This window comes from Oryctolagus cuniculus, chromosome 6 (genome assembly GCF_964237555.1).
Source record: "Oryctolagus cuniculus chromosome 6, mOryCun1.1, whole genome shotgun sequence".
NCBI classification, from domain to species: Eukaryota; Metazoa; Chordata; class Mammalia; order Lagomorpha; family Leporidae; genus Oryctolagus; species Oryctolagus cuniculus.
In genome coordinates this window covers 24,690,825-24,762,913 of record NC_091437.1, presented here as the reverse complement: position 1 = coordinate 24,762,913, position 72,089 = coordinate 24,690,825, and the positions used below count along the sequence as shown (strand labels likewise).

The window sequence follows — 72,089 nt, the reverse complement described above, 5'->3', positions numbered from 1 at the left end:
GTAGCATTCCAAAGGAAATCTTGAATTCAATTCATGGGGTAAAATATTTTTAAAAAGTGAGATCATGGTATACACACAAGCATCTATCTATCTACTTCTTTATTATTGCATTAAATAATAAAACCAATGGGACAGACCTAATCACTACCATAATTTCAAAGCAATAATAAACACAGTCACAGAAAACTTCTAATATGTTTTAAAATATATGGGATTTCTATCACTAATGAATCAGAGGTGCTGCTAATAGTGGCTTGTGAGCTACATTTATAACTGAGGGGAATTCTGCCTTGAAGCTATACATTAGTGAAGATAAAGATGTGGTTTCCCTCCACCCATGTTGGTTGGTCTCCTTAATTCTAGCCATGGACCTCTTAGAATTTTTCAAAAGAGGAAATCTAAATGGCCAACAGACACATGAAAAAAATACTCAGAACCTGTAGTCATCAGCGAGATGCAAATCAAAGCTACCGTGAGGTTTCACCCCACCCCAGTTAGAATGACTTTCATACAGAAATCAACAAACAACAAATGCTGGTGAAGATGTGGGGGAAAAAGGTACACTAATTCACTCTTGGTGGGAATGTAAATGTAAAACCACTATGGAAGACAGTATGGAGATACCTTAAAAATATGAAGATAGACCTACCATAAGACCCAGCCATCCCACTCCTGGGAACTTACCCAAGGGAAATGAAATCAGCAAATAAAAGAGGCATCTGGGGGCCAGCAGTGTGGCGCAGTGGGTTAATGCCCTGGCCTGGAGCACCAGCATCCCATGTGGGCGCTGGTTCGGGTCCTGGCTGCTCTACTTCCGATCCAGCTTTCTGCTGTGACCTGGGAAAGCAGTGGAGAATAGCCCAGGTCCTTGGGCCCCAGCACCTGTGTGGGAGACCTGGCAGAAGCTCCTGGCTTTTGGCTTCAGATTGGTGCAGCTCCAGCTGTTGCGGCCAGTTGCAGAGTGAACCATCGAATGGAAGACCTCTCTCTTTGCCTCTCTTCTATATAACTCTGACTTTCAAATAAAATAAATAAATAAATCTTTTAAAAAAAGAGTTATCTGCACCCCCATGTTTATTGCAGCTCAAGTCACAATAGCTAAGACATGGAACCAACCTAAATGCCCATCAACAGACGACTGGAGAAAGAAATTATGGGATATGTACTCTATGGACTACTACATAATGGTAAAAATAAAATGAAATCCAGTCATTTGCAACAAAATAGATGAATCTAGAAAACATCATACTTAATGAAATAAGCCAGTCCTTAATCTGTGATAACTAACAGAGCACCTAAAAGGAAACCTGAAAAAGTGAAACTTACACTTTGTCATGACTATTGAGGAAGATTTCTATTTTCCTTTTCTTTCTTTTTTTATTATTATTTTTTATTTTTTTGACAGGCAGAGTGGACAGTGAGAGAGAGAGAGAGACAGAGAGAAAGGTCTTCCTTTGCCGTTGGTTCACCCTCCAATGGCCGCCACGGCCAGCACGCTGCAGCCGGCGCACTGTGCTGATCCGATGGCAGGAGCCAGGTGCTTATCCTGGTCTCCCATGGGGTGCAGGGCCCAAGCACTTGGGCCATCCTCCACTGCACTCCCTGGCCACAGCAGAGAGCTGGCCTGGAAGGGGGGCAACCAGGACAGAATCTGGTGCCCCGACCGGGACTAGAACCCGGGGTGCCAGCGCCGCAAGGCAGAGGATTAGCCTAGTGAGCTGTGGCGCAGGCCCTTTTCTTTCTTAATACCATTGGTTGAACTCTTTACTTAACATAGAATTAATCATATGTATACAAAGTCAATTGAAAAAATAGATCGAGTTAAAAAATAAGAGTGGGAACAAGAGAGGGAGGAGGAAGTTTGTAACTGTAAAGCTCTGAAGTTCTGCATACATGCCTACAGACTTACTTCCAAGTGTACAGTTTAAAAACTTCCCATGGGACCCCAATCCTATGAAGCTGAGTGGTAAAAATGCCATCTTAAGTGTTAAAGTGATCATAGTAAGTGTTAAAATAATCATATAGATAGAATTAAGTGTTAAAGGGATCATATAAATAAGATCAAGTGTCTGTTAATAATAACAGATAGAAATAAAAAGGAAAGAATGTTCCATCATGGGAAGCAGTCCACATACCAGACTCATAGAATAACAATCTTTTTAACAGCACTCTGACCTCAGAATCAGCCCTTAAGGCATTCCAGTCTGGCTAAAAAGCCCATGAGGGCATTTCAGGCATGGAAAGCCAAGATACTGTGGCAAAAAAAAAAAAATGCCCTACATGAAGGATCTCTGTGAGTCAGACCACAGTGGAAAGAAGGGGTCATCAAAGAAGGATGTACATTTCTCTGAAGGGAGGAGAGAACTTCCACTTTGCCTATGACCTTGCCTAAATACTGATGGTGATTGTGGATTCAAAAGGCTTCCATAGCCCAGGAAACTCATGGCAAGAGCCTCAGGTGATCACTGAGGTCATACATAAGAATGTTAGTTGTTAAATTAACAGCAAGAGACACTGTGCACTTACTCCCCATGCAGAACCTCTGTCCTAAATGAGTCATACTATGAGATTTAAATGTAAAACTTATTCTCAGCTTTTTATTTTTGTGCGTGTGTGTATGTGTTGGTCTTCTGTGTATGAAGTTAATTGAAAATGAATCTTAATGGAGAATGGAACTGGGAATGGGGGAGGGAGGAGGAAGTGGGGAGGGAGAGGGCAGGTATGGTGGGAAGAATCACTGTATTCGTAAAGATGTACTCATGAAATTTATATTCAATAAATAAAAGATTTCTAAAAAAATACTGTGGTCTGTTCTGCTCCATTGGCAGGTTCATTCTTTGAAATCACACTTGGGAAGATCAGCAATGTATATTATATATTTATTATATTTTCTGTAGTCCTTGTATAGTATGCATACTTAGATGTAAACTTTGAGCTCACTTGGAAATTGTTCTAATCTCTAGTATTAGAGAATGAATGTAACAGCTTAAATCTAGTCATACCAAAGAAATTACCAGATTCTTTCCAAAGAAGAGGCAGTTCAAGAATTTGTACTAATTCTGTGTAAAGTGCATGTCAGAGAACTCGTACATGATCAAATTGGTTCCAGGACTCCTGGCAGACATAAAATTCTGGTGATACTCAAATCCCTTAAGTAAAGTGTCGTGGTATTTGCATATCACCTACACAATCACCAGCATGCTTTGAGTCATCTCTAGACTATGTAACAGTATCTAACACAATGAAATTCTATGAAAATAGCTGTGTGCAGTATTTTTAGGTAATAATGACAAGGGAAGTGTCTGTAATGTATAGTAAAAGCGAACTGACCATTAGAGAATTTCTAATCCACAGGTGGGTGAATGTGCAGATGTGGAAACTGAATACAGGGAGTTGACTATGTATTCACTTGCACTCTGACTTTCTAGTGTGCAGGGGTAGGGAGGGCTCATGATAGCACACCGACAGCATCCATCGACTCCTGCAGTTCTCCAGCTGTAACCCACACCCAAACCTCACAGGTACTTCATTTCACTTTTCCTCCTTCTCTCTACTAATTACCTTTACATTTCTGGTTTTGTCTTACATCTCCACTGCTTTCACCAAGCAAAATTAGCTCAATGGCTAAAATAAGAAAACTCATGTGGCCGCTTTTGCTAGACATTGACTTTTTTTTTCCCAAACACATCAAAAGACAGACTTATGCGGACACTGATTTCATAGACATGACTTACTCGTCAAAAAACAGAATAACACTGCTGACTTGTTCCACATGACATTTGGGAATAAGTAATTTTTTTCTCATCTTGAGAAAAGAAAAGCATGAATGCAAGTGCATGGAAGAGTTTATTTTTACTTTTTTGTCCCTGTCACCTGGGGGCAACCTTCTGTTTAATTCAACCAGAATTTTGCACAATTACCATGTGTTAGTCATCAGCTAACCTGAGACATTTCACCTCCAACTAGGGCCAGTTCAAATAAGTTGCCATCATTGCAGACACAGCCAAGCTCTTCAGATATCATTGTACTTATTGGTCATTTGTCAATGACATCAAAGGTAACTATCACAGAATCAGGCTTTAGGTAAAAGTATAGAGACATATTTAGAAATTCCAATTTTCTTCCTTTATATGGTTTGTCCTTGCCAAAACTCAAGTTGAGGGCTGGTGCTCAGTGTGGCAGTTTGGGGAGGTGGGGCCTGGTGGGAGGTGTGGGGGTCACTGGGGCACAGCCCTCACAAATGGATCAATGCCTCTGTTGTGGGACGGAACTGGCTGATGGGAGAGTGGGCCATAGTGTACAGGACCCCACAGTGCCCGCCCTCCCACCCACACCTGCTTGTCCATCCACTCTACTGTGAGTGGAAGCAGCACAGGGCCCTCACCAGAAACCAGTGCCCTGCTCTTAGGTTTCCAAGCCTCCACAGCCACGAGCCCAGACAAATCTCTTTTTTTTTTTTTCCTAAATTATCCTCTCTCGGGTATTGTGTTACAGTAACAGAAAATTAACTAAGACATTTCTCTTCCTTCCTGTCATACTTCTCTGACTCGTGTAGAAAACTGCTCAAACTCTGCCTCCACTCTGCTTTCCCATGAGATGAAAGAAAAGAGGGACTCCTCGTTACCCCAGTTCTCATAGAAACAAATCTGTCCCTGTGTCTTAGTGTGATAGAGCCCAATGTCGAGAATGTATCCATCAATGGTGGACCCTCCCTCCCATGGCCCTAACCCTCCCTGTACTGTGTCATGTTCATGGAGAACTGACCTCTGCGATCCTGAATGTGCTTACTGACATGTTAAACCAGTAATGAGAGGAAAGTCACAAACCCAGGAGACAAAGCTAAAATGGAAGGGGAGGTAGTGGCCGCCAGCGAATGAGTGATGTGCTCCAGCACCTCCAGCCTTCTTCCTCTTAACTTACTCGTCTTTGAAGTGACAGCTCGGAGAGTGGCTAAGGTGCACATTCTGATCAGAAGTTGAAATGGGGGAATAAGGAGACTGAAAAATGCATTTTCAAAACGAAGAATATGCCTACTATCTATCTCCCAGGACAGGAAGGGGTAGGTAGAGACCAATGGAGCAGCTCAGCCTTTTCCTGTTTACTCCTGGCTGCTTTTCTAAGTCACAGCTGCCCATCCCACACAGTGCCATGCATGTCTGGGGAGCCACTTGCCCGCGTTCTCTTGGTCCCTCTGCCTCAAATTGGACAATGACACAGAGCGGTCTTGGCACAGTTGTCTTAACTGGAACTGCATTAGCCTTCCAGTGGAAGCAGAAGTGGTTTTATTTCCCCTGCTTCCCTTCCTAGCAGCTCCTTGTTCTTCCTTTTGCTCGTGTCCTACTTTCAAAGGCTGGCTTTTGCCCAACCTCCTCGGCACGCTGATATCTCAATTTTGAAATCCCAGAGCCCTCGTTATCTGAACTGCTCATCCTCATCCCACACCAGAGGAGACTACACCTAATCAACTCCATGCTTCCTGCCCTCTGCCTTACTATTGGAGAACATACACGGAACTCTCAAAATTGAAAGTAATGCGGTCATCATTCCTTGACTTAATCAAGTGTGCAAAATCCCGAAGTCAAACTCATAATAATCTCTTCTTCCTCATATGAACCCAAATCCAGAACAGAACGGGGGCACAACAATGTGCTGTGAGGCCCACTGGCACCAGGGTGGTCCCAGGGTTACCCATGGCCAAGATCCCTTGTCCGTGACACTATTAAGTGTTTCTAAATCTTAGTTCCTTCCTGTTAAAATTTAAGTCACTGTAGTTCTTACTATCTGCAATTGTTACTGAGATTAGACCTAAGTACATGAACACAGATCCTGGTCCGCAACAACAGTAACTGGTCTTATCTCCCTCTGGGTCTCACTTACTACTCCCTACTTAGCTCACCCACTTTTACTGCAACATGGTGTCTCTGGATACTTGCTACTGTGCTGCCATTTAGGACCATGCTGTAACGCTCCTGCCCACTGTAACTTACCCCACCAGGGTCTTGACCCACATCCAGTTCTCCTGGCCCCTGCCCCATGCCCTCAGCCCTGCGTGGTGTGTCCTGGCAAGAATGACTAAATGATCACAATGCCTTTCTTTTAAGCATGGGCACTTGCTTTAATATATATTTGTACCAAACTTGGCTCTTGCTCTGTCTGCCTACATCAGAGGCCTCAGTGTTCTGAGGACAGAGATTGTCAGGGTAATTGGTTTTGCACCACGGAGCAAGCAAGAAAAGGCCTAATTGATGATAACATTTTAGTAACCAACAACTCTTGAAGCCACAAAGGATCTTTTCTAACATCGTCTTTATGTTTAATGAAACATTCAATCCTCCTCCTTAAGAGTTTTATTTTCTAATTTCCCCAAACTGCATTTCTAGTTTCTACATGTGGCTTGTCTCATGGTGACAGTTTCGGGCACTTTCCCAAATGCTAATGATACAGAGGATGAATGATAGTGTGGGTAAATTGCAGTGGAGCTACGCTTTTGAAAAGATAAAAAGAACAAGAAATGGGACTTCTCCAGCTTCTGTTCAATTTCAATGACATATTTCTTATTAGCTGCCTTTGTTTTTACTCTGTGGGTATTTAAATTTTAGCAAACTGAGTAGTTTCTCCCAGAGAACTACCAATTGAGCATTTTTCAACTATGGCAAACAGCACTTTCCCCTAGGAGGTAGAGTATGTTATTGCTCAGAGTTACTGAAAACACCCCTGCACTGTTGACTTGGTTCCTAAAGTGGCTTTCCTTTGCAGGGAACATGGAACACAAGAAGGATCAGAGCAGGCCCTAGTCTTTATCCTGGATGCTCTGTCCAGCTTAGTCTCAGTCTCCACTCCTCCACCCAGGCTCCCCGTGGTTGCTACAGTGTAGTCTCCAACGTTCACATTTGAGAACGACGTCCTGCTCTTAGTGCCCTGTAATGGCGCTCCTTGACCTTCTGCATAAAATGCAAACTCTTCTCCTCTCTGGGCTTAGGTGCTCCTCTTCTCAAAGGGTGCTGGTCCCTCCCAGGCCTTGTGCTCTCCAGCCCTTGCCCAGCTCACCTGGATTCTCTTAATCCCCATTCATCACACAGAACCCAACCTGGGTCACCTCTCCACTCAGCCTTCCAGAACTCCCTGCGGCACTAGGTGGCCCTGTCTGAGACTTACAGTTCTGTGAAGCCACCCTACCCTGCAACACGGCCTAACTACACCATGACCCTACACGGGCATCAGCAATGTGCTATCCATCAGCACACGGCACAGGGCAAACAGATGTCTTATTCACAACTGTCCTGCCTCATATGTTTGCTCACTGTTGCACCAGGGCTGCTATCTAAGAGACAAAATTAAGACATGGGGTGGTCATTTGGCCTAACGGTTATGATGGTGATTAAGATGTCCACACGCCGCACAGGAGTCCCTGCACTGGATACCCACCTCCAGCTCCTGATTCCAGCTTCCTGATAAGAGAAACCTCTGGAGGCAGAAGTAATGGCTCAAGTGATCGGGCCAAGCTGCACAAGTGGGAGACCTGGTTTGAGTTCCTGGCTCTTGGCTTTAGCCTTAGTCCAACCTCAACCATCACAGGCATTTGGGGAGCAAATCAGTATGTGAGAGCTTTCTTTGTCTGTCTCTCTGCTTCTCACATTAAAAAACAAAGTCATTTGAAAAGAGCTAAGAAACATTAGGGATAGGGAAAGGAGGTGACACTAGCCAAAGAGGTGACTAGAGGGGCATAGCATGCTTCCTTCCATAACAAAGGACCAAAACAAAGAATCAGACAGCAGCAGTTTCCCTGGAGTGCAGTGGAGATGGGGCAGAGATGTTAGGGGGCCCAGAGCTACACAGTGACCTTACAGAAAAAGGACCCAGGAGCACAGCATCTGCCACCCTGTCTCGCAAGATCCGCCCTGACCCAGGAGACTTCCCTTAGTGGGGAAAGGGGAAGCAGGAGGCCAGCAGTCCCCACTCAGTCCCCACTCACACCATGGACACTCAAACATTTGCTGTCAGAGAAACCTGAAGCCCTCATAGGCCCTGAGGCAGGTGTGAGGAGCTATGCATTACCACAACGCTGCATTGCCCTGGGCAAAGAGCCCAGTGCACACTGCGCCCTCCCCTCCCAAGCTCCTGCTGTGCAGAGCAACTTGAGACTCCACCCCCAGGACCCTGTGACACAGCTGGGAAGCTGCCCCCAACAGCTTTATTGACACAGCCTTGTGGACCACGGGGTGACTCTGCCTACTCTCTCATGGCCCTGGAAAGTGTCGCTCCCCCACTTGCAGAGGAACGACACCAGACCTGCGCTGTTCTCTTTCCCCGGCCCTTCCCGGGTTTGCTGCCGCTCACCCCCGCCTCCGTGGAGGAGCGGCACACCGCTGGCCGGCTCTCTCAGGGGTTCCTCAGATGTTCCTCCTGCATGTTGTCTCTCTCCTCCTTTATAGTCCTCTTCCACCAATCCCAACCCTGCTGGCGTTCTCTCCCCATGCGCTGAGCACGCTGCTCTCCTCCAATCAGGGGCAGGATCAGCTCCTGCAGCTTCTTAGTCGAATTGGTGAGGCAGCTGTGTGGAAGTTGTTTACTCTCTCTCAGCGCCATGTTGTGGGGGCTGGGCCTGCTCCCCACAGATCCCCCTTTCTTTTTATTCTTTAAGGCGTTGATACGCGCCTGTCTTTGGTGCCCTGCGGTGCATACTCCACTCAGCTAGAGTTGCCCACAGGTGCTTATCACCCTACCAATCAGGCAAACCAAATCCAGGTCCTCTCATCACCATGTTGTGGGGAGGCTTTTAGGCGCTGATGCGTGCCTGTGTTCGGTGCCCTGTGGCACATACTCTGCTCTGCTCCGCTAGAGTTGCCCGCAGGTGCTTACCGCCTTACTAATCAAGCAGACTGAATCCGAGCCCTCTCATCGCCATGTTGTGGGGAAGCCTTTTTTATTTTTCTCTATTTCTCTCTATCTCCGGGCATTCCTATTTCTCTTATTTTACTTCTATCTCCCGACATTCTTATTCCTCCTATCTGTGCGGCTTCCCGGCTCCGCGGTCTCCACGCCCTTCGCGCTCACCCCGTGCTCTCTGCTCCCGCCCCGTGCTCTCCACATTCGGCGGCTTCTGCGAATCACTGCCTAACTTACGTTTCTGCTATGGCTTAGTTTTCCGTCTTTGTTCCTGGGCTAATCTGACGAATCCCAACCTAGCTTACGTCTCCACTTCGGCCTACCCCCACAGCTTCACTTTCCCCTGGCTTATATTTTTCTCTCCCCAGTACTTTTCCTAGCTTTCTTCCAGCAATATTTCTCTCTCATTTCTCCTAGCTTCTCCCCACAGTCCGTATCCGAGTCTAAATTTTTTCTAGCTTTCACTTTCGCTTTTAATCTTAGATTTCTCCTAGCTTCTCCCTGCAGTCCATATCCGAATTTTTCCCTAGGCTTTCGCTAGCTTCTCCCAGCACTTTTTCCGTCTGGCTTTTCCCTAGGCTCTCCCTAGTCTCTCTCCAGTATTTTCCCGCTTCTTCCCTCCTAGGTTTCATATCCGAGTCACGGCACCATTATGTCGCTCCCCCACTCGCGGAGGAACGACACTGGACCCTGCGCTGTTCTCTTTCCCCGGCCCTTCCTAGGTTTGCTGCCGCTCACCCCCCCCCCCCCACCGAGGGGCGGCACCCCCGCCGCTTCTCCCGCTTCGACAGAGGAGCAGCACACCGCCGGCTGGCTCTCTCAGGGGTTCTTCAGATGTTCCTCCTGCATGTTGTCTCTCTCCTCCTTTATAGTCCTCTTCCACCAATCCCAACCCTGCTGGCGTTCTCTCCTCACATGCTGAGCACGCTGCTCTCCTCCAATCAGGGGCAGGACCAGCTCCTGCAGCTTCTTAGTCGAATTGGTGAGGCAGCTGTGTGGAAGTTGTTTACTCTCTCTCAGTGCCATGTTGTGGGGGCCGGGCCCTGCTCCCCACAGGAAGCACCCAGCAGTCTACCCTCAGTGGTCACTCTTACAGAAAGCAGCCAAGCAGCAGCTCCATCCACCTATTCTTGGCACTGCAGACAGCAGACCAGCTGGTCCTGAGGGGCTTGGCCTGACAAGGCTCTTAGGAATTAGTGGGGTGCTCCTGCACACCTTTCTGTGGTCCCAAGAAGCAGCCAGGCAGAAAGCGGGCCTATTAAGGCTGCACCACCCGCCTACTCACAACTCTAGGCCCCAAGCAGTTTGGCCTGCTGAGTCCCTGAGAAGCAGATAGGCAGCCCTGCCCAACTACCTTCAGTGCCAGGAATCAGGCATGCAACTCACTCCAAGCACTCCAAGCAGGCCAGCTCCTAGAAGTGCTTTGAAGTCACCTGTATCTCGGGAAATGGCTCAGTGCCCTGTCTGGGCTCCTGGTGCAGTCCAGCCTTGGTGCAGCCCTCAGTCAGATGATGCAGCATGCTGTGCCACACCCACATGGCTCCACTTCTGCATGGCCCTCCCCTCCGCTGCCTCACCAACACAGGTCCACAAGACGGGCCCTGCCCCGTAAGACTTGTGGAAATCACCAGTATCCAGGCCCACTGTGCCCGGGGCCTCCCATAAAACTGCCCTGCCCAAGGGAGCTGTATCCCAGCTGGCAGGGCAATTCCATACTCCCTGCGGTCTCGGCCACTGAGAAACCACAGGTATTACCAAAGAAGCGACACAACACAAAGCTAAGTGCCCACCTGCATCCCAACCCAACAGAGACTCCCCTACCAACATCGGAGGGCATATCACCAAGACAAACGTTTACTGCAGAAAGTACCCCATGAAGCTGGCAAACATTGGTCCACTAAGTATGCAAATGTAAATGTAGGTACCCAAGGAGCGAGAATAAGGTAAGGAGAGGTGACACCGCCAAGAGAACAATAACTTTCTAACAACTCAAACTGTATTGCTCAAAGAAAGAATTTAACACAATGACTTCGAGGACACTCCGTGAGAAACAAGACTACAGAAAAACTTCAACAAAACGAGGAACACAATGAATGATATCAATGAGAAATTCAACAAAAGCAGAGATCATAAATAAGAACCAGACAGAAATGGTACAACAGAAGAGCTCAGTACATGAAATACAAAACACAGTGGACAGCCTCAACAGCAGACTAGATCGAGCAGAAAAATTCCCGACCTTGAGATGGGTATTTTGAAAGAATCTAGTCAGGTGGGAAAAAATAAAAAGACAATTAAAAATAAGAAGAGGGAGTAGGCACGGTGGCACAGCGGGTGAGTCCCCATTTGGGATGGCCATATCTCATACTGAAGTGCCTAGATCTGAGTCCTGTCTCTATTTCTGATCCAGCTTCCTGCTAATGCAGACCCTGGGAGGCAGCAGGAAATGGCTCATGTAGTTGGGTCTCTGCCACTCATATGGGAGACCCAGAAGGAGTTCTAGGCTTCTGGCTTTGGCCTGGCTCACCCCCAGCTGTTATAGGTATTTGGGGAGTGAATCCATGGATGGACACTCTCTCTCTCTTTCTCTCACTCTGCCTTTCAAACAAAAGAAATTTTTTTAAAAAATTAAATTAAGAAAGCCTATAAGACCTAGGGAGCACTGTTAAGCAAACAAACGATGGTATTATGTGTGTTTCAGAAAGAAAAAAGGTGGGAAAAGGCATAGAAAACTTATTCAATGGAACAATTACAGGATATTTCAACCAAGTGCTGCATGATACATATTTTCCTTCTCAGCATATGGGATATTCTCCAGGATACAATGTCTGTTAGGCCAAAAAATAAGTCTCAACCAATTGAAAAAATACCAAAATGATAGCATATGACTTCTCTAAACACAGCAGAATGAAATTATAAAACAACAAGTTGAAATGTGGAAGTTGTACAAGGGACTGGCTTTGTGGCACATGAGTTAAATCACAACTTACTCTGCCAGCCAGCCACAATGGGGCCGGTTCAAGTTTCACCAGCTCCACTTCCAATCCATCTTCCTGTTAATGTGCCCTGGAAGGCTATTGGCCCTTTCACCCATGTTGGAGACCAGGACGGAGTTCCAGGCTCCTGGCTTTAGCCTGATCCAGACCGGGCTGTTGCAGGCATCTGAGGAGTGAACAAGTGGATGGAAGACTTCTTCCTCTTTGTCATGCTGCCTTTCAAATAAAGAAATAAATTTAAAAAAAATTATACAAATACATAGAAATGAAACAACATTCTACAAAACATTCAATGAGCCGATGAGAAAATCAAAAGGGCAATTAAAATATTTCTTGAAAACAGGAAAATGAAAACACAGCATAACAAAACCTATTTGATCTAGTAAGAGCAGTATTAAGAGTTAAGTTTACAGCAATAAGAGCCTATGTGTTAAAAAATATGAGAAACAGGGGCCAGTGCTCTGGCACAGCAGGATATTGCCCTGGCCTGAAGCACTGGCATCCCATATGAGCAGCAGTTTTAGAAGCAGTAGAAGATGGCTTAAGTCCTTGGACCCCTGCACCTGTGTGGGAGCCTCGGAAGAAGCTCCTGGCTCCTGGCTTCGGATCAGTGCAGCTCTGGACGTTGCAGCCATCTGGGGAATGGACCAGCGGATGGAAGACAGACCGACCGACTGACTTACCTACCTCTACCTCTCTCTCTCTCTCTCTCTCTCTCTCTCTCTCTGTTTCTGTCTCTACCTCTCTCTGTAACTCTTTCAAATACATAAAAAAGAAATCTTAAAAAAAATATGAGGCCATTGGAGGGTGAACCAACGGCAAAGGAAGACCTTTCTCTCTGTCTCTCTCTCTCACTGTCCACTCTGCCTGTCAAAAAAATAAAAAATAAAAAATAAAAAATAAAAAATAAAAAAATATGAGAGGGGCCGGCGCCGTGGCTCACTTGGTTAATCCTCCGCCTGCGGCGCCAGCATCCCATATGGAGCTGGGTTCTAGTCCCAGTTGCTCCTCTTCCAGTCCAGCTCTCTGCCGTGGCCTGGGAAGGCAGTGGAGGATGGCCCAAGTGCTTGGGCCCTGCACCAGCATGGGAGACCACGAAGAAGCACATGGCTCCTGGCTTCGGATCGGCACAGCGCTGGCTGTAGCAGCCATTTGGGGAGTGAACCAATGGAAGGAAGACCTTTCTCTTTGTCTCTCTCTCTCTGTCTATAACTCTACCTGTCAAATAAAAAAAAATGAGAAACAAAGATTTCAAATAAACCTTGCAATGATGTATGCAACTCAAGGAACTAGAAAAGCAAGAATAAGCCAAGCCCAAAATTATTAGAAGGAAATAGATAATGACCATGAGAGGAGAAATACATGAAACAGAGACTGAAAAAATATGACATTAAAAGTTGATTTTTTGGGACCGGCACTGTAGCATAGCGGGTAAAGCTGCCATGTGCAGTGCAGGCATCCCATATGGGTGCCAGTTTGAGTCCCGGCTGCTCCACTTCCGATCCAGCTCTCTTATGGCCTGTGAAAGCAGTGGAAGATGGCCCATGTCACTGGGCCCGTGAACCCGCATTGGTGACCCAGAAGACGCTCCTGGCTCCTGGCTTTGGATCAGCTCAGCTCCAGCCACTGTGGCCAGTTGGGGAGTACACCAATAATGGAAGACTTCTCTCTCTCTATCTGCCTCTCATTCTTCTCTGTGTAATTCTTTCAAATAAATAAATAAATCTTAAAAAAATCGATTTTTTTAGAAATGTGAAAAACTGAAAATCTTACAACTAGGCTAATGAGGAAAAAGAAGACTCAAATAAAATCAGGGATGAAAATGAGCTATTACAACTGATATCATTGAAATATAAATGATCATTAGAGACTATCAATTATGAATAACTACATGCCAACAAACTGAAAAATCTAGAAGAAATGTGTAAAATATTGACACTCATAACTTACCAAAACTGAACAACATGGATATATAAAAAATCTGGACACACCAACGACAAGTAACAAGATAGAAGAGTCACCTAAATCCTTCCAACAAGGAAAAGTCCAGTGTTAGATGTCCTCTGCTGAATTTAAGGAGGAAGAGGAATCCATCCAATTCATTGTACAAGATCAGCGTTACTCTGATAACATCACCATATAAAGACACAACAAAAAGCTAAATAAACAAAACTGCAGATCAACAGCCCTAATGAACACAGATATAAATACTCTGAACAAAATACTAGCAAATAAAATCCAATAACACATCAAAAAGATCACTCACCATGACTGAGTGAGAATTATCCCAGAGATGTAAGGATGCAAGGATGGCTCAGGCCGGCGCTGCGGCTCAATAGGCTAATCCTCTGCCTGCGGCGCCGGCACACCGGGTTCTAGTCCCGGTCGGGGCGCCGGATTCTGTCCGGGTTGCCCCTCTTCCAGGCCAGCTCTCTGCTGTGGCCAGGGAGTGCAGTGGAGGATGGTCCAAGTGCTTGGGCCCCTGTAACCTCATAGGAGACCAGGAGAAGCACCTGGCTCCTGGCTTCTAATCAGTACAGCACCAACCATAGCAGCCTATAGGGGGTGAACCAATGGAAGGAAGACCTTTATCTTTGTCTCTCTCTCTCACTGTCCTTAACTCTACCTGTCAAGTAAAAAACAATTTTTAAAAAATGGAATATTATTCCACCATAAAAAAGAATGAGACTCTGTCATTTGTAACAACATGAATAAGATTTTAGGGTATTTTGTGTGTTATGTTAGGCACAGAAAGACAAACGCTGAATGTTCTCACGTGTGGAAATTAAAAAGCTGATCATACAGAAGTAGAGAATAGAATAATGGTTACCAGAGCCCAGAAAAGTGTGTGGTGGAAGAGGTGGGGGGTGGGGGGAGAGGATGACTGGCAGGTACAGGGCGTGGTTGGAAAGCAGGAATAACGTCTACCATTCCATTGCTTAGTAGCATAACTATGGCTGGCAGTAACTAGAGTATCTAATAGAGAAAGCCTCGAATGTTCCTAACAAAGAAATGCTAAGTATCTGAGGTGACAGATATGCTCACTGCTCTGCGCTGATCATTACACACTGTAAACACGCCCTGATATAACACACGGTTACCCCTCAACCATGTATGATTACTACATGTAATTAAAATATATTTAAGAAAAAAGCGCGATCAGGATTTTGAGCTTCTTTGGCTGCGTGTATCTTGCAGACACGCAGCCCATCCTGTGTGCGGACTCTGCTTCCTCCGAGATGCTTCCCCAGCCGAGGGGTCCCTCAGGCACCATCTGCAGGGGCCTGCCTGCACGAGGCAATCCTGCCGGGAGAAGGCACCTTCAGGAAGCTCAAGGAGCATGTGCACTGTGAAAGAAACTACGCTCAATTTCAAAAATTTTATGCACGAGAGTAAACTTATCTTTTAATTCCACTTGCCACAGTTTTTGAAGTATGCTCATACTGTTAGCTGTGAGTCTTTCTGCTTCATATATAGTTTCTCTCTCTCTCCCCACTTCCAGTGCAGTGTCTTTCAAACAGTCCTAGAGCTTAAGCACCTAATTCCTAGTTACCTTTGTAACTGACAATAAAACGTGAAGGAAGGTTTACATTCTTTTAAAAAAATACCTGCTTCTTCACAAGAATTGTGAATACAGGAGAGTGTGTTCACAGATGACAAAACATCGCCCCAGGCTGTTGCCTTTTTGAGCCATGGGTGTTCAAGATAAATGAACTATCAATCAGCCCTGACTTCCATGATGAGCGCTGCCTTGGAACAGGTAAAGGTCATCATTGCAGTCCTAACTGGCCACCTAAGTCAGCCATGGTTATGTCCAGGACAATGTTCCACACTAAAGCAAGGACCTACCCAGTACATTCCAACAGTCTTACTACTTGGATGCTTCAACCGCAGGGCTCAAGGCTTCTAAAGCAGCAACTGGGCCAGAAGAATCTATTAGAAGGGTGATCATGGCAATTATCCACTTAATGTGGCATTTTGCTCAAACACTAACTCTGTGCAAGGTCATTTAGACTAACCACCATTTATTTCATGAACACTTTCCTGAAACTAGCAATAATCATAAAGATAATAATTTATTGCCAACATACTCAATTCAAGAAAGATAATTAGCATGAGCAATTATTGTAGGAAAATATTAGCTGTTCATAAAACATATGCCCAAATCTGTTTCTTGCTCCCTTTGGAAGAGATTAGCTACATATGGTTTATAGGGTATACCTCTTGCAGATGTTGATACTTTAAAAAAAATTATGAACTAGCATTATTAATCTTTTTGTGAAGAACAAAAGAATTAATTGAAAGCTTCATTATCACAGACGATTGCAGTTTTAGATGATAATGACATTTTATTTCAAAAGTTCATCAAACAGAGGATTTTAATTGTGAGGCTTGACTAGTCAGGAGCGCTTTGACTCTTGGTAATTAGGTATCAAGATGGAAGCTCTTTAATGAGACTTCTTGAGATTAAGAGTATATTCTGCCATTGTGCATTAGAAAACAGAAAAAAAAAGGCTCTAAATTCTAGCATTCAAAAACCTACTTCTAAGCATCCTTGTTCTAAAAATACATTCTAAGAATTTAGATTAGAGGTAGAAGAGCTGAAACACAGGATTGTTCCAGTGGTGTTTGAGGAGTTGAGAGGGAACAGCCACAGGCTAACTTGAGTAATTAGCTAACAAAAAAAAATCAACAAATCCTCTGTGCAAAGAATTACCCTCTACCTCAAAGCAAAGGGGTGCCTTTGTGAGGACTCCGAATTCCCACCCCCTAGTTAGATCCAGTGAGAAAATGTTCAACTCCAGGTCCTTCTGTTCTTAATCCTCTTTATACCAGATGACTTAGAAGAACAGGTGCAACAAGTGCATTCTTGTTTCTGAGCATTAAATAGGGGCCAGGTGTTTGGCACGGTAGTTAAGACACCTCCAGGGACATGTACACCCTGTATCTGAGTGCCTTGTTTGAGGGCCGGCCCTGTTCCCATTCCAGCTTCCCGCTAATGTGCACCCTGGGAGGCAGCATGATAGCTCAACTAGTTGGGTCTCTGTCTCTCATGTGGGTGACCTGGATAGAGCTCCTAGCTCCTGACCTCGACCTGGCCCAGCCCTGGCTTTTGATGGCATTTGGGGAGTCAACGAGCAGATGGGAAAGTGTGCTCTACCTTTCTCTCTCCCCCTCTTCTCTCTTTCAAATAAAATAATTTTAAAAAATGTTTGAAATTGAATACTCAATAGGCAGCATTCTATAGCTGGTCTCCACCATCTGTAATGGGAACATGCAAAGATTGCAGTAGGACAGCTCCAGCTGGGGCTGGTATAACTTTCAGGGGTGAAGCCAGTTGAGGAAGACACGGATTTCTCTGCCAACTACTGATGTCTTTCTTCCCCCAGCTTCACTTAGTTCTGATGTAAACATGACTGGCTGGGAAGCTGTCCTTCTTATAGATTGTATTTCTAAAATGGAACTCAAGGAACGAAATCATCTCTCTTGTATATAAGGCAACAGAGTAGGAAGAATCAGAGGGGTTGAGTGCTCTCTAAATCTGTTCCTAGAGTCCTACCAGCTCCCTAAGTGCCACCAGCATTTCAACAGATGTGTCTCATTCCTGATCAACAAAATTCTCAAATAAATGCACTCAAGTCAAACAGCAGGAGAAGTCTACGGTGGCTGACTCAGGAGCCGACTGGATTTTGCGACATCAGAACTTTTGTCAGGATCTCCCTAATCTGACAGCTTTTCTGGAACTGAAGATCAAGAGTAATCGGGTACTGCGCAACAAACTACTTTCTGTTTATCGTCATCTCTCTGAGGCTGAGAACCTGGGATGAAATTCGCAGGTAGGGGAAATAGGCTCTGTTATCTAGCACACGGTGCAATGGGTCCTGAAGGCTGCAACACGGGAACATCCAGTGACTGGACACATGAGGGAAACAGCTCCTGCCTGAGCTGCACCCACATGAGGGTGGAGAGCCGTGATCAAGGGCCGCCTGAAGCCAGCCGGGGAAGACGGCAGAGTCTTTCCCTCTGTACCTGTCAGGGTTCCCCCGAGGAACAGACCAGTCAGATGTGTACAGATGTGTGACATGGACGCATTATGAGGTTCGGGCTTGTGTGATTACGGATGCTGAGAAGTCTGTCTTCCAGAAAGAGGCCCGGGAAAGCCTGTCACGTAATTATAGTGCTCGGGCTTTGGGTCTGGGACAAGCAGAGGCCGTGGTGCTAAGTCCTGGTCTGGGCCTGAAGGCCCAAGAACAATGACAACAACCAGTGCTGACATCCAAGGGCAGAGCGACAGACCCAGCACAGGCAGAGCCACCCCCCTGCATCCGCCTGTTGCTTCTGCTTGGGCCTCACTGGGTTGACGATGTTCACCTGCATCACTGAAGGCTATCTTCTCTACTCGGTCCGTGACCCACAGCTGATCTCTTCCAGAAACACCTTCACAGACACATCCAGAAACGGTGCTTACCTGCTACGGCCGCACCCCTCGTGCTGGTCAAGTCAGCACATAAAATCAGCATCGCGTGCTCCATCACCATTTTTAGCCACAGCTGCCAGAGAGGAGAGAGCTGTCGTGATCTGAATGAGGACTGGTAAGCACTTTTATTAGGAACAGGATGATAAACTCAATTTGAGTTGGACAATCAAGTAGCCATTCAGTTGAGACTGCCACCAGCCCTTACAGCGCTTTGGCACAGACTGGAAAAGACAGCCAGCCAGTGCCAAGAAATCCAGGCTCAGCAAGCTGAGCAAGAGCGTGAGATAGGGCTGCTCAGAAGATTTAAGGTGCAGTAACATCACACAACATTGGCCCAACGCTGAGGCCAGAGTTAAGAGGAAAGGAGACAGACACGGACAGGCTTCTCTCAGCACTCACCCACTCTCAGCGGGCAGGGCGCGACTGTAACAGCAGCAGGTCATGTCCGACTTGAGAATGCAGCTTTTACGTGGATTCAACACACACGTGGACCATCTGGTCCCTTGAGTGATGCTACTTCAGCACGCGTGCAGAAGGCAGGGAATGAAAGAAGCCCACGTGCTCCTTCGCGTGTCTTCCTAACGCAGCCCTCGCCTCGCCTCCCGCCACACAGCACCATCACTCCTGGACCCGTTTCCCGCCTCCCTGCTCCACTTCCTGCTTCTGTTACGTGTCCCCTCCTGGTCTGAGATTGTGTGAATTCCTTGTGGCTTCCTGACCCTGGATTCTGGTCCCCTTTTCAGCATGGCTCCACCTCTGGCCTGTTGCAACCATCCTGCTCTTGCTCTGACCACACCACGGCCATCCTTCTTCGAATCATGCTGATCAGAGCTGACTTGCTTTTCCCTTAATATTGAGCTTTGGCAGAGAATATAGTCCTAGCGCTGGCATGCAAAAAGGAGACGCACAGTAAGTATTTGTTGAAATATTGCTAAATAAGTTAGGTAACTGAATTTTGCCACTGGTCATTTCTGGACCACTGGTCAGCTTGATAGACTTCTGGATTTGTCTCATTTATTTAGCCTCTATTAGGGGTTTTTAATCCATCTGAAAAGCACATTAGCTGCACGGTTAAGTCTATGATGAGGACAATTTATCCATTGGTGAATGGGAGCTGATTGAATTAACTAAAGATGACTGGACTGAATTAGCTGCAAAAAAGAAGAGCTTTAGTCATTTCAGGTTAGTGTGTCATCCCTTAAACAATTCATCGGATATTCTAGGCTGACTTTATCAAAACCACCAGGGTAGGGGTGCATGCTGAGATGCAGTTGGCCAAGCCCCTCTTGGTACAGCCACATTCCATAGCGGACTACCAGTTCCAGCCCCAGTTTCTCTGCTTCCCATCCAGCTCCCTGCTAATGCACCTTGGAAGCAGTGGCTGATGGCCTAAGTACTTGAGTTCCTGCAACCCACATGGGAGACATGGATACAACTACTGGCTTTGGCTTTCAGCCTCAACCAGCATCAGCTGTTAAGACCATTAGGGGCCAGCGCCGCGGCTCACTAGGCTAATCCTCCGCCTGCGGCGCCGGCACACCAGGTTCTAGTCCCGGTCGGGGCGCCGGATTCTGTCCCGGTTGCCTCTCTTCCAGGCCAGCTCTCTGCTGTGGCCAGGGAGTGCAGTGGAGGATGGCCCAAGTGCTTGGGCCCTGCACCCGCATGGGAGACCAGGAGAAGCACCTGGCTCCTGCCATCGGATCAGCGCGATGTGCTGGCTGCAGCAGCCATTGGAGGGTGAACCAACAGCAAAAGGAAGACCTTTCTCTCTGTCTCTCTCTCACTGTCCACTCTGCCTGTCAAAAATAAATAAATAAATAAATAAAACCATTAGGGCAGAGAACCAGCAGATGAAAGCTCCCCCTCCCCCTCTCCCTCATTTCAAACAAACAAATCTTTAAAAAGAAGACTGAACCACCAGCATAAGCACCAAAGAGCTGCCATTCACAAGCAAGGAAAGTGCTACATACACCTTAATAGAGACACCTTACAGCTGAAGGCTAAGTCTTATTCTGCCCATTTAATAGAGAAGAAACTGAGGCAAAGAAGGGAAGTGACCTGTCCAGTACAATTAGATTGGCAGATGCTGGGCCTGAATTCAAGGTCGGGTCTCAATGATTCCAAAGATCACATTATTTTCTTATTTCCTCTGAGCGCCACCACTGTCACCCTGGCACAGGGTAGGGACCCAGACTTAAAGCCTAAGCAATAAGAGCTTTCCTGCATCCCAAGCCTGGCTGACACGCAATAACCCTACTAACAAGGGGGTTCACATCCCACTCACGGGGTTCCCAGTCAACAGGAAAACTGGATTCCATGCAGGGAACTAGGTGTGTGCATATGTTGGGTGGGAGGTAAGAGCAATTTCAAAGAAGCTAGCCAGGTCCTTGCCCTCAGAAGTTGAAGGGATGGCACCATAGGGTAAGTGAAGAAGAACCCAGGCAGAACAGAGCAGAACAGAGTTCTGTTGGAAGTGACTTGGTGACTGTGTTAATTACTCCCTGAATCTCTCCATGTGCCTGGCACTGCATTATCTCCAGGCCTCACAGAAACATTTGTACATTAGTGTTTGATCTCCATCTTATGGTTGGAAAAAAAAAATGGGGTCTGTAAGACTACTTAGCCTAAGGTATGTGGCTTGCCTGTGGCAAAGCCAGTTCTCAAATCTAGGTTGACCAGAATCCTGTTGAGTTGGCTCCATGGCACCGAGCAATAAGAGAGCATGGGGAGCATGTGCAGGTGCGGTTTTGGAGGCAGGTAGAAGGGGACAGCATGAAGCTGGAACACACAGCTGTACCCAAGTGACTGTCTGGACAGCCAGCCTGGGCGTGTGGGCCTCAGGAGGAGCGGATACAGGAAGCAGGACCCACAGTCAGGAAATGACACAACCTTCCTTCTCCAAGGGCCTCGACCAGCAGTCACGCAGACCTGTATTAGCTGCTGGGCGCCATGCCCAGCTACACAGAGCTCACACAGAGGCCCCCAAAGCAAGGGCCACCTTGTACCACATGGCACAACAATGAGACAAATCCAGCCCTCATTCCCATCCTCGAGAACCCAGACCTCATCAAAAGCCCACCACGGTTTTAGAGAGAATGTTAGTTACAATCCAGAGCTAATTAGAACTTTCCATGAAACGACTCTTTAGATTTTAAGTGGCCTTGAATGCTAACAGCCCAGGCTTGTCTCTAACTGCAGAATTATTATTAACACATTAGCACAGCAATACCAGCCATTGAATTTGCTCAGCAATTTCGAAATAATGATGTTTTGAGTGTTTCCAGCTGAAATGGCGTGTCCCTTTCAATTCCGACCCAGCAGGCCCTCAGCTGTCCGCCTCGCCACCACTTCCCCTGCTGAGGTCCTCCTCGCGAGGCAAACACAGAGCTTCAGCAGTGCTGCCGTCGGCTGCCGGAGCTCCGGGTTCCGCTCTGCTCAGCGTGGACTTCGCAAGCGTCTCCCTCCGAGAAAGCAGACCGCAATCCTATGGGACACAGAGGAACGCATGGCTAGGGCGTGGCAGGCAGAGCTCACCCCAGTCCTGCTGCTGCCTTTGAGCGGCTCCGGAACTTGAGAACAGGTTATTAGGACATTATTGTCACTGATGATAATCAACGTTAACATTTGTGAGCACTTAATAGGTGCAAAGCACAATGTATATACATTACCCAAATTCCCTCAACAACCCTCATTTTATTTATTCCGTTTAACCAACCGCCATAAAGTACTCACTAGAGCACCCAGCAGGTGCCCGGAGCAGCTGTGTTTTCTGTGCAGTCCTAACGTAAGCCTCCTAACAACGTCAACAAAGGATGAATTCCCGTCTGACACATGCGTGAACTCGGATTCGGACAGAATAAGTAACTGGAGACTAAATACCAAGACGGATTCAAACCCACGGAGTCAGGCCCACGTGCTCACACCTCACCTCTACGCCACCAGTCCTCCAGACCTGGCCTGCTTCAGAACCACATGGGGGGCTCATTAACACACAATTTGCTGGGCCAAAACCACCCTACATCCCCGACCCCAGCTGTGTTCTGATTCTGATGCCAGGTCCAAATGCACGCACTTCTCAGAGTGCCCAGGCAACTTCAGGCTGCTCCAGAAGCTCTGGCCAATGCTTGAATCATCTTTCAACGCAGACAGAGACACCGAGTCTCAGGCTGGTTCAATCATCAAGGTTTCACAGCCAGGAAGGAGCTGAACTGTACTCTGAAAGTAGTATTCTACGACATCCAAGAAACATCCATACTAATTTCCTGATTTCTATAAGAGAGATACTAAAATCACCTAACTTAGAAACGTGTTAATGAGAAATGAAATCATGAACATTAGGGTCTATGGTCATAACAGGTACTCATTCAGTGTTTGCTTTCTGTGAAACCTGAAAACCTCGGTTTACAGTATTTGCCAAATAAATGTAGGCTGAATTGTGCTGAGTTGGGTCAATGGTTCCCAAGTAGACTTCTGTTTCTGCTGCTATCTGGACACTTCTAACTTCTGCAGACCTTAGGGATGCCCTTCCTATCAGTGCCCCAATGTCAATGATCCGAGCAGGCCTCTCCCCTTAGCAGTACAGCTTCCAGGGCTGTCACATTCCATACTCCTGGGGCACACCGTGTGGACAGACTCCTCTGAGGTTGGCAGGGTGACAACCCGCTCCTCTCCTACATTCTCCTTACAACATGAAGACAGAAGTGAGAGAAAAGCTAGTTTCTTCATCACTTCCCATACTTCTACACCCAGAAAAGTTAAACTTTCAGATGGTAACAAGTAAGATTTAATTCCTAGAGGCTGGCATTGTAATATAGAAAGTTAAGCCACTTCTGTGGGGCCGGCATCCCATATGCGCACCTGTTTGAGTCCCAGCTGCTTCACTTCCAATACAGCTCTCTACTCATGTGACTGGGAAGACAGCGGAAGACGGCACAAGTACTTGGGCCACTGAAACCATTTGGGAGACCTGGAAGAAGCTCCTGGCTTCAGCCTGGCCCAGTCCTCACTGTTGCAGCCATTTGGGGAGTGAACCTGTGGATGGAAGACCTCTATCTCTATGTTTCTCTCTTTCTTTCTCTCCTTCCCTCCCTCCCCTTTGTAACTCTGCCTTTCAAATAAATAAAATCTTTAAAACAACAAAAATTTTTAGATAAATGTTTAGTTCCCATTGCCTCTGTCTTAATAATTTTGCATTTTCACAATATTTTTATGTTCATGCCCACTCCTCCACAATATAAAAAACAAAAAATACATATAAAAATTCTCAAAATTGAATCTAAATATCTGTATCAAGTGAAAAAGAAGACAGAAACCCTTTAATCTAGCAATATCATTTCCAGGAATTCACCATAAAGATCAATCCCCAACAATGCCAAAACATACACACCAACCAACCTCCATTTAAGTGCTATTGTTCATTGTAACAAAATGCTGAAAATAAACTAAACATAGATTCATAAAGTATCAATGACATAGTCACACAGTGAAGTGATTTATACCTGTAAAAATACATGAGGATAATATTTATTAAATAATCTGGAGTGATTTCCAGAATGTATGCCTTTAAGTAAAAAAATACATATGGTATTACACCTTTTATGTAAAACAAAACAAGCCATGTCTCTTTCACAGGAACTGAAAACATATGACGACTCAAAAGCTCACACTCAGATGGCCCCGTAACAGCTTTATTAATACTACCAAAACTTGGGAACAGCTAAGCTGTCCTACAGGAGGTGAGTGGGGAGACTGTGGTGTATCCACAAAATAGAGTTTTACTAAACAGGAGGACGCTCTCAAGGCACAGACATGGAGGAACCCGTGATGCCTATTATTTAGTGAAGGAAGCCAATCAGAAAAGGCTGCACACTGTGTAATTCTAACATATATATGACACTCCAAAAAAGACAAAACCATGGAGACAGTGGAAAGATCAATGGTTATCCGGGGTTGTGGACAGGGGAGACAAAAAGGATTTTGAGAACATGAAACTACTCTGTAAGATGCTACAATGGGGGATGCATGACATGATAACTGACCCAAACCCGTGCAATCGCAAACACCAACAGAGAGCCTCAGCGGAAACTAAGGACTTGGGGTAATTATGATTATGTCAACACAGGTCCTTCCCTTTTAATAAATAAGGGACTCTTGTATTATATTGATAACAGGGAGTGCTATGCATGTGTTTAGGGACAAGGGCTAATAGGAAGACTTTGTATATTTCTCTCATTTTTGCTATGAATTTGGAAAATGCTCTAAGGAAAGGAAGATTTAATAAAACAGAATAAGAAAATGTGTGTGTGTGTGAGAGAGAGAGAGAGAGAAAGAACATGCATGTGTGTGTTTGTGGTGTATTTGCAAAAAAAAGAAATACAAGTGGGATAAAACAGAAGCAAATGAACCTGGTTACCTAATTATTAACCTTGAGGGACTGATAGAAACAGAGTGAATGAGCTAGGGAATGAAGCGGAATCTCTGAGTGTATCCACTTTTATGGCTTTGCCTTTGATTCCATGTTAGCATTTAATATGGTTCAAATAATCAAAGGAAATTAACAAAGACGGATGAAAGCTAAAATTAAAATGAAATACAAATATCCTATCATGATATCAAATAATATAAAAGAAACAGGACTTGTCAAAATAAGTTTTGAACCTATGTAAGTAACTATCTTATATCTAACTAAATACCTAACTATCCTTGCTGAGATTTATTTTTAAAAACAAAAGAATAAAAAAGAAATCTTGAACTTTAGGAGACTTGTTAGTGATATTTGAAACTAATATGTGCATTGTCAATTGGAGCAATTATATTGGTGTTGAGACAGATTTCTTACCATATTCATAGAATGCTGGTTCTCACTCTGAGAGAAGGGAGTTACACATATGGAATGCAGGTGAAGACGAAGAACTCTGTAGTGTGAAATCAGAATTAGATACATTAGAATGGATTCATAATTTTAAAATGTGCTATAGCTTTTGCCCCAGAAAAGGCACAGATGCAATGACACCCAGTAGCAATGAGCATACTCGTGTCCAGGTCTTGATGGCTACACACCATCTCCTACTAGCAGGAAGAAATGGATGACTCCAGGCCTTCTACACAGAAAGAACAAAGCAAACCTGCAACATCTTGTTGTGATAAAATAAAAATAAGAATTTTCTCAAAGACTAAATTCTGGTCACTTAAAGACAAAAAAAATGTTTAAAATGCTAGAAATGAAATGGATGATGACACAAAACTCTATGGATTATTTATGTCTGCTCTATGGGCCAGAGCCTTTAACATACATATAGGCAGAATTACTAGTATTAAGTGTGTGTATATAAATATATGAATTAATATTTATATAACTTTATAATATATATTACAAATAAATTTATAATATACAAATATATTTATAAATTTCTATTTATTTGTGTGGCTAATAGATCAAAACAATAAATGAGTTTCAGGGAACAATTGGGGAGACTTTAAAATGTAGTAGACATTGGAAAATCATGTTGAATCTACAGCAAATTTTTCGAGTATGGTGATTGTAGTCAGGCAAGAGAATGCCCTATTCTTGGAGGTACATTTAGATGTCTGTAACTGAATTTGGAATGGTTCAGATAAAAAGGTATCTATCTCTAAAGAAAATAAAGCAAATGCTATGAACACTGACAATAAGTGACTAAGTTTTTGGCTTAATAAAAGAAAGAGACATGAAAAGCACTAGCAAACGTGAACAGTGTGCTCTCCAGCTTTCAGCCGTCTCCTAGGCAACCCACAAAACGTGGCACACGTTCCACAAGGAATTCTCTCCCGGGTGTCCTAACTGAATACAGCCAGCAAAGTCAGCCTTCCCCGTTGGTGACCTCCAGCTGGGGAAGTGGATGTCTAACCACCCCTCCGGCTAAACAGAACATGCGAAGCTGCATGCCCACAGCCTCTCTCACTCCATGGCTGAAAAATTCTTTTTGAGACTGACAAATCAAAGTTCTGAATCCACATCTTGCTTGTGATTCACTTCCCTGCCTCATTCCCCCAAGGTCTTCCCGTCTCAGCTCGGACACGTAGCGAGCTCGGAAGTCATCACTCCCATCCTCACACAACAACAAAAAGCGGGACAAGCAGACACTCAACGCCTTCCCTTTGGCCCATCAAAGAATGGAGGTTGCAGGGTGAATTGCCAATGCCAAACCTGCAGAAACAGATGAATATAGAACGTCAGAGGGGGCCTAGTGCATCCAGAGCAGAAGCCCCTGGAGTCTTCAACTGGCAGGAACAAACATGTAAACAGAAAGTTCGATGAACCACTGGGGGCTGCAAGTGGGTCAGTTTGAGAGTGAAAAATCCCCATGGTCTACGGTCTGGGGTGGGATACACTTTCGTGTTGTTTAACTTTCGGTATCCATTAAATTCTCACAGGAAGAGCCAAGAAAAGCAATCCAGGATTCTGACAGGAGGAAGAGAGAAGTACTGAGCCGCGTTCCCCAAAACCAAGGGCTTCTCTACAGTGAGAACCACAGCCAGGGCCTCATCCCACCTGCGGAGAAGGAACGGGGGCAAATCACCACCTCCTGCTCCCTTTGCCCCCGAGGCCGCACCTGAAAATGTGAGGGGCAGGGAGCTCAGAAACACTCCTGTAGCCTGCGATCTCCCCTCCTCCTGTCTTTAATTTGAGTGATCACAGATGTTATGTCTTTCCTGCTGTGTTAGGAAAATCGGGGCAGGCCAGGCCAAGAATCAGGGGTTATATAACAGTACTGAAAATAGACAGCATATACAAATTAAATCTGATCCAAACAGAGCATCTGGAAATAGGTATATTGTGTTTACATTTTGCTTTTCTTAAATCTGAACTGAATTGCTTTTAAAATCCTTTTTCTTTCTAAGCATTGTATATGCTAATAAATTGTTGATTTTATTCTTTGACTGCATGTTACATGGAAATAAAAACAAAGTAACAGCACTCTTTGCAGTACCACAAAAATTAAATACCTAGCTTTTTTAAAAAAAATATTTATTTATTTATTTGAAAAGCAGAGTTATAGAGTTACAGAGAGGCAGAGGCAGAGAGCTCTTCCATCCACTGGTTCATGTTGGCTGCAATGGCCAGAGCTGCACCAATCTGAAGCCAGGAGACAGGAGTCTCCTCCAGGTCTCCCAAAGGTGCAGGGGCCCAAGGACTTGAGCCATCATGTACTGCTTTCTAAGGTCATAGCAGAGAGCTGGACGGGAAGTGGAGCTACTGGGACTCGAACCACTGCCCACATGGGATACCAGCACTGCAGGTGGCAGCTTTACCTGCTACACTCCATAAATACTTAGCTTTATATCTAACAAAATATGAACAGGGTCTATATACAGAACATGATAAAACTCTGATAAGATAATTAAAAGATCAAAATATAAGAGATTTTCTGTATTCATGTATACATTCTGTATTCAAAAGACAAATACTTTTGAGATGTCAATTATTTCCAACTTGTTCTAAAATCTCTATTTAAAATCAGTCAAAACCCCAGCAAGCTGTTTTATAAGATCAACAGATTGTCAAATTCCTATGGAAAGGTGGAAGACCCAGGACAGCCAGCACAGTAAGGAGAACAAAGTCAGAGGACGCACAGCACTTGACTTCAAGCCTTACGTTAATCTACAGGAACCAAGACAGTACGGTACTGGTGAAGGGAAAGATGTACAGTCCAATGGATCAGAACAGAAAGTGCAGAAATAGCTCAATACACACAAAGTCAACTGATCTCTAAAACTACGTATTTGAGAAGCAGAGAGCAAGAAAGATAGAATTCTCATCTGCTAGTTTTTACCCAAATGCCCTCAACAGGCTGGGCCAGGCCAGGGCTCAAGATGGGAACAAGGAAACCAATCCAGGTTACCCACATGGTGGCAGGAACCCAGTCACGGGAGCCCTCACCACTGCCTCCCAGGGTCCGCATCAGCAAGAACGCTGAAGTCACGAGCGGGAGGTGGGTGTTAAACCCGGGCACTCTGAAAATGGGATGCGGAGGCCTGAACTGATATCCTCACCTTCTGATGAAACACCTACCACAGTTTACTTATCACTGGTAAGTGGATAAAGGGCAATTCAACAGAGAAAGGATAACCCTTTCAACAACTGCATTGGAACAACTGTCATCAAAATTCAAGCACTGTGGGTAAAGCTGCCGCCTGCAGTGCCAGCGTTCCATATGGACGCTGGTTCGAGTCCTGGCTGCTCCACTTCTGATCCAGCTCTCTGCTATGGCCTGGGAAAGCAGTGGAAGATGGCCAAGGTCCTTGGTCCCTGCACCCGTGTGGGAGACCCAGAGGAAGCTCCTGGCCCCCTGGCTTCGGATTGGCGCAGTTCCAGCCATTGTGGCCATCTGGGGAGTGAACCAGCAGATGGAAGACATCTCTCTCTCTGCCTCTACCTCTCTGTAGCTCTGCCTTTCAAATAAATAAATCTTAAAGCAAACAAACAAATAAAACATCTAGACACAACCTTAAACCATTCACAAAAACTGGCTTTATGAACTAACTACAGACCTAAATATATAATGCAAAATTATAATTTCTAGAAAAAATATAGGACAATATCTAGGTGGCCTTGGTTTTGGTGACAAATTTTTACATGCAATGCAAAAACTGTCCATGATCTTTGGTAGACTGATGACTTATACATTTTTAAAAAGATTTTATTTATTTGAGAGGTAGAGTTACAGAAAGAGGGAGAGAGAAAAAGGTCTTCTATCCACTGGTTCACTCCCCAAATGGCTGCAACGGCCAGAGCTGTGCTGATCTGAAGCCAGGAGCCAGGTGCTTCTTTGCGGTCTTCCACGTGGGTGCAGGGGCTCAAGCACTTGGGCCATCTTCTACTGCTATCCCAGGCCACAGCAGAGAGTTGGATTGGAAGGGGAGCAGCCGTGACTAGAACCAGCACCCACATTGGACGCCAGCACCACAGGTGGAGGATTAACCTACTGTGCCATGGCACTGACCCCGATGAGTTACACTTTTTTAAAAATTTAAACTTTATGCTCTGTGAAACGCGGTATTTAAAACAAGAAAAGTCAGCCACAGCCCGATAGAAAACACTTGCAACAAAACACGCGTCTGATAAAATACTTGTACACAAAATTCAAGTACACTTAAAGGTCAAATAATAGCAAACAACTCCATTTAAAAATGGGCAAAAAATGTGAACAGAGACAACATCAGAGAAGATACACAAAGGGAAAATAACCGTATTAAAAGATTCTCAATATTGTTTGTCACTGAGGAAATGAAAAATCAAATCAACAATGAGCTGCTACCACATACCTATTAAAATGACTAACAAATATCCTGACAATACCAAATGCTGATGAGGAAATAAAGCAAGTAAATCTATCAATCAGTGCTAACGGAAAAGAAAAATGTCTCACTGGAAGATTATTTGCCAGGTTTTTACAAGCCCAGTCTTTCCCATACAACACACCAATCACACTCCTGGGCATTTATCTAACTTACTTGAACACTTAAGTACAGAGAAAAACTTATTAGTGAATGTTTCTGACAGCTTTATTCATCATTGACAAAGACTGGAAGCCACCAGGTTGTCATTCGGTAGGTGAATAGGCAGATTCTTCCTCAGCGATGAAAGGGGTGGACTGTCAAACCACAAAAAGATCCAGATGAGCCGCCAGTGTGCACTGCCAGCTGAGAGAGACTGTGCAAAGGCCATGTGCTGCGTCACTGAATTAGACGACACTCTGAAAAAGGCAAAGCTACGGAGATGCTGAACACATCCGTGGTTGCCTGAGTGGAAGAGGGAGGGCGTAGAGGGCTAAACGGGTGAAGCCCGGAGGATCTTGAGGCCAACCCCACTGTTCTACACACAAAAAGGCAATGTTCTAAAAAGCTATAGAACTCTACAGCACAGGACACCTTAATGAAGGCAAGTTAAAAGCAAAGATTAGGGACTCAGACTGTGATGAGAGAATATCTAACTGTATCACAAGTACACAAGACTTGCCACTGAAGAGAGGAGAAGGTGCCGTGCTGATGAACTGTGTGACTTCGGCATCTAGAAGATGAGTCTGTAAGACTAAAGGCCAAAGGAAAGGTGTGTGAGCACTGTGCTCCAGTTGATGAGGCTGTTTCGCATGGGACACAGTCATAACTCCGATAGTCCTGCACATGGACACAGAACTGACACCGTCAGAGCCAGGCTTCTCACTGCTCAGGTGGGAGCTATGGATTAGAAGAACAGGGGAACACAATGATGGATAGAGCAGTGCATTAGAGTTAGACAACAACATGAACTGCTATTTGGCTTCAGACAGAGGTAGAAGTTTACATACACAAATATTTAGCTGTGAATATATGTAAGCACACATACATATCCTTGTCCTGTCCGTTGACAGGGCCTAGAAGCAACAACAACCCAGAAGCAATGAACATTGGAACAACCCAGAACTCCTTGGAGAAACTGGCTGATTCTAGTCCAGGGCAGGAAATATACAACACGAGTCAGGTGTATCTTGTGAATCAGAAATCAAGGAAGTGCTTAGAAATTGAGAAAATACAGCTACATTGATAGGATTATGTCAAAGGGGTACACAGCCAGCTGAAAGAGCCTTCAGGAACCAAAGACAGAACAATTTGAATATGAGAATATAGTAGTATTGGGCTACAGCATAAATATCCATGGGTCCATCGTGATATACATAATGACTGGACAAATAAATAATTGATAGAGAACAATTTTCCACTGCAGAAGAATTCCAAATAAACTGGATAGAAACCACTCTCAAGGAAGAGAAGCATAGATCCCTACTGTTTAAGAGTAGTCTTCACACACGACTTCCTTCCTGCGTGCTTCTGGGGAGGGAGGGGGAAGAGCAAGCTCACGGCAGAGGAGCCTGACAAGCCAGGCAAGTGATCGAGGCCAGTGCCAACAACGACACAGTGGGATAAAGAGGGCACTTTACTTCCCCGGCCTTCCTTCCCGAACCCCACAATCTCAGTCTCATTATGGGAAAAAACAACACACAGATCCGACGGGAGGGTTATCCCACAAGAGATTTGACTGGCGCTCTTCAAAATCATGAGGGTCATAAAAAATATAAGGAATGTTTACAGTGGAGAGGAGCCCGAGGCCCAGGACACCTGCTTACACCAGGTGCCTGGGCCATGGAAGAGAAGGGAGCTTTGGGTCATCCTCAGCACATCTGAATGTTCATTCACTGCAACAAATCTGCCCAAACAACACTGCAGCTAATAACAAAGGGAACTGGGTGCAGGATACACAGGAGCGCTCTGTGCTGTCTCCTCAATTTTTTTTTTTTTTTTTTGATCTGTAACTGCTCTAAAACATAAAGTCTACTGAAAAGATCAGCTCCCTGCTTCTCAGTGCTTTTGTGTAGACTTGGGTCAGGGCTGCCACCCCATTCTTCACCCAGTTCCTCACTCTTTGGCCTTTTTCCTTTCTGTCCCATCTTGCTCTGTTTCTGCCTCATACTCTGCTATAGACTTGTCTTCTAGATGCTGAAGTCACACAGGTCATCGGCACGGCACCTTCTCCTCTCTTCAGTGGCAAGTCTTGTGTACTTGTGATACAGTTAGATATTGTCTCATCACAGTCTGAGTCCCTAATCTTTGCTTTTAACTTGCCTTCATTAAGGTTGTCCTGTGCTGTAGAGTTCTATAGCTATTTAGAACATTGCCTTTATATGTATAGAATATGTGTATTTCTGTTTCAATCACTCAGCAGTTCTAATAACTTGAAAACCTCATCATGGTGCTCACTTCCTCCTGGGCTTATGCCCTCTTAGAACAGCACTGACTGGGGGCCGGCGCCCTGGCTCACTTGGTTAATCCTCCTCCTGCGGCGCCAGCATCCCATATGGGCGTGGGTTCTAGTCCAGGTTGCTCCTCTTCCAGTCCAGCTCTCTGCTATGGCCCGGGAAGGCAGTGGAGGATGGCCCAGGTCCTTGGGCCCTGCACCCGCATGGGAGATCAGGAGGAAGCACCTGGCTCCTGGCTTCAGATTGGCGTAGCTCTGGCCGTAGTGGCCATTTGGGGGGTGAACCAATGGAAAGAAGACCTCTCTGTCTAATTCAATCTGTTAAATAAATAAATAAATAAAAAAGAACAGCACAGACTGAATTTGCTTCCGCAGAGTTGTTCTTCTGTCTTCCAGACACTTCCTGAGCCTTCCTCCCAGGATTAAACTCGGGCAAACAGCCTCTGTCACGTCTCACGTCTCTACAGATTTCAGCACCTGAACACTCTCCTGTAGGTGTTTGCTAGAATGAGAAGCTCAGCTCTAAGTACAGTTTTCCTATTATACCTTCATCAGGACTGAACACAGTATCTTCTTTGGATTGTATTTATCTACTGCTTAACATAATAGACAATGCTGTTCCAGCTTTAGATCTCCATTTCAAGGAAGTGAACTAAATATAATGAACTGCTTTATGCATCTTCCCACTCCTCATTAAACTATCTCATTGATGAAATTCTAAACAACTCATTCAGATTCCATACCTCATCCCGATGCTCTCACCATTAGAAATCAACAACTACGCTGACTTTCTGAATGAACTAACACATTCCTTACTGTACAGCCTCACAGTATGCTAACAATGCATATTAAACACTCAAATGCACATCTTTTGTTCAGCAAAGAGCTGTGTATACATTAGCAAACTCATAGTTTTCCCAAACAGGAACATAACTCAATAGTATTCCCAGAGGGGTTAGCTAGCGTATAAAAAACAGTAAATCAGCAGCATGGTATTTGAGGGCACAGAGACTGGGGCTCTTAGACTGAGTGTAAAACAGAACACAGTAATAAAACAAAACTGAGGAGGGTAATTCCCAGGGAAATACAGAAAGTACAGTACTCAGATATGAAAACTGGAATCATTGCTATTGTTTTCTGTTGTTCTGTGTTTCAGAGGAAATCTTTCTGATTGCTGCAGAGAAGTTGCCTGGGATTTCTGATGTTTGGATGATTCTCCTTTCAGGAGTTGCCGGCCAGCCCGCACTTGACTTTGTCCTTGGGCACAGTGCTCTAGGTGTAAGGGGTACAGTGCCAAGTCAGGTTTTCCAAACACGCGCACCACACATACAATGGATGACGTGCTCACCAGCACAAGTCTCCCCTCTTCCCTCTGATGTGCCAGACCTTATTGATTTTTATGGCTTAAAACCCAAAACCTTCTGTCAGCTCGTTTGGTGTCGTTCATCATGTCATTAGCATCTGCCATGTCACCTGTCTGCCTCTGCTGATGTCATATGGATAAAATGCTGCTTAATTACGCAGCAGTAGATTTGAGGGTGGAGCTGTGCCCTGGGTTTTGTGCTCATTCTTCCTACCACAGGGCTGAGGATGCTCCAATGGGGTTCACTTGGAAGTCTTTCTGAATTCACCCTTAGCTGACTTAGGCTAAGCTTTTTTAGCCTCAGAATCATGAAGGTGACTCATTCAGAAACATAGTCAATTTCATTTGATTGCATTCAGGTAGCTGAGTGTCCAGAAAATGCTTGTATTTGAAAGAACTGACCAGATGCCGGCTCTGGCATGGCTAGTGGCAAATGCAGTTTCATCACGAGCCTGTATGTGTGTGCTGGGCAAGAGAAGGATTTGTCTACCCTTTCAGAAACACTCAGAGGGCAAAACGAGGCCGGGCATTCACGCCGCACGACCTCTTGCATGGTTGTGAGCTTTAGGATTAGTTCTGTGCTGTGTGACAGCTTATCCATCTCCGTCTGGGCTTGCGGGAGCTGCAGCTGCCCAGTGGGAGGAGGGCTAAGCTGTCTTTCTCAACAGCTTCCAGTCTCCGTCTCTGCAGACCCAGAGACAGCTCTGGTGGTTGACAAAGAACAATAATCTCCACCCCCTAGAGGAAGCACTGCTTGGGAGCCATAACGGCATCTTCTACCGTGTCACAGCTCCTCTGTGCATCTGGGACACAGCTGCGCGCATTCTGCATGCTCCGAAACCCTGCACGACCCAGGGAGCTCGGCGCTGTGCCCTCCTCAGCCCCTGGGGCCCCCTGAGAAGCTCTGGGAGCCCCTTCTCTTCTGGTGGGAGCTGCCAAGCTCCCAGGGGACGGGATTCTGCTCCCCTGATGCAAAGGCGTCCCCAGTGACGAGGCCCGCGAGCCAGAAGGATCCCCAAGCCTCCCACGTTTTTATTGTTGCTGAGACCTGCTTCTACGCCCTGCTCAAAGACATTAGGGATGGAAGATTGGTTTCATCTGTGTGTCAGTTCAGAGCCATTGGTGTGCACTGCAGAACTGTGTGGAGACCATGTCAGGCCACGTGTGAGCTGCAGGGTTCAGCAGAAAAGGAGCCCGTGACCCGAGATGCCCATCAGGAGTGGGCGCTGAGCGTGAGTGTCCTGGAGCCGTCATGAAGGATAGGGATTCTCTGGGCTGTACAGTGATGAGAAAACATTCTGGGGTTTTTTTTTGCTTAATACGTATTTGGTAGAAAGATATCATGAATGCATATTTTGTGTTTTATAAATCTTAGATTTTCTTAATGATCATTTGTTTTCATTGGAGTTTTCTGGCCTCCAGGTGAACTTAACATATCTGTGCATGTAACTTTTCCCAACATTTTTGAAGATTTCAAAAACTAAACACGAGAAACCATCCATATTGTATACCTCATGTAATAGAACAAAGAATTTGAATTTGTACAAAGTCACAAAAAGTCTGAAATTAAGTTAAATGATCTGTATTCCAAATTTTCCACATTCCATTTCTGAATAAAGAAATACTTGTAGGCTGGCATCGCGGCTCAATAGGCTAATCCTCCCCCCTTGCAGCACCTGCACACTGGGTTCTAGTCCCGGTCGGGGTGCCGGATTCTGTCCCAGTTGCCCCTCTTCCAGGCCAGATCTCTGCTGTGGCCAGGGAGTGCAGTGGAGGATGGCCCAAGTGCTTGGGCCCTACACCCCATGGGAGACCAGGATAGGTACCTGGCTCCTGCCATTGGATCAGCGCGGTGCGCCGGCCGTGGTGGCCATTGGAGGGTGAACCAACGGCAAGGGAAGACCTTTCTCTGTCTCTCTCTTTCACTGTCCACTCTGCCTGTAAAAAAAAGAAAAGAAAAAGAAATACTTGTTCAGTGTTACATATTACTTGTTGTCTAATACATCAGAGATGCTTCAGTAAATTATCTCTGTTTTAAAATCATCCCTTAATCCACTTAAAGAGATGACCATGTCAACACTAAACATCATGCCACAAGCAGCATTGTCCCAAAAGCTTAAATAAGAATCAACCTTGAAGTTTTTAGACTGAATATTTTAACCTTAAAATTATATAACTATATATACATGTATGGTATGCTGCATGTTAAATTATAACTTCAATGTATTTGGCAACTTTCAAACACTCTTTCAAAGGCTTATTTATTTTATCAATGTCCAGATATAGTACTATGCCTATGAAACCTGAAATTCCAAGTAAACTCTGGTGTAGTATTAAGAAAAAGAAGATTGATTTAACCTACAGAATTTTTGTAACCTACAGAATCGTGCAGAAACAAAAGTGCTTAGCAGGGGCTGGCGTTGTGGCATAGCAGGTTAAAGTCCAGGCCTCCAGCACCAGCATCTCAAACTGGGATGCCAGTTTGCTCCACTTCTCATCCAGCTTCCTGCTACTGAGCCTGGGAAAGCAGCAGAGGATGGCCCAACGAAGGAGACCCAGAAGAAGCTCCTGGCCTCAGATCGGCTCAGCTCCAGCCTTTGCGGCCAACTGGGGAGTAAACCAGCAGATGGAAGACCTCTCTCTCTCTGTCTCTATCTCTCTCTGTGACCCTGCATTTCAAATAAATAAAATAAATCTTAAAAAAATAAAAATAAAGTCCTTAGCATGACAAAATTACCAAAATAAAAAACTTTAAAGGTTATTTGGTTATAACAATAGTAACTAGTCTGTACTTTTGGAAAACTTAACATTTGTATTTTAAATTTTACATACCTTTCTTTCTTTTAGCAAGTTAAAAATTGTTCAAATTATAATGTTCCTTTTCATCCCACTTAGCTGATCACAAATAAATAAAAAGAATACCTGACCACTCAATTCTATTAAAATACAGTATCTAACTAGATCCTATTACTTCACCCATTGTTAACTACACTGCAGAGTGAAACAGGAGGCTGACAGATGGGACAGTCAATACAACGAATGTGAAACTCATACACGCAAGCTAACTGCCTGAGCTGGTCTCCAGCCACGTAGTCACCAATGCAAACACTACAGAGTTTACCCAGCTCACTATCAAGATGGGGAGGCTCATAGCTCCTGGTGCAAATCCTGTCCATCTACTCTTTGGTTAAACCACAGATTCAATCATCGTCATCATCACTTCATTTAGTAAAAATAAGGGAGGCAGGCAAAGAACAGGTAGTGACTCAGTTTCAACTCAACCGTTTGAATTCCGCAGCTGCCTGCCACCTCTAGGGTCACAATGTCGGGTGTGAGGCAGGGTGGCCTCACCATCCCTGTGCATTTCAACACTGTCATCTCGGGCCCTCAGGTCTTCACTGTGCTGCCTGCTGTCATCAGCTATTTGCTTCTGAGTGCATCTCTGGCAAATGCTGACCATGTCTTTGAATCTATGGGTCAGATTCAGCCTCCATTAGAGAACTCAGTTCTCCAAACGTAGTCATGATCTGCCTTAAAATCAACCTCAGAGCAACTGATGATGGCTCAATAAGTTCGAAGCCCTGACCTCTCTAAATGAGGACTATTGTGGCGAAAGCCCCCCACCCCTGCGTTGCTTTCAGTCGTGACTGCATTCTCTGCTGGTCCTACACACGATCCAGTTCTGTTTGCAATGCTATCCCGACCCCTATTTTCCCCAGGACGAATCCTTCCCACTTGAAGGTCCAGGGTGGTTGTTGGATGCCGACGGATACCAGTTGAGGATCTTCTGGATTCTTCTTCTTCTTCTGTTCCCCTTGACCCAAGTCTTGAATTAGGGAGTGGGGTGTACGCAGCACGTCTGTGCCTCTATCTTGCTCTGCAGACATGAGTTACACCTCTTCCTCTCCTCACAGATCTTCTCATTGTTTTGCTGTACTGCTCTACTCTCCCTCTGGCAACTGTGATAAACAGTGTCTCTGTCTCTGACTTGGAAGGTAGATCATAATCTTATTGGCTCTCATCTGTGCTTTGTATTCCTCACTGTAACATTGGTTCTAGCCCCACTCTCCCAAATAGGTGCTGCCCCAAATCACTGCCCCTCCCTCTGCCTGAGTTCACTGCTACCTCACTGGTTTGTATGACTACTGAAATTAGGGCATGAAGTGTTTGTTCTAGGTTTGCCAACTGCCCCACCCCCAACTTCATTTCTCAATCTTCCCAATGTTCAGAATGATCCTTTGACTGAATTCTGGCCCCTTGAAGCAGGCACAGTCCTTGGAATGTTGGAACCAACACCATGAAAATTCATTGAGGTCTGGCTTCTTGTTTGCCTCGCCACAGGACTAGCTGATCTTTGATGTCTACTTCTACCGTGATCTCTGTTAATATCTGAAAGTGGAATGCGCATCTAACCTTCTCCGTCAATTTCAAGTCCTCTATTTTCAGGATTTATGTGGGTTTCCAGACTACACTCAAACTCTGATTTGCTTGACTCCCAGCTCTCCAAGTTTGGTTCCCATGTTGTCCACTTCAAGTTGTGTTTCCTGTGCAGAAAAAGATGTTCAGCTATTCAAGCGCAGACGCTTTCTTTGAACTTTCTTAAAGGCCTGTTGGGCCTCTGTTACTTGTCCCATTTCTCGGGTCACGCCGAGATGCTCCTTGTCCTTAACTCCATGTAGCCACTGTCGCAGCTCTTCTGGGGTGATTTCTCCAGGGCTGCCTACAAGACTATGCTCTCATCAGCCGAGAATCTTCTTCACTGAGTTCAGTAATAAATGGGTGATGGGCTTTGTCTCTGCGGACACGCTCTTGCTGCCACCTTCTCTCCTTCTCCTGATGAGTCCAGTCGTCAGACGAAGCTTCTTCACCACCACCACGTGATCCACACCTGGACTGATTAACACTGAGCTGCCTCATTTTTCTTTCAACATGCTTTGAATATATGCACTGACATCCACCATCAACTACATGTGCTATTTTTTGAGAGCTGCCTGTCTCTCCCCACTGAGGATTATGGAACACTCTAAACAGACTGAGAACCATTCCAAGTGTAGGGAGGAGCTGTGACATAGTAAAAAAAAAAAGTGCAGAGATTATTAAAAAAAGATTTACCTATGTGAAAGAGCATCAGAGAGACAGATACACACACAAAATCCTCCATCTGCTGGTTCACTTCCCAAATGCCCACAACACAGGAGCCAGGCTGGGCTGAGTCTCCCACATGGATGCTGGGGGCTGAGGCACTTGGGCAATCATCTGCTGCTTTCCCAGGTGCACTAGCAGGGATTTGGATCAAAAGTGTGCAGCCAGGACTCACACCAGTGCTCTGATATGGGATGCCAGGGTCACAGGTGGCAACTTAACCCACTGGGCCACAACGCTGGCTCCCAGAAAACGCAGTTACTGCTCTCAAGGATGGCGTATGTGGAACAACACGCTATGCGGGGCCATCACTCATGACTCTGGTGGGATTTATTATTGGCCCTCTTCCACATACGCACACAAACATATACACTTAGTGACACAAGAGTTCTAAGATGATGTTTCACACTGGGCCCCTCTTCTGCTACCTGAAAAGTTCTACGCCAGTGCTTCTCAAACTTCAAAATGCATAGGAATTTCCCAGGGAACAGGTTCCGCCCCTGATGTGACGTGGACCTGAGAGTCTAACATGGTCCCCAGTGATGCCCAGCCTGCTGATCCACCATCCACGCTGCAGATTCAGTTTCTAAACCCTTCTGTGCCTCACACCTCCCCTGGAGTTAAGACAACATTTAAGAGGACTCACGAGTCCTTGCATGGTCGTGTTGCCTTCAAGCAACAGCCTCACCCTCCCTGCACTGACTTCCTTTGCTATTTCCACAGCACTGACGTGGACCTGTGTTCACGCCTTTCTACTATTCAAGCTCTGCTCACCTCAGGACTTTTGCACATGCTTTCCAGTCTTTTTTTTTTTTTTTTTTTTTTTTTGACAGGCAGAGTGGACAGTGAGAGAGAGAGAGACAGAGGGAAAGGTCTTCCTTTGCCGTTGGTTCACCCTCCAATGGCTGCCGTGGCCAGAGCACTGCGCTGATCCGAAGGCAGGAGCCAGGTGCTTCTCCTGGTCTCCCATGGGGTGCAGGGCCCAAGCACTTGGGCCACCCTCCACTGCACTCCCTGGCCACAGCAGAGATCTGGCCTGGAAGAGGGGCAACCGGGACAGAATCGGGCGCCCTGACCAGGACTAGAACCCGGTGTGCCAGCGCCGCAAGGCAGAGGATTAGCCTAGTGAGCTGCAGTGCCAGCCTCCAGTCTTTCTGAGATGTGCTTTTCTCGATTCTGCTAAATACATTTTCCTCCTCCTCTAAATCTCAGCTCAAATATCACTTCTACAGGACAAGCTCCCCAAGTTCCCTAAACTAAAGCAGCCATCTACTCTCATGACACAGAATACTTTCTCCTTCCATTTGGTGATGACTGTCTGACATCATTCTCCCCTGCTACAGTAGAAGCCCTTATTAGGGCAAAGATCTTGCCTGTAGTTACCCACTGGTGTGTCCCCAACATGTGGCTCATCATTTTTAGTTTCCATTCTTATACTTTGATTTCTTTAGAAATGGCAATCCTCAACATAGGTTTCAGGGAAAAGAAGCCTGTATCTCCCAAAACGCCCTGTCTGAGCCTTGGGCTGGAGGCAGAAGTTGAGACGAGGTTTGCACTGCTTGGAGAAAACCGTTCCCTGGCTATGAGATGGAAGATGGGTTTGCACTGTTTCTGAATATTACTGTGGTCGCTCTCCATCCCTTAGCCTTCAGAGGCCTGAAGATGTGAGCCTATTCTGCCTTGCATCAGTCTCCTGTAGGCTGGTTGGACCGACCTCCAAACCTTGCCTCACCTACTAGAAGTAGAAATTAAGTCTTTTCTTATTTCTGCCTTCATCAGTCTTGTACACAGTAGAAATTTAATAACAGAGGATGTAGAACTGAATCTGGAAACACATATAGGAAATCTTCAGGCCCTTGGGAAGGTGCAGTTGGACGTACTAATACCTTCCCGAGGACTGCCAGGATAAAATGGTGATAATTTACTCTGCAGATACGTGAGGCACATAAAATGTCACGTTTCCCTTTTTACATTGGATGATGAAAAGCTCTGCATCAGGTTCTGCCCATGCTTCATGGGAATAATCCGTGAAACCATCTCAGCTTCTCTACAGATAAAGGAAGCGTGCAGAAGTAGACGACGGATATTTAGTGAGATGCCCCTTGATGCTTCTGATGTGCAAGGAGAACGACCAACATGTGTTTACTCCAACTCCTCGTTTTAAAAAAACAAAGACATGATCAGCCTCATCTGAAGGTGAGAACAGCAGAGTAACTGTATCCTTTGCCCAAACACAGGTCTAGACAATGACACTGAGGCTCGGGGAGGGTAAATAACTGGGCCAAGTTTGCTCAGCTGACTACTGACTGATCAGTCTCCCAGGGCCGCCAACACAAACTCTCAGAGACTTGGCTTACGACAATGGGGCTTTAGGCTCTCCAAGTTCCGGAAGCCTGCAGTCCATATACGAGCTGTCAGTAGGGCCATGCTCACTCTGTAATCTTCAGGAGGAATCCTTCCTTGCCTCTTTTTAACTGCTGTTGTCTCCTGGTATTCTCTGGCATTCCTTCGATGTGGATGCACCCTTTCATCTGTCTTGTCTTCCCATGGCTTCTTCTCCATGGCAGTTTCTCCTATTACAAGGATATTAGCCATTGCTACCGCCTGCTCTGATATAGTATGACCTCAACTGTTTCCAAAGAAGGCCACATTTTGAAGTTTGGTCTGGGCGTGAAATTTGGGGGCACAGTATTCGAGCCCTACAGGGACCGAGCTAGGACTGTAAGAAGAACTTGCATGTGGCCACGTTCTTTATACTGTGGAAACTAACCTCAGACCTCGGGCTTAGAGACCTTCCCAGTGATACTGATCCTCGTTACGGAAAAGATGACACTGGCAGGTTCTAACCAGGCAGCGTCTCTTAAAAGCACACTGGTGCTTGATCCATGTGCAGGAATTGCTGAATGCTAAACTTAGAGATGTGATTAGTGGATCCAGGTTTAAGAAATAATTACGTTTCAAGAAGCCAAATGTTGGACCCTGACGATGCAAGGTTGGGTTTAGGTGACACAGGGTTTCTTTTTCTTTTTTTTAAAGATTTATTTACTTATTTGAAAGTCAGAGTTACAAATAGAGAGAGAGAGAGAGAGGGAGGGAGAAAGGGAGGGAGAAAGGGAGAGAGAGGGAGAGAGAAGGAGAGAGAGGGAGATAGAGAGAGAGCGAGGTCTTCCATCTGCTGTTTCACTCCCTAATTGGCCGCAACGGTTGGAGCTGCGTGCTGATCCGAAGCCAGGAGCCAGGAGCTTCCTCCAGGTCTCCCATGCAGGTGCAGGGGCCCAAGCACTTGAGCCATCCTCTACTGCTTTCCCAGGCCATAGCATACAGCTGGATTGGAAGTGGAGCAGCTGGGACTAGAACCCAGTACCCATATGGGATGCCAGCGCTTCAGGCCAGGGTGTTAACCTGCTGCGCCACAGCGCTGGCCCCGACACCAAGGAGTGAACACAGGTCTATACTCTTCATTCCTATCACTGTCCCTCCTCCCAGCTCCTAAGTCCCACCGGGAAGAAGAGTGCCTACCCTGCAAAATAGCCCCTCACCAGCAAGGCTGGCGCAGAGCAATGCTGTCTTGCAATTGCTTGTTTGATGTCAGCGTCATTCTGAGAGTTACAGCTCATCCTGCATGATGTGTTAGTGAGCCTTTGTCTGTCCCAGTGAAGTCCGCGGGAACAGGGAGAGAGTGTCCTCGGTGACGGTGATGCTGACGCTGACTGTCACGTGATCCTGTGACGTAGAGCAGCAGCGTCCTTGGCCCTTCTTGACTCCAGCAACGGGGAGTTGCAAATCCAGAGAACATCTCTAGCATCCTCTTTTCCAGGCGTGTTTCACGTTCTTGTGGCTGCATAAGGGAACTGGGGGCGGGGGTACTTTCCATAAAGACTCCATCCTGGGCCTGCTTACCCCAGTCAGGGAGAGGATCCGAGGAGCTGGATTACAGCAGGAGCCTGGGGCGGGCTAAGGAGGGTGACAAGCAGGGGGGAGGGAATACAGCCTGGCCATCTCCTGGGCAGAAGCAAGAGTCTCTCAGTCCACTGAGCACCCCCTCCCCACATCGCACCCCCAGCGGGAACGCCTCCTCTCTCCCTGTAGAACCCTCAGTTCTTCCTGGCTGCTGCTGCCTTTCCTTGGTGCCTCACTCTCCATTACCATCAGACTTCCCCTCTGCTTCCTGGCCCCCGAGGATTCTTCTTCTCTGATCAACGTCTCTCCTTTATGAGGCTCAACCAGCACTAACACCTCCCTCTAGAGCCTTCAAGGACTGCTCTGCTAAGGGTCAAGGTGGAAACTACACAAGAAAAAGAGGGAGAGGCTGTGGCCTCCACCTCCAAATCAGAAACCTTTGACACGGGGAACCAAACACTAGCTTCAGCAATTACTGTTGGGGAAGAGCTTCTCTAAAGGTTTAAAAGGAAGGGGAAAAAAATAATCGGAAAAAAAAAAATGAAAGGGTACAGGAAAGGCAAAAGAAGAGAAACAAAGAGAAATTAAAGAGCCCGGCCTGTGAATTATCTTGGCAGCACCAGGGTGAGCAACAGGCTCAGCAATTTCTTGCTGACGGAGCCCACTGTGGGAGGTACCTGACAAGGTCACTTTGAACTTGAGTTCTGTGGCTGGAGAGACCTTCCTTTAATCCCGTGCTCTTCTCCTTTGCAGATGTCTTAGTTGGCAAGGTTGTTTGACTTCCTGAATGTCCGCTCCTGCCCTTGGAAAGTGGAGATCACAAGACCTTAGCCAACAGGCTTAGAGGGAAGACCCAGTGGATGCCTGCTGCCCGGCACAGCGCCAGCATGGAGGCCGAGGCTGCCGTGGCTTTCAACGTTTGCACGCAGCAGTGCGCAGCCAAGCTGGGGAGGTGAGGGCGGTTCGGGGGCTCCTGCAGCAGGGAGCACCTGCTTCCCCTGGAAGGGCCCAGTCCAGGCTCAAGGCCCAGGCTCAAAGGCTGGCCCTGTGCTCCCTGCATGGCTGCTCAGCTTCCCAGTCGGCAGCCCTTTCATCCGGGGATTTGTAAGCTCCTGCAGCGCCTGCAGTTCCTTGGTCTCGGCCTTTGCAAAGCGCGTACATTTCAGGTAGAAAGTGCCTGCCACGCAGCCAGGGCACAGCCTGCCTGTGAAACCTGACTTGAACTTCCTGCCCACTTTCTCCAGTGCTCTGGGCCATGGCAGAATGGCCTCCTGCCCCCCACCCACTCGCCCCTACCCCCTGTTCATTGGCTCCTTCTCAGTTTGTTACTCTGGTTTTTTCCCTAGTCTTGCCTGCTGCCTCCATATGTTCTGGCTCCTGAAACAGGAAATGCTGACGTCAGCCAGGTGAAGCCCAGTGGGCCGTGCTAGCTCCTGCGAATCTTTCGCTTGCAGGTCAGATACTCGGAGGGTGGACAGGTACAGGTTTGAAAAGTGGCAGCCTTTCTCTCCTACAACGACTTGCGTTTCTTAAGCCAGGTCTCAGAGGGCCGGTGAACACGCCTCCTTACAGACCCCATCAGTGATTCCTGAGAGCACCTGCCCTAGATTTACTCAGCTCTGCAGCTGGAAAAGGCAGCGGGTGGAGAGCTAACTCTGGAACAGTCGGAGGGCTTACCCTCTGACACCAGCATACATTTTCTTTCCTAAGTGACGACCAATTAGAGAAAGAATCATACAGAAAAACCAGTCTGGAGAGGAAGTAAAGTACGTGTAAGTTTGGATTCAGCCGGATGAGCAGGCCTATTGTAGCCAGGGGATAAATCTCACATCGGCACGATAAAGAGGCTGCTCCAGGTAAAAGTAGTCTAAGGGGCTCTGTGCTCGGAACTCCCGAGTTCTAGCCTGCACCCTGGGCCATTCAGAGAGCTGACCTACCTGGGCCTCAGTTTCTTCATCTGTAAGTGAGAAGAATGTACCCGTAGGCTAAGTTACCTCTAGGGTTTACGCTTCAAGGCAAAGGCAATGAGGCAACTGGCCAGAGATACAAAAATGAGACTGGGATCTGTGTTCAGAGTGAACTCATTATAGATATAATGTCCCTAAAATATTTTGCTAAATAAATCACATTTCTCATATGCTCAGGGAACTCAGTTTTTAAAGAGTAAGTCCTCAATTCCAAATTGTTACTTAGGTAGAGATGTCTGACAATGGGCAAAGGGCTTTCCTGGTGGAGAATACACAGAAGTCTGAGCAGAAGGGCCGGTGTGCGCACACATGCACACACGCACACACACACGCACACAATACCCCACACCAGTACGCACTCACGGAAAGGGGGATTAATTTCATCAAACAGAAGCGCCTTCATCAGAGGTTAATGATCACCAGGGAGAGGCACCCACCCACATCACCGACCATTTAAGGGCATTTGTTCATGACAAGACATCCCACAGACACGCAGGGATAAAACACTGTAGACAGCCACGGGGTCTGTGCGTCCGGATTCCTGAAGGCTTTCCTCCTCATCCTCATCTCCCAGGTGGACTGTCCCCAGCTCTGCTGCAGAACGCGGCTCCCCTCTCCCCGACAGATGGCCCAGCTGCTGAGCTGCTCGGAGGCCCCTGCTAGCTGGCTGGGGTGCAGCTTTGCTTTTCCCAGCACTGAGCCCAGCCCTGACTCTCCACGGGGCCTTTCACATCCAGAGCCGCACGGAGACGCTGTGGCTTCTGTGGCAGCTGAAATTCTCAAGAGAGAGAAAGGACCTGAAGCTGGCTGACCCGCGACTATCATGGCTGCCCTCTGACAGGCTGCTATGGCGGGGAGAAGCCCCGGGGAAGGTGCTGCAGGCCAGATAGCCTCCCTGAAACTCAGGCAGGCTCACTGAGAAAACTGCAGCACGTGCAGTGCGAGTGCACGGGGCCACTTCTGTGCTCTGCTGCCTCCTAGTCTCCTTCTCCCCCCTCAAGAGCCGGTGAAAACCACTGATCTGGGATCCTTTTCTACGCGTGGAATAACGGCGGCTTTCTTCCTACAGAGCTCTAGATCTCTAGTCTTATTCACCAAATAGGGCAAGAGGTGCACACCCAACCCTACGGTGTAGCTCAGAGATCAAAGAGCTGTCCTTTGGTCTTCTTTCCTTCCAACACCACTCATCGTTTTCCAACAAAAGTTCCCATAGTGGATAAAGATGCATTTCCTACGGGTGCTGGTCTGTGTCCTGGCTGCTCCACTTCCTTTCCAGTTCCCTGCTAATGGCTTGAGGAAAGCAGTGAAGATGCCCCAAGTGTTTGGGCCTCTGCCACCCACATGGGAGACCAGGATGGCTCCTGGCTTCAGCCTGGCTCAGGCCTGGCTGTTGTGATCACTTAGTAAACCAGAGGATGGAAGACCGACAGACCCCTCCCCTTCCTCCCTCCCTCCCTCCCTCCCTCCCCTCTTGCTCTGTAACTCTGACTTTTAAATAAATAGATTTTTTATTTAAAGCAAAGTTCACCTCCTTCTTTCTAAGTGGAAAAAGGTATCTGATAGTATCAAGCCAATAAACTTTTATCGATTGCCTATGACACTGCAATGGCTGTCACCTGGAGAAGTCCCCAATAAACACAATGAGCAGGTCTCCATGGACTGGTGAGACAGGCAGGTGCACAGAAAATCCCAACCAAAGCAGTGATCCTGAGAGCACACACTTGCTGGTGATGTCACCTTGTTCCCATCACAGAGCTTTGGAGAAACCCACTGATGCTCTGTCTGCCTGAAATACACTCTAGCGAGAGACTAGAGGTGAGCTGGGAGATTAAGACAAAGACAAGAGGGTTCATTTTCTCCGGTTTTCCCCACAAGCGCCATCTGTCCTCACCACATGGTACTCTTCCTCCTGACACCCACGTACAGCTTTATCCCTTCCTGAAAACTCACCCATCGTGATGATGTATCTGCTGCAGACTTCTGTGTAATAACAAAAATAATTCCACCAGAACCGATAACCTCCCAGCTCCACCCCACCCTGCGGAGTCCGGCTCTCTGGTCATATTGTGTTATCTCTGTGCACAGGGGCTGCATCTCTCCCATTTATCTGCTTTGTGGAAGCCAAACTCTCCCTTATCTTTGCTGGCTTGTTTTTGTTCTTTTTAAATAAAAATGGAGGTGTCAGTGTTCACCTTGATAAACTTTCAAAAACAGAAACCAACGCTGTTCCCACTTCTTCCCATTATCCTTCCTGTCCTGAGATTTTCCCAATGAGCGGCACAGAAGAAACACCTGTGTAAGCCTACGCTCAGCTCAAATCCCTGGAAAACAAGGGGAGGCAACTGGTCTTATGGCAAAGCAGAGAAAATTTAATGACACCTGTAACACCTTTGGGGAGGGGGTGTGTGTGTGAGAGCACCATGCTTTGTCATACGTGAACTCTCATTCTCCAATTAGTCAACTGATACAGGGCATGCTTATTTATGTATTCACTAATTAGCAATGTACTCGTTTCTCCATTGCCTTTTTAAAAGGAGTTAGTTTCTGCACTCCAAGATGGTAAAATAGATGTGCCCTGTGGCCGCCGCCTGCTCCTTGGGGAGAGCCAGAAAGCCCAGTAAATCGCTGCATTTCAGAGTGAATACCTGAGCGACGGTATTGGAGCTCAAAAGGGAGACATCGGAACACTGCAGCAAACAGAAACCTGGGATGGCGGCACAAAGGAAGCGACAAAGCGTACAAGCAACCACGACTCTGGCCCTGGGCCTCGGGGGAAGACACCATTACAGGGGAGAGGGTCTACAGGACAGTCCCAAGAGGTCCCAGACACTGGCCATCTTAACTACAGGACAGACAGGAGGGACCCACAGCCATCGCAGGAGTAAGGAGGGCTATCTGCAATATACATGATAGCCTTGCTTCTGAGATGGAACGCAGGCTGACCGCACAACCTCCACGGCATGGGAGGTTGGCACCAACCTGAGAAAGGAGTTGCTGTCAGAATTCACACCACCCTGGGGGACAGAGGCCTCTGCATATACCATCCCTGGGGGGACCATATACATCCCAACATACCAACACATGGACTGTAACTGGAACCAACTAGATGCAGCAGTGCAAGTGTGACCCCAGTCCCCTAGCTCGAGCAGTGCCCAAAACTACAGAGGAGAGGTAGTTCAGTACAGCAGAGGCATCCTGCACTTAGGACCCTGGAAGCAGAGGTGCCTGTCCCTGCAGACGTGTGGCACCAATGCCCACATACCCCTTTCACCTCCGGCACGCCTCTACTGGACTTTGGTCGAATGCTGCCATTATTCTGGACCACACGTACCATCACTATGGCTGCTGTGGGTACCATGTTCACTTGATGGCCACTGGGCTAGCAGGACCCTACTCCCAGGAACCAGAAGCTGAGGACTGGCATTTCTACAACCTGACCCTGCTCTGTGGGCTGCACCAGGAAATGCACAGCCCTCCAGTGAATAGAGAAATCTCCTATCACCACTGCAATTTATTACAGCCAAAGAAGCTAGAGTGAGAACTACTATACCATCCAACTGGAATTAAAGCCACAGTAGCCTACCAATCTGTTTGAAGATGCATCTTCAGAAAAAACCCTTCTACCATGAAGGGCATACAGCAAAAGTGTTAGAGACAACTGGTCCACCAGATGCACAAACGTCAGTGTAAGAACACAAGCAGTCAGGAGGAATGAGAAAGCAAGGCAGAGGAGGCCTGCAAAGGCATGCTTTAGTAAGACTCTAGAGTGGAGAAGGAAATGTCTGGTCAAGAACTCAAAAGAATGATTCTAAGAATACTCAGAGATACTAGAGATTATGGACAGAAAGTTTAACAAAATCAAGCAAACAATGCATGACACAAATGAGAAATTCAGCAAAGAGATGGAGATATTGAAAAACAACCAGATGTCTCAGAAATGAAGAACCCAATAAGTCAAAAAAAAAACATTGAAATCCTCAGCAACAAAGTTAAACAGAAGAAAGAATATGTAAGCGTAAAGTCAGAGCTTATGAAATACCCCAGTCACATACACGCTTGAAAGAAAAGGAGGAGGAGGAGGAGGAGGAGGAGGAAGATGTGGAGGAAGAGGGGAAGGAGAGAGGAAGGGGGGACCGAGAAGAAATGAAGACAGTACCCAAGACCTCTGGGACATCATTCAATGAGCAAATATTCAAATTGGCAGATTCCAGAGGGGAAAAAAGGAAAAAAAAGACATATAAAATTTATTCAGTGAAATAACAGCTGAAAACTTGCCAAATCTGCGACAGATAGGAACATTCAAGTAAAGGAGTCTCATAACCCCAAACAGATGACCAAGAAAGATCATCACCACAACATATTAAAGTCAAATTGTCCAGCAGGTGCCACAGCTCACTTGGCTAATCCCCCGCCTGTGGCACCGGCACTCCAGGTTCTAGTCCCGGTTGGGGTGACAGATTCTGTCCCGGTTGCTCCTTTTCCAGTCCAGCTCTCTGTTGAGGCCCGGAAAGGCAGTGAGGGATGGCCCAAGTGCTTGGGCCCTGCACCCTCATGGGAGACCAGGAGGAAGCACCTGGCTCCTGGCTTTGGATCAGCGTGGTGCGCCAGCCATAGTGGCCATTTGGGGAGTGAACCAACGGAAAAGGAAGACCTTTCTCTCTGTCTCTCTCTCTCACTAACTCTGCCTGTCAAAAAAAAAAAAAAAAAAAAAAGTCAAATTGTCCAAGGACAACAAAGAGAGAGGGGGATAATTCTAAAAACTATAGGAGACAAGTACCAAATCTCTTTTAAGGGAATCACCATTAGAATAATAAGATATCACCTAAACATTACAGGCCAGAAGGAATGGAATGGCATATTACAAATTCTGAAAGAAACATCTAACAACACTATTGTATTCAACAAGCTGTCCTTCAGAAATCAAAGGGAAATAAAGACTTTCCAAAACAAGCGAAAAACAGGAAATTCATCACTACCAGATGGGCCTCATACAAGATGCTTATGAAAATCTTACATTCAAAAGCAAAAGAAAGATAACTATGATCATGAAAACATAAAACCCACTAGAAGAATATATACACAAAAAGAAATAAGAGAATTAAACTTTATTAATACAGGTAACATGGGGTGGCACTGTGGTGTAGCAGGTAAAGTCGCTGCCTGGGATGCCAGCATCCCATAATCCCATATGGGCATTGGTTCATATTCTGGCTGCTCCACTTCAGATCCAACTTCCTGCTAATGAACTGGGAAAAGCAGTGGAAGATGGCCCAAGTGCTTGGGCCCCCACCACCCACGTGTGAGATCCAGAAGAAGCTCCTGGCTTTGGTCTGGCCCTGTGCTGGCCATTACAGCCATTGGGGGAGTGAATCAGCAAATGGAAGATCTCTCTCCCTCTCTCTGTTTCTCCCTCTCTCTCTGTAACTCTTTCAAATAAATAAATAAATGCTTCAAATAAATAAATAAATGAGGAAAACATCAAACTAAAAAGGTGAACAAGACAGAAAGAAAAAAATGATATTCAAACTTAACAGAAGAAAATCACTAACAATAGCACTAAGTCTTCACTAACAAATACAACGCTTGAATGTAAATGGACTAAATTCCTCCCAATTAAAAGATACAGAGTGGCTGAATGGATTTCAGAAAAAGACCTGCAGCAGGTGTTGTGGCACAGGAGGTTAAGCTGCCACCTGAGATGCTGCCATCCCATCTCAGAGCGCCAGTTTGAATCCAAGTTGCTCAGCTTCTGATCCAGCTCTCTGCTAATATTCCTAGGAAGGCAGTGGAGGATGGTCCAAGTACTTGAGCCTCTAGCACTCACCTGACAACCCAGATGGAGCTCCTTGCTCCTCACTTCAGCTTGGCTCAGCCTGGGTTGTTGTGGCCATTAGGGGAGTGAACCAGCAGATGGAAGACCCCTCTCCCTCTCTGTCTCCTCCTCCCTCACCTCCCTCTCCCTCTCCCTTTCCCTGCTTTTCAAGTAAATAAATAAATATTTAAACAAAGATGCAATGGCATGCTGCCTACAATAAACTCTATTCACCAGGAAAGACACATACACACTGAAAGTGAAAGAATCAAAAAAGATATTCCATGTGAAGGGCAACCAAAAGGAAGCAGCGTAACCTACTTAGAGCAGACAACATAGACTTCAAGGCAAAAACTGTAAGAAACACAAAAGGTCACTCTGTGATGATCAAGGGATCCCTTCTACAAGAAGACAAAATGCCTGTAAATGTGTTTAAAGGCAGAGCACACAGCTTTATAAAACTGACATCAGAGTTAAAGCGAGATGTAGACTCCAATTCAGCAGAAGGGGCACTTCAAGACCACATGTTTGTCAATGATCAGATCATCACACCAAAAAAAAAAAAAAAAGATACTTAGTTAAAACTATGCTGTAGACCAAAGGGACCTAACAGACATTTACAGAACACTTATTCTAAAAAGAAATATTTGGTTTTTATTTGAAAGGCAGAGACAAGGAGAAAGAGGGAGTGAGCAATCTGTCATTGAGCAGTTTAGTGCCCAAATGCACACACTCGCGAGGGCTATGCCAAGCTGATGCCAGGACCCTGGAACTCCATCCAGGGCTACCTGTGGGTAAAAGGGACTCAACGATTCAAGTCATCGCCTGCTGCTTCCCAGGTTGTGTGTCAGCAGGAAGGTGGAACTCGGTGCAGAGCTGGGGTTTGGCTGTGGGAGGTGGGCATGTGAGGCGGTGTTTTAGCCCCTACACCAAACAACCACCCCACCCCAGAAAACCTGTCACCTAACAGTGGTGGAACTGAAACTCTTCATCAGCACATGGGCATTCTCTAGACCTGACCAGAGATCAGGTCACAAAACAAGTTTCTACAATTCAAAACATTGGAATTTGGGTCACGTATCTTTTCTGGCCACCATGGAGTAAAATAAGACATCAACAACAAAAGAAACATTCAGAATTATAAAAATACATAGAGGTGGAACAACACGGTTCTGAAGGAACAAGTCACTGAAGAAGTCAAAAGAGTAAATAAAAAATTCCTTAAAGCAAACAAGAATAGAAATACATAATAACAAAACTTATGGGATACAACACTAAGAGGGGGAGTTATTGTGATAAGAGCCTGCATAAAAACAGAAAGATTTTTCTTTTTTTTTACCGGCAGAGTGGACAATGAGAGAGACAGAGAGAAAGGTCTTCCTTTGCCGTTGGTTCACCCTCCAATGGCCGGCGCACCACGCTGATCTGATGGCAAGAGCCAGGTACCTATCCTGGTCTCCCATGGGGTGCAGGGCCCAAGGACTTGGGCCATCCTCCACTGCACTCCCTGGCCACAGCAGAGAGCTGGCCTGGAAGAGGGGCAACCGGGACAGAATCCGGCGCCCCGACTGGGACTAGAACCCGGTGTGCCAGTGCCGCAAGGCAGAGGATTAGCCTAGTGAGCCATGGCGCCGGCCGAAAGATTTTCAATACACAAACTAAGGATGCAAATCAAGGAATGAGAAAAGCAAGAACAAACCAAACCCCAAATTAGTGCAAGAAAGAAAAAAAAATGATCAAACTCGAAATAAAATACGGACTAAAAAATATAAAAGAACAATGAAGAATTGGTTTCTGAAAAGATCATTAAAATCAATAAGCCTTTAGTGAGACTAGGAAAGAAAAAAGAACAGGAAAATAAATAAAGTCAGGGATGAAAACAGGGCTACTACAACTGCTATCAGATATACAAAGTGTCACTGGGCACCATTAGGAACAGCTATATGTCAACAGACTGGGGACCTAGAAGACATTGTGACATTTCTGGACACATATAACACATAAAAATTGAACTACTAGACAAAAGAAATGAATAAAACATAACAAGGAACAAGATACAGTTTGCCAACAAAGAAAACCCTAGAACCAGATGGCTTAATTGCTGAATTCTACCAAATTTTTAAGAAAGAATTATTTAAAAAAAGAATTAAAGGTAGGGAATCCTTTCAAAAAGCATTACCTTAATTCTAAAACCAGATAGAGACATCAAAGTAAAACTATACATCAATATCCTTGATGAACATAGATTCAAAGATGCAACAAAATTCTAGCAAATCAAATCCATTTTCTCCAAGATCTATACTAAGACAAGGATATACACTCCCACATTCAATTCATTAAAGCTTTAACAAAGCAATTAAGCAAGAGAGGGAAATAAAGAAAAAAAGGAGAAATCAAATTATCACTGTTTTCAGATCATCTGATTCTAGATACAAAAAGTCTAAGGACTCCAACAAAAGGTTATTAGAAGTAATAAATCAACTCAGTGAAGTTGCAGGGTATAAAATCAACACAGACAAATCTGAGACACACTCTCAGTATGTAGACACACACTCAGAAACAAATTGTGGTAGCAATCTCATTCATAATAGGTATAAAATACTCTATATTAAGTTTAACCAAAGATGTGAAATACTTCTATGATAAAAATTATGAGACACCAATAATAATAAAATAATAACAAAAGAAGCTAAAGAAGGCAAAAAAATGGAAAACATTCACAAGTTCATGGATTGGACAAATATGTTAAAATGCCCATAACAGAGGCCAGTGCTATGGCACAGTGGGCCAAGCCTCAGCCTGCAGTGCCGTGCATCCCAAATGGGTACTAGTTAGTGTCCTGGCTGCTCCTCTTCTGATCCAGCTCTCTGCTATGGCCTGGGAAAATAGTAGAAGATGGCCTGAGTGCTTGGGCCTCTACGCCCGCATGGGAGCCTGGAAGAAGCTCCTAGCTCCTGGCTTTGGATCGGCCCAGCTCCAGCTCTTACAGCCATTTGGGCAGTGAACCAGCGGGTGAAAGACCTTTCTGTCTCTCCCTCTCTCTGTCCATGACTCTACCTTTCAAAAAAATAAACAAAATATCTTTTAAAAATGCTCATAATACTCAAAGTAATTTACAAATTCAACACAACCCTCACCAAAATATCACTGACACTCTAACACAGAACTAGAGAAAATCATCTTAACATGTATATAAAAGCACAAAACATCCAATACTCAAACATATCCTGAACAAAAAGAACAAAGCTGAAGGCATCACAATCCTGGCCTCGGATGTGACAGGCTCATTTGGCATATATCACCATCAGCCCAGGTGGGCCTAGCAGGCACCCCTAACATTGCAGAGACCCACGTGTGGCCAGTTTAGAGCCAGCCTGGGCAGCGACAGGGCTGCTTTTATCAACTTCACTCCATCCTTGAGGAAGGAACTACAGGACTATGTCTTGAGACCGACTGCTAGACCGGGAAACCTCAACACTCCGCACATCTTATTGATTCTTGTTCCCAGGGAAATCTCATCCTCCCTGGTGCCAAGTAGAGACCCATAGCTCCAGTTGGTCAGCCCAAGATCCCAGCCAGCACCATCTGTGACACGTTGCAGTGCCTTTGGCTGTGAGTCTTCAGCCTTGCTGGTCTGGATGAGCTGTGGGCCCTGGGGGAGATCCGGCCTTGTGGCACTGATGGTCACAGGACCGGACAGTTGGGCAGACTGCACCTTTACTGACATCTCCCTGGTTCATTGCGAGAGGCAAATCTGAGCTGGACAAACCTGAGCTCAGGACACCACTGAGGCAGTAACGGTGCACTGACGACAGACTTGTGGTGAACCTCAACTTAGGGCACCATCTAAAGTGGCAACAGTGTCCATGGGCTCACAGAAGCTAAGTGGACTGCTTACAGTTTCTGGAAGGACAGCCACAAATGAAGCCATACTATGAAGACTAGGGAAAAAGAACTGATCTTTCAATGCACACATGACACCCACTGTCAAGAACGCGCCGAGAACTATGACGTCGTCTAACGAGCAAAATAAGGGTGTAGAAAGCAACTACCTTGGATCTGACATTGCCAAATGCTCATATGAAGAATTTAAAATAGGGGCAGGCATTTGGCCTAGTGGCTAAGATGACAGTGAAGATACCTGCATCTCGTATTGCAATGCCTATGTCTTATGCCTGGCTCCAACTCCTGATTCCAGCTTCCTGCCAGTGCAGACTTGGCAAAGAAGAAATGATGGCTCAGGTGGTTGGGTCCCTGCTACCACTGTGGGAGATCTACACTGGGTTCCTGGCTCCCAGATTCGAGCCAGCACAGTCTTGGACCAGTTCTGGAAATTGCAGGAATATGAGGAGTTAACCAACATAAGAGTCCCCTCATCTCTCCTCTCATCTCCTCTCGTCTCCCCTCCCCTCCCCTCTCATCCCATCCCATCCTCTCTCCTCCTCTCCCTCCCTCCCTCTAACTCCCCTCCTTCTCTATCTCTCCTTTCATTCTTTACAATTAAAAAATTGAAAAAATAAAAGCAGGGGTGAGTGTTGTGCCATAGCAGGTTAAGCTATGGGATGTGACACCAGCAGCCCATGTGAGTGCCAATTCGTGTCACGGTTGCTCCATTTCTGGTCCAGTTCCCTGCTGGTGGCCTGGAAAGGCAGCACAACTTGGCCTGTGTTCTTCAGCCCCTGCTACCCACATGGGAGACGCAGATGAAACTCCTGGCTCACGGCTTTGGTCTGGGTCAGCACTGGGGCTACAACCATTTCAGAAGTGAACCAATGGATGGAAGCATCTCTCTGTGTGTGTGTGTGTGTGTGTTTATTTGTTTTTCTCTCTCCCTCTATAACTCTGCCTTTCAAATAAAATGAAGACAGTGATTTAAAGGAAACCAAATGAACTTCAAGAGAACAGGGAAAAATGATGTAATACTCTAACAGGGAGACTTGAAGAGAGAAGTAATTAAGAAAGTCAAGGAGCCGGTGCTGTGATGGAGTGGGTAAAGCCACCACCTGTGATGCTGGCATTCCTACATGGGCACTGGCTCATGTCCTGGTTGTTCCATTTCCAGTCCAGATCCCTGCAAATGGCCTGGGAAAAGCAGCAGAGAAGGTCCAAGTGCTTGGGCTTCTGCCACTCACATGGGAGACCCAGATGAAACTCCTGGCTCCTGGCTTCAGCCCGGCTCAGTTGTGGTCATCATGGCCATTGGGGGAGGGAACTGGCAGATGGAAGACCTCTCTTTCTCTGCCTCTCCCTCTCTCTGTGTTACCCCTTGCCAATAAACAAATAAATATTTTTAAAAGAAAATCAAACAGATACCCTTCAAGTGAAAAATACACTAGCAAAAATTAAAAGCACAATAGAAGATATTGATAGCAGAATACAGCAAACAGGAAAAACGAGCTTGAAAACAGCCTATTTGAAATACACAGCTGGAGGACAAGAAAGATAAAGGAATCAAGAGGAATAAAGAAAGCTTACAGGAGCTTGGAGACTGCGTGAAATGAACAAACAGCCGAATTACTGGCATTCAAGAGGAACGTGAGAATGCCAATGGGTTAGCAAGTTTATTCAAAGAGATACTAAGAGAAAACTCTCCACATACAAAGACACAACTTTCCAGGTACAGGAAGGCCAGAGTTCACCATAAGACTCACTCCAACCAAGTCAACTTCAAAATGTATTATAATCACATTCTTCAAAGTTACAAGATTCTCAGAGCTGCAAGAGAAAAAAACAAATAGCACAGTACATGTTCTCCAAACACAGATAGGAGGAGTAAGTTCTAGAATTCCACAGCACGGTGAAGGTGACCAGAGCTTGCGACGCCAAGTTATGTATTTTCAGAAGAACTAGAAGAAGGAAGCCCCGAGGCTCCAAACAGAAAGAAAAGAAAAATAAATGATAATTTTCATGCTAACTGCCTGATTTGATCAAATTCTCCTGTATACATATATTAAAATAGCACACCACACCACATAAAACAGCTAAGTATACTGTGTTAATCAAAACTTAATTTTTAAATTAAAAATCAAAAGGAGTCATTTGTTCACCTAACATCTATCTATAGGGAGCCTGCTGTGTGCCGAGCCTGGTGTGTGACCTTGGGGCTACAGCAATGTACACCTCATAGTCCCTACTCTCTGGAAGCCAGTGTAGACAAGAAAATTTGAAAGAACAATTACAATAAAGATGAGAGAGATGGAAGCCATTATGAAGAAATATAGTAGGGAAAAGACTATAATCTAACGAGAACCCAATTCTGAACACGCAATGGGAACATGTGTGTGTGTGTATGAAGGGCGAAGGGAGAGATGAGGATAGGTGTTTCCTTGGTTCTGTCTACTTTGGGTGTAATTCTTACGCTTCTTTCACATCATTAAGGGGGCTTTCCACTCAGTCCAGCTTTCTAAAGTGCGCAGTGATCAGTGGGTTTCATGAGGCTGGATTGTCTAAAAACAATAACAGGGTTGATTGAGAGTGACTAAGAGGGGCTCACTGAGAACGTCTGTATTCCATGGATCAGCTAGATTCAGGTTCAACTGTATTACAGTAAAAAGAAGGGGGCAAAGTCCTCATCACTTCTCGTGTGAAGAGAACTCGAGGGGAGGGCAGTGCAGAGCTGCTGTGGTATCTCAAGGATTCAGGGACTGAGGCTGCTCCTGTCGCCTGTGATGTCACCCTTAGCACACGGGCCCCTGGTCATGGTCCACGGTCCACGGGCTTGAGCCTAGCCACCCTCACCATCCTTGGGCGACGGGAAGGAAGAAGACAATGACGGCACAGAGCCCTCCCCAAGAGCAGCAACTTTACTCTCCTGCTGTTACCCCATTGGCTAAAACTCAGAGATGGGGCCACAAGTCATAAAGGAAGCTGGGAAATTCAGTCTTTATCTCAGAGGGCCATGTGTACAGTGAAAACCTGGGGGTTTGACTGCTAAAGAGAAAGAGGAAAAGTATTTGAAAAGACAACTCCACACCCACACTCTGTACTGAGGAGTAGAGAAGAGTTACCACAGGGAGCCAAATACACATTGTAATGAACTGTTATTAAATTTTACCTCCATTGCATTCCTCCCTATCAAGGGATTCGTTGTCATCTTGGATTGAATAGCCGAGAGGTGAGTTCCTACAGACTCTGCGGTGTTTGACCATCGTTGTTCTTGCTGGCCCACGTGGGATGTCTAATTCTCACTGAGACACCCTACAATGCTAGTATAAAAGTCTTTACAAATATTCCTTTATAGGGGCAGGTGTTCGCCCTATCAGTTAAGATACCTACATCTAATATCAGAGTGCCTGGGGTCAAATCCTGGCTCCAGCTCCTGACTCTAGGTCCCTGCCAGTGTAGGCCCCAGGAGAGAGCAATGATGGTTCAGGTTATTAGGGTCCTATCACTGATGTGTGAGAACTATTGAATTCCCAGCTCCTGGCTGCAGCCCTGGATCAGTTCCAGTCATTGTAGGTTTCTGAGGAATGAATGAGACGGAAGCTCTTTTTTTTCTTTTTTAAAGATTTATTTATTTATTTGAAAATCAGAGTTACACAAAGAAGGAGATGCAGAGGCAGAGAGAGAGAGACAGAGAGAGACAGAGAGATAAAGAGAGAGGTCTTCCATCTGCTGGTTCACTCCCCAATTGGCCCCAATGGCCAGAGCTGTGCCAATCTGAAGCTGGGAGCCAGGAGCTTCTTCTGGGTCTTCCATGTGGATACAGGGGCCCAAGCACTTGGGCCATCTTCCACTGCTTTCCCAGGCCCCAACAGAGAGCTGGATTGGAAGTGGAGCAGCTGGACTTGAACTGCTGCCCAAATGAAATGCCAGCACTGCAGGCGGCAGCTGTACCTGCTATGCCGCAGCGCCGGCCCTGGAAGCTCCTTTTCTCAGTCTGCCCATTTCTCTCTCAAATAAATAATTTTAAAAAGAAATCAAATTCACTTTTAAAAACACATTTTTATTATAGAAAATCTGAAAATTCCAGAAAAATATGAAACATTTAAATATCCAATTATAATCTTACTATCAGAGAATTTCCATAAATATTTGGAGGTATTTTTCAGTCTTTTATTTTTACCTTTCACTAAACTTTACAAGAGTAAACATCCTTTAGGTAAAGAGTGCAGTGATTCACGAGTACACAGAGCAAACACTTAAGTCTCCTCTAAGTGTCTTTCACCTTGACTCAGCCACGCACCCAATCATTCACAAGTACTGTGTTTAGTACTGTGCTGAACACTCGAGTTACAGCAGTCATTCAGACAGATCGGTGCCTGTGCTTACAACCCTCACATTCCAGAGGGCACACAGATAATACACAGGAGGGGAAGGCAGGATACTGCTGACTACTTCTGTTACGCATGGTGATAAGGCTTTGCAAGTAATAGAAAGCCCAGGCACTCCAACCAAACAGAGGTACAGACTGACCAAGTCATTCCAATGACATCATCAAAGAATTGTACGACCTCTCTCATTCTGGCTCAGCTCTCTCAGCACTGGTTCCATTCTAAGGTAGACCCCACTTACCCAGACCATAAACCACAGTCCTAGAGTTCAATGTCACTGGTTTGCTTGGGCTAACCTGGTACAATCCCAAACCAATAGCTGTGGACAAAGAGATGGAAGGAAGACTTTCTCTCTCTCTCTAACTCTGTCAAATAAATAAAAATAAATAAATAAAGAGGGTGGGGCGTCACTGTTAGCACAACTTGACACTTGGTGGATGAGGGGCAGCAGCTTCACACAGCGCAGAAAAAGAGCTTCAGAAAGAAGGAACGGCCCCTCGTGGAGAGAAAGGTTGGCAGTTCCAGAGTCAGAAAGCAGCAGACACGAGACATCGTGAGGGTCGTTCTCCCTGTCGCGGGTTTCTCCAAAACAGATGTTCGTGATTTCGCTAAATGTGATGGGAACCCTGCTCTATGAATTGACTTCTCACTGACAAAATATCGGGCTTGGATACATTTTTGTTTTCTGTCTAAAGACCATGGTTTATGTGCACCACCTGTTTTTCTGACTGTTCCTCTTACAACGGACATTTTCCCCATCATTTGAGGAATGCTTTGACGTGAATCCTGAAGAGACTATGGATCTCTAGGTTGAGAACATATCCTGAGACACAGAATTTCTGGACTGATGGATGCACATCCCAAACATTGATAATACGACCACGATGCCTTCCCCAAGGCTTCACCACAAATACGCCAAACACGAGTATCCAGTCATGTCTGTTTCCTTAACTACACTGAATTCAATGATCTTAATGTTCAATTACTTTCCCTCTAAAGAATAAGAAATGTGAGATAATTGTGAATTTAATTTTCATTCTCTGATTACCAAATTGAACTCTTCCTAAGTTTACAGTCTGTTGGCATTTCTATTATGTTAATTGCCTATCTCTATTCTCTCTCAATTTATGATTTATTTTGGCATCTATAGGAACTTTTAATAAGTTCTCAATTTAATCCTGCCTATAATTTATGCCATAAACATTTGTTTTCTCAGTCTGTGGCTTGTTTTTTCCCCAAATTTTATTATGAGAAATTTCAAATACTGAGAAATTTAAAAGACACTTGCGTTTTCATAGAATGTCTTTTGTATTCATAAATTTGTTTTATACATCTGTTAACAATTTTTTATAACTTGTTCATCTTGTATTCTATCTAGGAAGACCTAATTCACTTCAAGTTCATCAGAGTATTCCCATTTGTTTCTAATATTTTCGTGAATACAGAGTCCTTTACCCCAGCTCAGCTATATTCTGGTGAAGGGGAAGGGGACTGGGGTGTGTATGGCTTTATTAAGCCAATCACATTGTAACAATTGGAAAAGAGTCCATTCTTTTTCTATGAGTACAAAATCCTACCTAAGCCAAATTTCTGTATAATCATGGACCACTTTATCTTCTGTTGTTTTTGAATGGTCTCTTTATTAATTTGTACGCCAAAACCACAATATTTTAATTACTCTGCCTCCATTGTGTATTTTGATGCATGTTAGGTCAAGTACATCCTTCACTGTCCTCTTCCAACAGTTCCTTCTTTTTTATTTAGTTTCTTTGACTTACAAACTTTATAACCAGCTTGACAGCTCCCATTAAATATCCTGTTGGGATTTTGATGCAGAATTCACTAGTTTTTAGATGAAGTCAGAGAGTACTGACATTTAAATGACTCTAGCTCCCTCCATCTAGGGATACTGTGTCTAAGTATTGGCTCTCCAGCCCTGAGGAGGAGGCAGCCCTGCTCACGCAGGGAATACACCGGGCTGCACTCTGGGCGCTGATGTCACCCCTGAGGACGTAGCATCTTTTTGCTCCCTGCAGCAAAGGCAGTAAACACTTCACAGCCTGAAAGAAATCATCACTTCCCTCGGGAAGGAGATGGGAAAAAGCTACCCCATTAGGCTGAGCCTGGGCGCCATGACAACCTCTGTGTAGATGCTGGCGCTTGTTCAAGACAACAAGTGCTGCTCGAGCCACTGCAGTTCTGTCTCTCCCTACCCAGTAGGTTGTGAGCATCACCACTGCTTCACAGGTCACAGAGGACCATTACCTGTAGACACTAAACTCATAATCAAAACCTTACACTCCCTTCTCCATTTGCTAACCTGCCCTAGGGCTAGTGCAACCTATTTTCTTTCCAGATTTCTTTCACCAACCTATTTTCTTTCCAGATCTTCTGCCCTGCTCAGCTTGGAGGTGAGCAGATGAGGAGTCTTCAGAGAGTTTGTATAAAATGTGTCTGATGAAAAAGCTATGAATAGATTTCAAATTTTTGGTACCAAAGTAAACATATCTTTTAATTCAATTTCCCACAAACTTCCGGAAGTGCCCTCATTTAACATTCTCTCCTCACCCACATCCACTTAATGCTATGTCAGAACATTATGCATAATAAAAACCATGGAGAAAAATGTAACTAAGGAGCAGACCTTTATAAATCTCCTATAATAAGGCCTAATAAGTAGCCTGTGTTCAATGATTACAACAACACAAGCCATCACTGCACTCATACATGTAACATGGAGAGCATGAATTACTACAGCCACAGGGCCAAAAACCCTGGGCTCTGTTCCCAGCCTTACTCCTCACGTGGCTGCATGGACTCAAGGTAAGAGCCAATCCAAGTGAGTTTCCAGGGAAAAGCCCACCTCCATGTGAGTAGTGGAACCCTGGGTTTGAGCAATCTGCAGACTGCTCTAAATATATTTCAAGAAGTCATTGTTACACAAGCCAGCGTAAGGGACAGACCTCACAGATGGAGACATTTCTCTGACAGAAGCCACCGGAAATTGCACAGGAGTCAGACCTGCAAGGACCCTCGACAGAAGCAGCCAGTGCCCCCAGGGATTGACTGTTGGGCTCAGCATGAGGAGAAAGCGTCAGTGAAGCCCAAGACAAGGACCCCAGGGACAGTCTGTCTGGGTTCAAACCCTGGCTCTGCCCCTTGTCAGCTGAGTGATTTGGGCCATGTCACTTAAATTCTCAGAGTCTCAGTTTCCTTATATGCAACATGGAATAAGGATAGCACCTCTCACAGAGGTTTTGCCAAGAGGAAGTCAAAAACTCAGTGCACAGGAGGCTTAGAACATCACCGTCTTCATTCAGAGGGGGAACTCGGGTTAGGGGTTACTGCTCCGTTCTTCATGCTTGCTAGTCTTCCATGCTGATCACTCTGGACAGAGCACAAGAATCACCCTCTAGATTTTGCTCCATAACAAACAGTGCCTGAGTCTGGCTCCCAGGATGCAGTGGTGCGGGTGCTGACTTCTTGCTGCCTGGCTTTTTGGCTGGGGCTGTATTGTGCTTCAGGCAGATGTTAGGATCCCCCTAAACATTCCTGTTCAGTAAATACTGCACATGACCCCCTCACAGAGCAGGGGTGGTGACTGGTTTAGGACACACAGAAAACTGATTTAGCCTGAAACAAACAGAGAAAGTCTACCAACGAGCCCACAGACATCACAGCCACCCTGGCTGGCTCGGAATGGCAGGGGGTCCCGAGATGAGGGGACTGCATGCCTCACCATGTCCTAAGGCAACAAGGAGCCTTTAGTTCACTTGAATTAGGAAATGGTTTATTACAGTGCTGCCGGAATCTCCCACAGGCTGCCTGTCTCAGGGAGGGTCTATCTGCCTGTCATGTTTTCTGTTACCACAATGCAACTGCTGATCTCCGTGCTGTCTCAGGCTGAAGCCCTGCAGAATTTTCTCGTCCTCTAACTGCTCTTCCCATTTGATCCTGTGAAATTATAGGATGGTTGCCACATGCTACAGGACTTGTGTCTACAAGCCTTCAGTATTGGAATTCACTCCAGTTAAGTCCCAATTCAGCTGAAATGTTTCCTATGACCACTGAAAGTCATACTCAAACCATGGCAGTGGTCCCTGGGCTTAAACACAGGACTTCAGAGCTGAAGAGAGGCACTCGAACACTCGGCCACAGTGCACCTGTGCTGACCTGTGGCCCAGGATTGATGAGGCCGAGTCTCCACCGATGCTTTATTTGCATAATTGCATCCTGACAACATGTGCTCCGCCAGTCTGTCTGTCGGGATGGCTTCCTCTGCCTGTCCCCCAGCTGATGCCATCACTTGGCCTCAGAGGACACCCTGCTCCATATGTGTCTACTTCCCAAAACAGGAGGACCTACCCTTCCTATTACCATGTGCAGGGGGCACAGGCTAGCTTCAAAATTTTACCAGAGTTTCAAGAACGGTTGCAAACTATAATAGAGAGGACCAGCATTCAACTGCTAAGAGAGCAAGCCCATCCCCGGGGATTCTCCTCCACTTCTACTCACTGCTGAGTGGGCCTTCTGGTTCCATGGTAAGCTCTCCCAGCTTATCTGGCATCAGCACCCTCTCCAGACCTCAGAATCACAGCCACACGGACCATGGTAGAGGAGGACAATTCTCCCTTACCCTAATCTATGACCTGCCTTCCCAATCACACGTTGCCCAGGATAATGCACAGTGCATGTCTTCATCAGCCTGAAAACCAGACAAGAGCTCAACTTCAATAGATCCCAGGATTTAGATTACGTTTCTATGGTATTCATCCCCAGGCGGGTCATAAGCAGTCTGGTCCAGGTAGGGCTACATGAGCTCCCGTCAACCACTTTCCAGCTTCTCCAGCCTCAACTTTCATGCTGTCTACAAAGAGTATCTCTCTGCCAGCTGAGAGCTCTTTGAGAGCACGTGACTTATCCACCCATCTCCCCCTTGCCTAGCCAAGTACCTAGCATGAAGCTGTTTGCAGATGCTGATGGTGGCAAAGTGAATGTCCATGGTCTCCATCCTGCCTCACCTCCGAGCCCTGGAGGAGCTCCAGCTTTCGGCAGAAGAACATTTGTACACTCAGCTACCAGGAGTCAGAGTATTAGGTTAGAACATTTCAAGCCCTAGAGAAAAAAGTCTTTTATTCATGTTGCCCTGAGGGTAGGCACTAGTCACGCCCTGGGATTCTGGACACAAGGTCAGGACAAGATGCAGCAAATTCTGTTTTGGTAGGACTTGGTTTTAATGTCCTTCTCCTGGTCTATGTTGACAAGGCAAATAATGGCTCTCAGAAAATATTACCCAAGGTTGTGATGGAAGCACATGAAGCTAAACACACAGGCTTGGTCTGAGATTTTGAGTTAGTTCATTCAGTGCTATTCAGGGACCTGCTTAGATGTGCGTAAAAGGGCCACTGTGGTCAACAGCCTGTACTGTACATGAATATTTATTGCATTTGGCACACAGAGACACCACAGCAAAAAATTACAAGAGAGGATGGAACAGGAGCTTGCCTTTGGCAGAACACAGTTGGTTAGAAAATTAAACATGGGAATGGAGCCGGCTTGAGAATCTTCTAGATACATTGACTTTTATGAGCCCCATCAGCTCAAATCATTAGGAGGTGCTAAGGGTTGAATTACACACCCTGCAATTCAAATGCTGAAGTCCTAATCCCTATGACCTGAGACTGTGACCTTATTGGAGGCAGGGTCTTTACTGAGATAATTAGGTTAAGTAAGGTTTCAGGATGGGCTCTGAGCTAATGCAACCAGTGTCCTCACACACAGGGACGATTTGGACCCAGAGACATGCACTGAGGAAAGTTGACAAGTGACAGACGCAGGGAGAAGACACCATTTACAAACCTAAGTGAGAGGTCTGGCACACCTTCTTCCCTCACAACCCACAGAAGGAACCACTCCCACCGAGGTCCTGCCTCTTCTCTTCTAGCTCCAGAACCACCAGACCAGAATTTCTATTATCTAAGGCACTCAGCCGGTGGTGCTTTGTCACAGGGCTCTGACCAGCAAATGCAAGGGACACATGGGCATGGGCCCTGCAAGTTTGCATTCCACGCCTACTGTCTACGCCAGTGGTTCTTAGAAGTCTACTTCACAGCTGTGGCGTTCCTATCACATCACCAATGAAGGGCCTCCCCTGGCTTGTGGAGCCCATGGATTTCTCCCACTCAGGACACAACTGGAACAACCTAATAAGCCACAAACCCGCCTGTTGCCTAGTGAGGCCCACCCAAAGACAGGCAGACTGCTCCAGATCTCTCCCTTGCCCCCTCTCGGACAGAACACTCAATGCAACCAACCCGGCTGGCTTGGCTGCCCAGGTCCAACGCTGTCTTTGCCAACACATATCACCTTCATGTGGGTCCCTGCAGGCTGAGCAGAGCAGAGGCTGAGATAACCGGCTGGTTGTGACTCCTGGGTTGACCACAGACAAGGAGCTTGCTGCCAGTCCACGCTGCATCTATGCCAGGGCCTCCGCCGGCAGGGAGTGGCCAGGGCCACAAAAGTGCCTGTCAGCACACTTACTTCTGTGAACTGAATTAAAGTCGAATTAGTAAAAGGGATGTCTACACACGTTTGCTGACAGAAGGGAAAGATTCCTTGGAGACAACGAAACTGCAAAAGCGAGAGGAAATACTGATGTGATTAAGGGAACAGGAGGAAAGCTTGGCCTGGCAAGGATATTTGCCATTTACCGAGGCCTCCGTGTGTGTCAGGCCACATCCCATGGGCCCCAGACCCACCGTAACAGTCACATCATCCTGGGAAACCTGTTTTTTAGCATCATTTGGCAGAGACAGAAACTGAGATGCACAGTGCAGGCAAGAAAGCTAAAGTCAAAGTGTCTGTTCGTTATCTTAGCTCCTTCCCTTCCAATTGAAAAAAATCACTGTTTCTTTTCCACAAGCTGGTAGGCATGAAGGCAGTCCACGGTCACCTCCTCTCTGCTGCTCCAGACCCCATCCTCACCTCCCCTACTCCCTGCTCTCTGCCTGGGAGTTGACCTCTCAGCATTGATTCAAGCAGCTTTTTGCCTTCTGGCTCCTGGTGGAGCCCAGCCAGTGGCAGCCAAGAGTGGGAGACCAGAAGGCATGGGATTTAGGTTGGGGTTTATGTCCTTGTCTCCCTCTGTTGAGCTGCCACACATTGGCCGCGACCACCCATGGCAGACAGTTTCTATCAGGCAGGCCCTCTTTATGCCCGCTCTGTCTGGGTTCCAGGAACACCACTTCCACGCCCAGTCTTGGAGTTCTGCCCCATCCCTGGTTTTGGCCACATCATTGTTTAAAAATAAAATCCCTTTATCAATTTCTCCTGTAATTGTCCAACTGTGTGTGCCATGTTTTTCCATGCTGGGACCCTAAAAGCTACAGAGAACACGGCAAGGTTGAAGAGAGGAGACTTGGCAATGAGATATTCCTGGGACTGCTCCCTGAGACAGGGGTTCAAGGTGGCTGTGGGGAGGGATCCCTGGCAGGCAGTGAAGTTTAGAGTGGCGACATGGAGATGGGGATGGAAGGGGTCATGACGAATGATATTGTGAGCCCTGTGGGGTTACACGATCAAGGAATTGAAGTAGAACCAATTTATTTGATTCCTACATGTTCAGTCTGAGAACAGAATTAGAACAATGTGTGTGAGAGCCAGGCAAGGGAAGAAGGAAAACGAGATGAGCTCCTGGAGACCTGGGAGCTCCCAGGCCACCTGCCAAGGAGGACGTGACAGGAGACTTCCACAGCACGTCGGGCATCTCAACAGGGGTGTGCCACTTCCTGGGAGAAGCCCGGCAGGCAGGAAGCTGGAGGAGGCTTCCAGTCCTAGGTGCCTGCGGAGGGACTCCATGCCTAAGCCATTCAGACTCTGTGGTCCTGTGGTCTGGCCTGGAGAAGGCACACATCTGCCAAGCGCTGCCTACGCGCCAGTGGGTACAGATGGCCGGTGTGAACTCCATCAGGTGCTGATGTTGCTAAGCACCCGGGGACTCCTTTATCTTACCCTGCCAATCAATCTTCAAGGTCCCAAAGCGGGAGAGCAATATGGGAAAATGCTGGCAGAAATGAAACACAACAAATATAACCTGAAAATGTATTATTTGCTGTGGTTTTTGCCTCATACTGAAAGCAGAGAACTCAATTAGCTGGCAAGCACCCCTTTTCCAAGGCTGGTTAGGCCTAAGAAATGCAGACTAAAGGTTGATCCAATACAAATGCATCAACTACAAGAAGCATGTGACCAGAGCAAAGTGGAGGCAGAAGCAGGGGAATTAGCTCAGGGCCATCCTGGGCATCAGTGAGGGGAATTAGCTCAGGGCTATCCTGGGCCTCGGTGGAAGCAGTTGGCCCAGGCCAGCTGTAGCCAGAGGGAGAAAGAATGAGACAGTGCTGACTGGGTTGGCTGAAGGGTGCTACCCTGTGTCTGCAACCCTCCCTCCCACAGAAAGGGAAGAAGCTAGAATGTAAACTGAGTCCCTGTAGCAGCCTCTTAACTCAGTAGCTCTACTCACAGGGCCCTGGAATCCATATTTGGAGGGACCCAAGAGGGAAGTGAGTAGGACAAAGAGGGGGCTGAGAACGACTGTCCCCACCCCTCCCCTGTCACCTAGCCTCCCACACATCACAGCCATTTGGACGAAACCCAAAACCAGTGATATGAAGGCACTGGAGGTAGCAGAGGGGACACAGCCCGGTGCTGGACAAGAGCTGTCACTCAGAATGAAGAAACGGTGTGGTGTGGTGTGGTGTGGTGTGGTGTGGTGTGGTGTGGTGTGAGTGTGCAGTGCTTAAGGCCCTTTTTTCTGTTGTTGTCCCAAAGACAGACTAAAAGCCGCACTCTCTAGGTCAGGTGAAACTCTATTGCAAATCCCAGCATCTTTCTCACCTACGAAATTAGAAGACTGAACTCAGGGCAACCACAGCTGCTGGCAAAGGAGTGCAAAACCCCAGAGCGCGGAGGACTGGAGAAGCAGAGGTGCTGTTCCGTGCAGAAACCCCGCCCACCGCTCTTCACAAGCCGTGAGCACGCAACCAGAACAGACTCCGTGAAAGCTCTGAGCTGCTTCCCGGGAGACAACCAACCAGGGAGGAAGAAAACCACTCTTCAGGAAGTGACATAGCCCCGTCTCACAAGACCTGAGACAGAATCAAAAACTTCTCTACACACGTGAACTAGCAGCATCTGACCTGGGGCGGGTAGTGGGTGTGGTGGTTAACACGCTGTTTGGGATGCCTGCGTCTGATATCAGAGTCAGTGGGTTTAAGTCATGATCCTGCTTCCTGTTCAGCCTCCTAAATACACTCCCTGGGGGGCAGCAGATGATGGCTCAAGTCCCTGGGTCCCCGTCACCAATTTGGGAGATCCAGATGGAGTATAAATATCCTGGCTTTGGCCTGACCCTTTGGCCTGGCTGTTGTGACCATCCAGGGAGAGAACAATTAGATGGAAGATCTCTCTCTCTCTCTCTCTCTCTCTCTCTGCATCTATCACTTCAACTTTTACATAGACAGATACGGAGATAAATATACAGATAGATATGCATTTTTAAAAATATATCTGACCTAAAGGCCTATGCCTCTTGCTTCAAGGAGAAATGATGGGGAGCAGTGTTTCTCAAAGTGGGGGTCCCTTCCCAAGATGTCATCTGCCTTTTTCTTTCTCATTTTCTCACAAGGATACAATGGAATTATCCAGAGGCCCTGTGCCCGTGTGAATGCACAGGAGGCCAGTTGTATGAACACAAGCTTACAGAGTTCTCAAAGCTCAGAAATAACACCAGTTTCTTACTACCGTGTCTCTAACGGGAAAATGCAGGCATTTTTCATATAATTAAGAGCTTACCATTTTAAGTAAAATTAATATGTTAAAAAAAGTTTTCCTCTCTAACGTGGTAAATATAGGTAGATATCACCTACATAAACACAAACTCTTTGGGTCCCAGGCAGGTTCTAAGAAGGTGAGCGGTTCTGAAACCAGAGTTTGAGAATGGCTGGGATGAGGCAGTTTCTCCCAAACTCCAGTTCGCATCAGAATCACAGAGACCTCCTTAGACTGCTGGGTCCCTTCTCAGAGTTTGAGTCAACAGATCCGCAGGACGGCCCCCAAATTTGCATCTCTTCCACTCTCCCGGCTGATCCCAGCGGCCACCCTGTCAGGGACCTGTGGGTACAGAGCAGACCCCCTGCGAGACCCAGCCATTTAGCTCCCAGCTGCCAAAAGGGTCACCTGCTTGATGCCATTCAGCACAGCCCTGGGCAGAAGGGAGAGGCCTTGTCCAACACCACACCTCCTCCTCGGGAACAGCCCACATCCAGCGACCCCATGCCTGGCGTGCAGAGGCCGGGCCCCTTTGCTTAAATGCAGGATGAGTTTGAGGAGCCCTCCTAGCTTTGCGCTCCCCAGTGGATCAGGAAAAAGCCCTCATGGCTTCTAGAAATGGCTCAACTCCTCCCTCTGCCTGACCCAGATGTCTGCATTCCTTCCCGGGTATCGTCCTCTTGGCACCCCAACACACACAAATCTCCAGGTCAGAGTCCCCGAGCCCCAGGAGCCCAACCTGCAGTAAGCAGTGACAGCCTCCGACATCCCTGGTCTCTGGGATGGGCAGGACAGCAGTTCTCCTTTGGCTGTGCTGTCTGGACAGTTCCCACCTGAAGTCTCCAGGGCTGGGATGGGGGCTGCACAGTCCTGCACGGAAGGTCCAAGACCATGACCCTGACCTGACAGTGGGAGAGCCGGCTCACGCCACTTCCCCAGTGCTATTGTATTGTTAGCAATTCACTAAGCTAGTAAACACAGACATAAGAAAATGATATTACAGTCCCCAACTTCCGATGGTCTGACTTAGGAATTTCTGATACTATGATTGTGCCAAAGTGAAGTGTACTTGGTAGCAATCATACCGAATCTTTAATTTTCCTTTTTTTCCCAGGCATGACAAGATGCAGCACATCCCTCCCTCACGAAGCTGGGCAGAAGCAGTGAGCTCAGCCCCCAGGTAGCCCATCAGTGTCTGGGGAAGCCACACGGTGCTGCTCAGCTAGCGATTTCTGCAGGTCACATGTACTATGCATTGTGGACTTAGTTTGACTTGGGGTATTTCAAACTTAATTTGATCAGAACGGAACCCATCATAAGATGAGGATCATCTGTATGTAAACTTAAAATTAAACACATTATATATAAACAGGTATATAATATATAAAAACTATTGTGTACTCAAAATATACCACTTCCTAATTACCTGCTACTTTACTAGTATCTGTATTTGTAATATTATTGACCTCTAATTTATCTGTTGTGAAAATGTTAAATGTAATGGTCTCTGTATTAAACAGGCTAACAACCTTATCAGAAAATGCAGTAAAATAATTTGAAACCAAAGCAAAGCTAGGCAGGGGCCAGGATGCAAGAGAATTGCTAGATTCGGGGGAAGGCCTGAGCTGCTGCCGTCCACTGTGCCCCATTCCTCTCCTCCCCAGGAGACCGTCCAAGGCTGTTCTAGTTTCTCAACTCCTTGCTAAGGGCAACTCCAAGCCTTTCCCTCCCAGTGTGGATGGAACTCTATTCATTCATCTGGTCCTGTGTGGGGAGCAACTTGGACTAGACTCTTACTGGAATTAAGACTTATTCTATGCATCTGCTCTCCCACAATATGGCGCTGAGAAGGGAGTAACAACTTCTATGCAGCTGCCTCTCGCCAGCTTGAGTGATGACCTGCAGGAGCTGATCCTGCTCCTGATTGCAGGAGAGCAGCATACTCGGCGTGTGGGTAGCAGAGTTGGGATTGGTGGAAGAGGACTATAAAGGAGGAGAGAGACAACATGTACCAGGAACACCTGAGGAACATCTGAGCAGCCCCTGAGAGAGCCGGCCGGCAGTGTGCCGCTCCCCCGCGGAAGTGGGGAAAGTGGCAGGGGGAACCGCCCTTCCACGGAGGTGGAAGGGACGGTAGCCAACCCGGGAAGAACCAGCAGCAAACCCGGGGAGGGCCGAGCAGACAAAAGAATAGCGCAGGGTCCTGTGTCGTTCCTCCACGAAGACGGGGAGCGACATAATGGTGCCGTGACTCGGATACGAAGCCTAGGCAGGGTTTAGTGTCGTTCCTCCATGAAGAGGGGGAGCGACAGTCCTGTCTATTCTCTCTTCTAATACCAACTCAGTGCTGACCATGGCAATACAGAAGGTACCCCTGCCCTGCTTGTTCAAGTACAAGAGGAACTACAGACATGCACACACATAACACAGCAATGTGTGCACATCACAGTAAAAGGGAAGCCTCAGGGTGCCGACTGAACAGAACTCCTGGAAGAATCAGTGTCTGTGTGTTTAGGTGAAATTCCACGCAAGAGAGGACACAATGGCTGGGTTCTGCCAGGTGGGCAAAGGTGCCAACTGGAAGGGAGAGTTGTGCAAAGACACAGGGGCAACGCACAAACGAGCCTTTGATTCTGATCATGAGGACACGCAGAGCTGCCCACACCCTCCCCTGGCTCCTGAAGACCACAAGGTGTCCCTGGCAACCTCAGGTCTGCTGGCATCGGGTAAGCCAGCTGGCTTTCACAAGAATCCCAGCGCTGATTACAACTGCAATCCTCCGTGCTAACTGGACACCACTTCTATATCCATGTGCTTCGCTGCTCTGTGTGATTCAGAGACCTTTATGATTAATCTCATATTGAAAAGGACATCTGTGCGACTGAAAACCTCCCAGTGACTGTCTCATTTCTTGCTTGGGATGGTTTGGCTGGACCTGCTGTGTGCAAAGTGTGTCAAGGAGGCATCAGGCAACCTGCAACATTTGCTGTCTGACTCTCCAATCACATCCAGGGGTTGACTGCCTCTTGGCTTGGAATAATTGATTTGAATGAACTATGATCCTGGCAAAGTTTCTAGGAGCTCCATCAGCCTGGGCTCCAAAGTTGTTCCAGTTCCCTTACAACAAAAGAGGGTGCTAGACTACTGAAATCAGGACACAGCACAAGGTCCACAGCTTCCAGCTTTTTCTCTGGCATTAAGAGGTATCAAGAGTAACTAAGAGCAATGAGGAGGAAGCATACTGCAGCCAAATGAAAATTCTCTTAGCTGTCTCCTCACAGGATGAGACGGACAGGCTCCGAGTTGGCAGGCCCTAAGACTTGCAGGTGTGTAACCTCCTGGAAAGCCTCCTTGTATTTCAGTCTCCCTGGTAAGACTGCCAGGTCCTGGAGGGCAAAGACGGTTTGATTTATCTCTGGGCACCAGGAATTGAGTAATAGGAGGGATGGATGAACAGAAGGTGGGTGAATGGATAGATGAGTGGGTGGGAGGATGGGTAGATTCTCAATCTTACCTTGTGAGGAGCTACACTTAACTATATGCTGGGAACTTTTCTGAGTCTATGGATTATCTTATTTAATCTTTATAGCGCTCCTATGAGATATCTGAGTACATTATTAGTATGCCTATTTTACAAAGGAGGAAAATCTTATTTAGAAAAGATTTCTCACTTTCT

General features: G+C 46.3%; 1 pseudogene; it reads right to left on the bottom strand.

The window, feature by feature from the left end:
• Positions 1 to 36,466: 36,466 nt before the first annotated feature.
• Positions 36,467 to 38,411, bottom strand: LOC100342362 (E3 ubiquitin-protein ligase RNF6 pseudogene; annotated as a pseudogene).
• Between the last annotated feature and the right edge of the window lie 33,678 nt (positions 38,412 to 72,089).